This window comes from Brienomyrus brachyistius, chromosome 11 (genome assembly GCF_023856365.1).
Source record: "Brienomyrus brachyistius isolate T26 chromosome 11, BBRACH_0.4, whole genome shotgun sequence".
NCBI lineage: Eukaryota > Metazoa > Chordata > Actinopteri > Osteoglossiformes > Mormyridae > Brienomyrus > Brienomyrus brachyistius.
The window spans coordinates 11,270,251-11,342,339 of record NC_064543.1 but is presented as its reverse complement, the minus strand read 5'-3'; the positions used below and the strand labels follow the sequence as shown (position 1 = coordinate 11,342,339).

The 72,089-nt window shown below is 44.1% G+C and overlaps 1 protein-coding gene and 1 long non-coding RNA gene across 5 annotated transcripts; one reads left to right on the top strand and one right to left on the bottom strand.

Annotated features, from left to right (window-relative positions):
- The first annotated feature begins 39,900 nt into the window (after positions 1–39,900).
- On the top strand, positions 39,901–45,902 carry LOC125751492 (iroquois-class homeodomain protein IRX-6-like). Of its 2 annotated transcripts, none has more exons than XM_049030353.1 (5): positions 39,901–41,232; positions 42,097–42,351; positions 42,785–42,894; positions 43,167–43,462; positions 43,797–45,902. In XM_049030353.1, the coding sequence occupies exons 1-5, from the start codon at positions 41,167–41,169 to the stop codon at positions 44,444–44,446; spliced, it is 1,377 nt and encodes a 458-aa protein (XP_048886310.1). In that variant the 5' UTR covers positions 39,901–41,166; the 3' UTR covers positions 44,447–45,902. The 2 variants fall into 2 exon arrangements, with proteins under 2 accessions (XP_048886310.1, XP_048886311.1); XM_049030354.1 differs by having other exon boundaries at positions 39,903–41,232; positions 42,147–42,351.
- Positions 45,903–49,997: 4,095 nt separating this feature from the next.
- LOC125751496 (uncharacterized) lies at positions 49,998–71,638 on the bottom strand. 3 transcript variants are annotated; one of them, XR_007400645.1, is made up of 4 exons: positions 71,335–71,638; positions 69,318–69,374; positions 51,729–51,792; positions 49,998–50,921 (listed from the first exon to the last, which is right to left on the bottom strand). It is a non-coding gene; the product is annotated as an uncharacterized LOC125751496 (long non-coding RNA). The 3 variants fall into 3 exon arrangements; XR_007400643.1 differs by having other exon boundaries at positions 51,729–51,789; XR_007400644.1 differs by lacking the exon at positions 69,318–69,374 and having other exon boundaries at positions 49,998–51,792.
- Between the last annotated feature and the right edge of the window lie 451 nt (positions 71,639–72,089).

The following is a 72,089-nucleotide window of genomic DNA, read 5'->3' as shown; positions in this document are numbered from 1 at the left end:
AAATGCTGATCACAGCCCCTCTCTCCAGCTCCCCTGCTCTTCCAAAGCAGCCACCAGTATCACCAGCATCACCAGACCACAAACGTTCACCTAGAGTCCCCATAAAAATCCCCCCAAATTAGGGAGGGTATTAAGTCATTAACTAAGACAGCATCAAGTAGCCGCTCAACTACCACTGCAATTAAGACAATAAATACAGACTACATTACGGCCATCAAGTCCTCAGGCTTCCTGACATAAGAAAAATAAGACAGATCACCCATTTATCTTACAATTAGCACATTTTCAAACCTGTTTCAAATTGTTGCAAGGAAAACAAAGCCCCCCCCCCGCCTTATTTTTTGTCTCACTGTTTTTTTTCCTCCCCATCTGTGTTTTCATTGTTTCTTTTCCTTCCACCGGTGTAAAATTTGCCAAATTATAGCTTCAGCTGCTTTGAAAGGCACTGAAGTGGGTGTCAGCTGTCATTACCGTGCAGCGCCGCGCCGAACGTTACAAAAAAGCAACAAAAACATCACTCCGAACGAATATGGTGGGGGGGGGGGGGGGAATGAAAACTCGCATCGTTTCCGATAATTACCAAACGATAACAGGGCGGGCGCACAAACGCGGCCACTCAGAAGAAAGCAGGGTTTCTTTTATGGGGAGCTGGAAGTGTTCGTATTTAGAAAAAAAAATGCATCGCCTGTCAGGCAGAGAAGAGCAGTGAATTAAGCGCGAGATAACAGCCTGGGGCTCGAGGTAGCTGTTCCATTTCCCAGAATCCCCGTGCGGCATGTTTAGGAGGAAGTCGTGGACAGGCCGCATAAACCCCGGGGCTGTAATAGAGGCATGGCGTTATCCGCCCGGCATCAGCCTGATGTTTGACTATGGTACAACTGCGCTCCATGTGAGCCGGGAGCTCAAGCACTCCGTTATTAGCGGTTAGCCGTGGGCCCCTGCAGATAAAGCCAGCTCTGCGTGCCCACAGAGGGCCAACATGCACTGGGCCTGTCAGGGAGGCTGCTGGGGGGGGACGAATAAGCCGGCTGAAACCCCCGCAGGGCCCCGCTGCCGCTGTGTGCTAGCTAGTGTGACGCTTCTCCTGCAGACCTGAGGTTATTGTGGCAGCCCGGCGGGTTCGAGGATGGGGGAGGTTTACATCCAGCTCCATTCCCGCCCTAACGTGGCTCTGCTCATCTGGAGATGTCACCTCTTCCACAGCCTCCTGGAGGAGCGTCAGAATGTGTGTGTGTGTGTGTGTGTGTGTGTGTGTGGGTTTATATTACATTTTGGGGACCATTTCTCAAGGTTCCCCATAAAGGCATGTTTGCCCTACTGTGCGTGAGTGTGTGTGTGTGTGTGTGTGTGTGTGTGTGTGTGTGTGTGTACTTCAGCTATCGTGTGCTGTACATCTGAGCCGCAGTGCTTGTAAGACCTGGGGGGTTTATGAGGGTACCTAAGAAAGTATGGCACCATTGAATTAGTAATACAATACTTCTCAGTCCTGTTCTGGGCACCCCCTGCCCCCCCCCCCCCCCCCCCCAGAATCACCTTCATTCCAACCCCCACTGCTTTCAACCTGTCAAATTTGTTATTAACCTATTAAGGACCATATCAGTCTGATTAAAGGAGGGTTGAATTCAAAACATTCTGGTGGGGGGAGGAGGGGGACCAGGGACAGGATTGAAAACCACTGTAGTTATATGCACCATCAAGTGCAATCAATCAGTCCAGCACCGCAGCGTGGTTGGTCACTAAATTCTGATAGACCCTTAGTGACTGTTCTGGACCCTGAGTGTAGCTTTGCCTACATGCTGGCCCCTCAAACCCCGACTCCCCGAAGCTGCCTTACTCTGACCGTCTCCAGTGATGACAGCGTTTCTTATCCCCCCGGTGGGATAACGGCACAGCCTCCTCTTTTCCGTCACTAATACCTATCAGAGTAACTCACCAGCAGCCCCCTGCTATAGGGGAATGAGCAGATAAAAAAGCACAGGCCCAAATAAAATTAAAATAAAGTCGCGAATATATTGAGAAGACCTACGCTATTGGCACGGGACTAACACTAAAGGAGAAGCACAAAAACGGCACCTGTGTTTAGTTAAACACATGGCGGGCGAGTACCCATTGAGAATGAGTCATGCTGAAGAGCCAAGCTCGACATTAGGGGACAGAGACACACGCATGGCGCTTTCTGAGGCTAACTACCTCTCGACGTTTAATCATGAGAACCGAGGGCAGCTAATTACCCTCCAGACAGGTCCCTCTCTTGGCCCTCGGCGGGGCAGCAGCTATTTTTGCCCTGTTTGGATAAGGACAGGAGAGAGCTGGGTCCACGGTGTCCTCGTCCCAGTCTGAAAAGCTATTTAAACCCAGTAAGATGCAGCTTGTTTTTGAACCATGTAGGCAGCATCGTGCATTATGGTTTGTAGTCCTGCTCATTTCCATAAGCCACCCATTTATTTTGGTTTCTCCCAAGTTATATTTATCTACATCTGACAAGTAGAACTTGGAAAAGAGAACGCAAAAAGCCAGACACGCAGCTCGCCACACCGCGCTGCTTCGGAAGACGGCTTCCAGCGTGCCTTTTGTTTTCACATGTGCATTTCGCAATGAAGTAATTACCGAGTTGTTTTCATAAAGAGACTTCAGAGCTACTTAAATCCCAATTTGCAGGGAAGGATGATAAAATATTTCAATAACCTGACCAAGGTTTTATCCTTTCTGTGGGAGACGCGTAATGGACGGACGGCTTTGAAGGAACAACGACTCGGCGAAGCGGAATGTGACATCTTAATATAGCCTAATTATTTTATAATTATTTGGAGAGCGCAGGAACTGTGTGACACTCGCTGCTCCTCAGCGGGAGTCAATATTTGCTCAGGGTCGCCACAGTGCAGTGTTTCAGGCACACAGGCCAGCACCTGCGAGACCAGGCCCCGCGGCTGCACTGAGCTTCAGAGGAGGTGTCACAAAGGAGGCCCCCACCAGGGGAGTGGGGGCCACGCAATAACTGTGACAGTTGTAGTTATTTACAAGATGGATCTTTGCCTGGGGCGTAGGTGACGACGCCGTTGTTGGTCCCTGGTCCGCTCCGCTAGGGCCAGAAGGGTACAGCCCCCAGGGCCTGAGTCACTGCAGACACCACCAGAATGCTTTGATTCAACCACGTGCTGGATAATACTGCACCTGCTTCAGTAAAAGAGAGGTTCAGCTGCAACTGGCACTGGAGTTTATCTGTAAGCATGGTAACAATGCAGTTTTACATAATCTGTCACCCCGTCCCTGTACATATATACATGCTCACTGACTCACATGTACTCACACACATACCAATTGTTGGACATACAGCAGTAATCCTACTCCTAGCGCAGTATGGGGGGAATGACTGCTAAGGATCAATTCCCAGAATGCTTAGCAGGAGAGACACAAGCCCAGGAGGCTGAGCTGCAGTTGTCTGAACCTCCTGCTGTGTGCTTGCTGGTCCAGTCATAAATGGATGTTAACTCTGGGCCCCCGGTCAGTCACACTCCCCTGCACACCAGCCCGTGACAAGATCCCAACTATCAAAGAAAAGCACAGCTTTAATCAACAACCAAAACCACTGGCCGCTTTGGAAGCGTCAATGAAGCTAAAAGGGCACATAGCTGCCACTGTGGGGGACAATATAATAGATAAATATAGTCTCAATGTAACATGATACCATAGACTGAAGTGTTCAACAAAAACAGCTCTAATGAAGTTGTGTGACAAGGTGCAGTGGATGGGAATGTGAACTAGGGTCAGCTGTGATGAGGCTGTGTGACATGGTACAGTGGATTGGAATGTGAAGTAGGGTCAGCTGTGATGAAGCTGTCTGACATGGTACAGTGGATTGGAATGTAATGTAGAGTCAGCTGTGATGAAGCTGTCTGACATGGTACAGTGGATTGGAATGTGAAGTAGGGTCAGCTGTGATGAAGCTGTCTGACATGGTACAGTGGATTGGAATGTGAAGTAGGGTCAGCTGTGATGAAGCTGTCTGACATGATACAGTGGATTGGAATGTGAAGTAGGGTCAGCTGTGATGAAGCTGTGTGACATGGTACAGTGGATTGGAATGTAATGTAGAGTCAGCTGTGATGAAGCTGTCTGACATGATACAGTGGATTGGAATGTGAAGTAGGGTCAGCTGTGATGAAGCTGTCTGACATGGTACAGTGGATTGGAATGTGAAGTAGGGTCAGCTGTGATGAAGCTGTCTGACATGGTACAGTGGATTGGAATGTGAAGTAGGGTCAGCTGTGATGAAGCTGTGTGACATGGTACAGTGGATTGGAATGTGAAGTAGGGTCATCTGTGATGAAGCTGTCTGACATGATACAGTGGATTGGAATGTGAAGTAGGGTCAGCTGTGATGAAGCTGTGTGACATGGTACAGTGGATTGGAATGTGAAGTAGGGTCATCTGTGATGAAGCTGTCTGACATGGTACAGTGGATTGGAATGTGAAGTAGGGTCAGCTGTGATGAAGCTGTGTGACATGGTACAGTGGATTGGAATGTCATGTAGAGTCAGCTGTGATGAAGCTGTGTGACATGGTACAGTGGATTGTAATGTGAAGTAGGGTCAGCTGTGATGAAGCTGTGTGACATGGTAAAGTGGATTGGAATGTGAAGTAGGGTCAGCTGTGATGAAGCTGTGTGACATGGTACAGTGGATTGGAATGTCATGTAGAGTCAGCTGTGATGAAGCTGTCTGACATGGTACAGTGGATTGGAATGTGAAGTAGGGTCAGCTGTGTTGAAGCTGTGTAACATGGTACAGTGGATTGGAATGTAATGTAGAGTCAGCTGTGATGAAGCTGTGTGACATGGTACAGTGGATATGAATGTAAAGTAGGGCCAGCTGTGATGAAGGCCATGGTTCAGTGGTAGTATAAATCAGGATTGACAACGGCCTTCTCCACTTTACCTTGTCAGCTGTAGCTATATATACCTTCTTCAGCTACAGGCTGGTACCTTATTTAATAGGTGGCAGCCACTGGTGCTCCCCGTACCGTCCTTATTGCACTGTAAAGTCTCTCTTCAACTCAAAGCTTAGCCACCCCTCCACTCAGAAAGATGGGCTTTGAAGGCTGGTCCTCCGGGGGCATCCCTCCCGACTCTCCCCAGCTGCTGGAGGTTTATAAACCTCACACAGGTCAGATTGAGCCCCAGACGCGTCCTTTCTCGTTCTCATCTTCTCTGTTACCAGGGAGACGGCACACTCCAGGCCTCATTTATAGAGTATGACCTGCCCCCCACCCCCCCACCCACAGAGAGATGCCCAACACAGGTCCACCAGAGTCAGAAATGGGCCAACGGGCCACAGCAAGCAAGCAATGAATTTACTCAGTTGGCAGAAAGGATGATTTTTTTTGCCGTTTTTCTTTTCATTTTTGTAGTTTTTGTTGGATGCTGTCCTTGATAGCAGCTTATTCAGTTGCAGAAAGCAAACATTCAAAAATACATATATACTGAGCGTGAATAATGAATAGACCCATTATCTAAAGAGCCCCCCCTCCTCCCCCAGCCCAGTAATGGTACTACCCACCGGCTACAATAAAACCATGCGGCCGCCTTGCCCAGAACACTAAACTGCCATCAATCTTGCCCAGGCTTTCGACAAAAACAAACGCTTTCCAGGAAGCGGAGCCTAAAATCCGAACACAAATCAAAACAAGTGCTGTGCAGGGCGATAAAACAGTTGTAATGCTCTAACTTGGGGGCTTGAAGGGAAACAGCAGGGGAATGGACTGCCCCCTATTGACCATAGGCTGGCAGTGTGCGGATAACAGCCACCCACTCCCCACAGTGATGGAGTGTAAGAGGCCTTGGGACTGAATTTATGTTTGTCTTAGAACTGGTTTTCACCGCAGTGCCATCAGCCTTCTTATGATAATGTAATTAAAATGGATAAGTATTAAAATATCAGCCACAGACAAACGGCAAGAAGTGATGCCAGTCTGATATTCCGCAGTGACTCCTGCAATCACAAGGGGGCACTGTTTTCACAATCCCCCCCCCAAAAAAAAAAACCCATTCCAACGAGAGGCACTCATTAAAACGTCTTAGAGAACCGACTATATCCGTGTGAGATTTGCCTTCCCAGAATGCAGAGCGAGACGACAGATAGCAGTGCTTCCACACAAGGGCCTATTGTGCTTTTAGCAGAGCTGAGTTCACACACGTGAACTCCTCATCATAAACGTTACCCCCTTCTAACATTTCAAAGTTGGGAGCGGTGTTAAAGGTTGGACCTGTGGGGATACTTCCAGAAGCATCTGCTTTGTGTGTTTAAAAGTGTACACCCTGGGGAGCCCTCTGCCAGAACTCATAACTTCCTTGGCATACGAGGACTCAACAATGAGAGACAGCTAGTACTTCTTTTGGGGAGGGGGGGGTTATATATAGGCCAAAACAGAGTCTATTTTGATCGTTCAAATACCATTTCCGTGGTGAAACTGGGGGAAACCTCAACAAATACAGGCTTGATAAAATCTGGAGCGACGTGATAAAAATTTATGAGAGTAAGGAGAGGGATTTTTTTTTTTTTAATCGTTCAGGAATATATTGAGATCATGAGTTTCATGTTACTGCATGATCTGTGGCACAACAGACATTCCGACAGCTCAAAGATAACCGTGGCAGTTATGTCGACCTGAGTGTTTCCTTGCATGTCTGGAATTGTGTGATTTACATGACGCGTGTATCACTCTCTCCTCATTGAGCTATTTTTTTTCATTAGTTAAACAGTGAAAATTTGTATAAAGTGGCCAAAAAATAGCTTATAATCCTTGTAACCTGTTGTTGTTTTTGGCTGCTATCGTAGAATTTGGTTTTACTTTCTCACGTTTATACTATGGTGTTTCTAGATATTGTCATCATGCAGGAAAAGCTGTTTTCAAATAAAAGGCTGAGTTTAGAGAGGATGGGCTGGGGGGGGGGGGGAGGGGGACTATAATTCCATAAGTGTGCTGGGCCCTAATGGAGGACTCAGCGTCACACTGGAAAGACCCTAAACAGTGTGGTGTCGCAACAAAGCAGACGACTGAAGACCGGCAGCAATGCCGAGTGCCTTTCAAACCGGCAGCCCAGTTTCCTCCGTCTGAACACTCCGGCAGTGCTGTCAGTGGAAAAAAAAAGAAGTGAATTTAACCTTTCATCCAGCATGCGTGGAGGGTCACAAGAGGAGGGGGGGGGAGATGGCAGAGAGCGAAAGGTCACAGCACCCCCTGGCAGCCTGCAGCCACGTTGAGTCCCGGGGCTGGCACCCTTCAAACAGACGTGGGTCCAGGCTATCTGAATAGGCGACTCTGAAACAGCCCTGAGAAAGCAAAGTGCACAAACAGATGAACAAAAGCCCTGCTTTTGTCGTTCCAGCTATGGACGCCATGGACGAGGAGGCCGGCGACCGTGGAGTCTTGCAGAAATAAAGTTCAAACGGCATGATTCCATTAAATTTCACTTCCTAACTGTGTATCATCCATCAATTTTCCATAACCACAATCCAATACAGGGTCATGGGGTAGGGGGGCGCTGGGGCCTATCACAAGAAGTTCAAGTCTGAGGAATATTCTAGACAAAGCGTCAGGCAACAACTAACTTGTTTATCTGATACGCTTTAATTTCTTACTGCTGTCAACCCAGCCTTGTTTTACTAAGTAAAGTTTAACTCTTGGCTCAAGTTCACAAAATAAGAATTGGAATTATAAAAGAACCCGAAGTGTTTTTACACAAGGGTTTGCTAATGTCCGTCTCAGAGAAGTTCTTCTCTTAACAAAACATGTTAAAGGCTTCACAGCAGTTCTGGCAGTTCAACAGGAATACTGCAAGTGGTTTAGCAAAAAAAAGAAACATCTGACTACAAATCTCAGGGTGATCTCTTTAACTTTTTGGTTGTTGTACTTGGATCCAGGAAAGCCAGATTTGTTTACCCTCAAAAGTGAAGCCAGTTTCATTTGCTGTCCACAGAGAAATTTCGGTCGTCGATGCAGATTGAGTTCCCATCCAAACTAAACAAAACAACATTAATGACCTTGCATTCAACTCCAAAATAAAAAAAAAAAGATCCACACAGTGGATTAGGAATGTAACTTCAGATGTGCGGCTGTTTGACGTCCATGCAGGAAGCGGCACGATTCGGAGTTCTGCTCGGACACGATTGGCCAGCAGCCTGGGGGCTCACCACACCCCGTGTGCTGCCTCTTCTTCGATTCTTTGGTTTTGTTTGCTTGCATGGATGTTATGGAGGAGAGGGGGGGGCTGAATTTGGAATTAAGCTGTTTACATATCTCTGAAGGTCACTATTGATATAGTTCACCATTACCATCTACCCCCTCTCAACCCACAAACTCAGTCGCTCCCCGCTTAAGCTCCGCCCCCTGGCCCCCACCCAGCCCCCTCCTGGCTAAGCACCTTTGACCACTTGTGGAGAGTGGAGTCAAAGCCCAGCATTTTCACTGTACTTGTCCATATGAAACCACAGAGGCCAGGTACTCGGGCAGCAGAGCAGATCAATGTACAGTACGACTACGTTGGGACTGGGGTCTTTGCGAAAAAGTTTATAAATCACAGTACAATAAGATTAATAATGGGGGTCGTGGTCCATTATTGTATAATAATCCTAAGGGGGGGGGGGGTCTTTAGAGGAAACAACAATGACTAATAATGGCGGTTGCAGGTCTTTATGGGAAACAGAAATTAAGTTGGTGTTTACTGTACAATAAGGGCATATTTGCAGTAAACAGTTACAGGAGTTTGCTGAACATACAGAAGCTGTCTGGCTTCAGTGGTGGTCCCACTACCATATGCTATCGGTGGATTTGTTAAGCAACTCCCTGTGTCACAACCGCCCCTGGCAAACACAAACCAGTTTACATCAAATGGTACAAGTTACCTGCCAATAAAACTGACCCCCACCCTGCCACCCACCACACTGTATAATCAGTCATACAGATGCTGAGAGGAAGGTTCGCATTGATTCGCTCTTATAAGTGAACTCTGTGCTCGATTCTCTTGACCATAGAATTTAAAATGTTTTATTGTGTTACAGTACCAAACGTCTGCCATGCCTCAACGCACCCCTTCCCTGGAAGACCGGGTTGGCCATTGATTTTCAGGGCATCGTGAAACAAACCCGCAGCGATGGAGAACACTAACCGGCGCTCCCGGGAATGTTTACTCAGCCGCTTTCACAGCCGTATCAAAACAGAGACGCAAGAGAAGCCAACAGGAATAACGGGAGGAAGCGTTGCGCAGGTGTTGCTCCTCTGCCGCGGCATTAAAAACAACGGCAAGAAGCGTGTACTTTGTTATCGATTTTCACCGTTTCAAAGAGAGCCCGCGACTGGCAGGAGAAGCTGTAAAACTCTGCGTGGCTTCTTGATCTACGCCATGCCCATAAAGTCGGTTTTATTAAGAATTCCCGGTTTTGTAAATGGATAAATCACGTCTCTGTTTGGGGCGAGGGTTTCTGCATAGCAACAAAAATAAAGAAATAAAACAAACATCGCTTTCGTCTATTTTTACCGCCTAATGCCTAAATCTGAGACTTGAATATAAGCATCGCAGACAGAGACCTTAGAAATTCTTCCCGTGCGGATGGTGAAGTGAATCAGTGGAAATGATGAAATTGGATTAACACTTTGGAGAGTTAAATGTGTTTACATTTACCGCTCACATGTGGTGCGGCCAGAGGTGTTGAAACACACGCAACATACTATGTTTGCTCAGGAATAAACAGCTTTGCAGGCTCACAGCCACGGTTGTCATAACTGATCAATTTATTTATTAAGTTTCTCTAGAGCTTGTGGGACGTAAATGATGTCTGTTTCAAAGTGTTGCAAAGTTTACATTTTAATCACAAGATCAGGTTGCCCCAAACTTGGGATGTGGGTAACAGGCCGTGAATGTCTGTGTGTTGTTAGGGAGCTTTTCGTGCGGTTTCAAAAGTCTTTAAACTTCACAACCAACCAGCCTATCTATTCCTGACATATTCCATTATTTTAAATTTATTTAACCAACGATGGTAGGTGCGTTTTTTGTAAACATATGGTTGTGACATGGTGTTACCGCATGTTTCGAACAATGTCGGTGTGACAGGATGTTCAGGGGTGACATTACAGACAAAAGGTAAATGAAAAGATGGAAGGGAATGCACATTCGCCCGTGGTACAGTGCAGGATTCAAAGTATGGTGGAGGAAGATGGAGATAAATAGTGAGAGGTGAGACAGTTTGAGGAAGGGGAAAATGTAAACAGAGAGGGGGGTGTTCCAGGAAAATGCCCTGCAGATGATGCACTGTAGACCGGGGCATGACCTCTCAGTGGCACTGGCGTTACCTACGCGGTGTAAATTTTCAGACTGGCTCTGTACTGTATAGCCCCTAACCAAGGCCAATCACAAACGCTCATAGTTTATATTTTTGTACGATCTAAACTGACAAGTCAGTGTAAGAAATAGGAGTATTAAACAGGATCAAACATACATGATCATAATCCGCAAGCATGCTTAGGCTGCTGCTGCACAGCTCCAAACAAGAAATCTTAAAATAAATAAAGGCGTCACCATACACTGTATGAGAAACACACAGCACCACCCTCTGGTTAGGAGGACATGTTACTTCTTTACTAGCAGACAAATACAATGAGGTATGATCCTACAGCTACAAAAACACATATTATTTAAGCATTCCTGCTGTCAGGGAGCACCAACAGCCGTCTGCTTCGTACACCCCCATCACCAAGTGACCAGACTCAGGACACCTTCCACATCACAGGAACAGTAGACCTTGGGATAATGGACTCATTTTCTGTGGTGAGCCTCTGTTATTTTCCCATTTAGTGTAATAATAGGTTGGCAAGATTCAAACTAACAATAACATGGGAAAACAAAGTGATGCCACATAATCTGTGTGCCAGACTGTCACCAATATTGAGGAACATACCCAATACTGAAGCCAGAAATTACAGCGTGAGTGGGCTAGCAGATAATCAGGTGGGCCAATCCCATCACAGTTCACTACAGATTCAACTGCATACACATACAGTTGTGTGTGTGTGTGTGTGTGTGTGTGTGTGTGTGTGTGTGTGTGTATATATATATATATATATATATATATATATATATATATATATATAAAATGGCATTTCTAAGACCAACTGATCTAACCATGCATACGCACACCTGTCAGTCACAATCGTTTTACTATATCATGTGCTGTGAATGCTGAATGTTTGGACCTAAGCGCCATCTGGGTGGGCCCGAGACCACCCGTGCCCACCCATGCCGGTAAACACATGGTAAACAGAAGAAAGGGTCTAAAGGCAACCCGTTTTGGATGGCTCCTGCGAGCCACCCCATGTCCGTTATGTCTGGGGGTCTGCTGACACTTTTCTAAATTGCAGGCTTTTGAAGGCGTCCCTCACAAATGGCCATCATTACACGGCTGGTTCTTCATACAAAGCTGGCTAATTCTGAGCACAATGTAATCGGTTATATGCTTTATCTTCCCATTACAAGGCTGTTATGAGCAGGGCTCGCCTCAGCGAACAGGCATATGTTTCATGAGAATGAGAGAGGATTACCGCGGAGTGCAAACGACACTGCGTCACTGCGAGCGATAACCCATCGCAAAGTCACAGAAGTGCTCAACACTTTGCTCAACAATGTGAAAAGCAGCCTGACTGCCCAGCCCACCTGAAAGGGCTTCAGCCACTGTGATTTTCAACGGGAGCATCGCAGAGGTCGCGTGGGATGTATAGTCAACGCTAGGAGCCGAAAGGTTTCCTGAGCGGCCGGCCTCACTGGATCCTCACGGTGCCGCTGTCCATAATATCGAGCCATTGCGATATTGTGTAGCAAGTTCTGGTTTGGGGGGGGTCGGGGCACTCAAGCATGCATAAAACATAAGGGGTCAAATTTAATTGCATCACAGAGAGGCGATGAGACAAGACTAATTATCTTTATGGCTTGACAGCAATATTTTATTTGACTTTAGCACTGGGCGCTGCTAACTTGGCTGGCGGGCGCGAGAGAGGGAGATTTATTCCCCCTAGAGCTGAGTCAGCTCATATGGCGTCTATGACTCCCCCAACAGCTGAAATGACCGAGGTAATTCACCGCCATGATTTATTCATCCTGTTGTCATATTTCAAACACCAAAAAGCCTCGATGCTCCCATTTTTCATGCCTTAATATAATATCTATTGCTTTTTGTTTTTTTTTTTGTATTTCTGTGCGTCGCGTGTATTTATTTCCATCAGGACAAATGACTGGTTTAAGGGTTAATCTCTGTGACGGAATTCAGAGCCCTGTCTCTCAGGGAAGGGCTAGTCAGGGGAAAAGAGAAGTGAATCCCTCTGTAAAATGAAAATAAAATCGAATTAGAAACAACAGAGGAGAGGAGGCAGATACCCGGGGAGTAGGGGGGCGGGGGGGAGGGGGGGGGCAGTGAGCAGCGCTTTTGGGTCTCTGGCCTACCACTCTGGGTTTATCAAAGGAGCACTTGAAAGGGTTTCTGAGGTATTAAACAGGTAGGCAGAGTGCAGAGAGAATGGAGGAACAGAAAGAGAGGGAGGGAGAAGGGGGGGGGCAGTTCGGCACACTCTGCGCTGCCTCACTACACCTTGCACCCCCCACCCCCCCAGCCTGGCCAGCCCCTGGGGTGATCCCTCAGGGCCCAAGCCTACTTCAAGGGCTCAGGCTGGGAGGACGTCAAACGGGCCAGCATCATCTATGTGTAAAAGTTGAGTGTTTTACTAGCAGACCAAAGTAAAGGTATGGGAGATTGACCACGCACCATGCCACCCCTCCCCCATGTTAGGGTGTAGTAAATAACATTGCCTCAGCTAGTGTCCTGACCTACCTCTCAAACAACCCTAACATGTCCCCACAGAAAGATGATGAACAAATTTAAAATTTGAATTAAACCTATGAGAAATAGAACCTGGGTTACCTGTGTATTCAACTTAAGGAAGAAATGATGCTTAAAGGAAAGCCCCCCCCCCCCCCTTTCCACTAATGAAGCCAAATTTTGAACTACATAAAAATAACAATCACTGAGTTACTATGCTCTGTATTTCAGAGCAGCAAGGCTCAGATTTGAACAGAAACATCCATCCATCTATTTTTCATGCGCTCTCAAGCACTGTGTGGCTCCACAGGCTAAGCCTCTGTGCCTGTGATTGGAAGGTTGCCGGTTTGAGTCTGTCTTCAGCAGAGCAGTTGCATGTTTGTGGCCCCTTGACCTTGGCCCTTAACCCCCAGCTCCATGGGTGCCGCTGCAGGTGGCTGCCCTTTGCAGCCACGCTTGCTCTCGCTTATGTCATGGACAGCAAGTTGGGGTGAAGCGAAAAGAGAATTTACCCACAGGGATCAATATACGTGTCATTATTATTACCATCTTGGTCAGGGATACAGAAGGCATTTTGCAGCCTATCATAAGCAACAGGGCACAAGACGACGGAAGATCGCAGACAGGATGCTGGTCCATCAGAGGACACGCACACTTTTTAAAAAATCCTAGTGATAAGTGAGATCAATTCTTCGTCAATGAAGTGTCAATATAGCCTTTTCGCCAAGAGATCAATTACCCCAGACTGGATTATGAAAAGCCACTACAGAATGTCAGACTGCCCATGTGTCTCACTGGGCAGCTCAAAGGCATGACCTCCTAAAGTACAAATTACAAGGCGTGAAACATTTCCAGGATGGTATCGTGGAGTCAGAAGCAAGGCATGAAGATATGTTCTCCTCTTTCTGCTGTTTGAACTGAACTGCACCAGGGAGAGAAGATAAGGGAAACAGTGTGTCGGCTATCACACGGACTCTGCATTGCTGTGTCGCCCGGGAGTGAAGTGTCTACTTTAATAAGTAAATAACGTGCTGTATTGTAAGCTATACAGCACACTTACCCGTTCATCTCTACTTTTCTCCCTGTGATATTTTCCTACATGAACTATACATCAAGAAATCACTTGGATTTTTAAACTCCTTTTTCCTCTGAAGCCTCATCTATCTGTGATTCAAGCACGTTCCACGCACTGTCTTTTGAAAAAGTTTCTTGAGTGCGGGGCAGCCAAACCGCAGGCATCTCCAAAAAACTTTTTCCACAGCTACGCAGTGGAGTGAGCGCGGATTTAGCCCTTTCCCGTACCCTCTAGGAAATTTTAATGGAGAAAATCCTGTTTCAATTTTATCAATCCTACAGGGTCTTCAGACTTTTTTTTTTCTTCTTCTTCAAACAAGCCTTTCATTGCGGGCCGGTCCCGGTCTGGGTGCTGCTCAAAGACCGAGTAAAAAAACGGAGTATTGTGTTGGGACACGGACATGCTGAATAATGGATCTACGTCTTCTGCTATCTTCACCATCCCTGGGAAGAACTTGTGTTTATTCTCAGGTTTGTCGTATTAAACAAAAGTCCAGAAGAAACAGAAAAAACAAACCCCCCCCCGCCCTCCCCGTTTGATTATTATAAACACGGTTAAAAAGTTGGAAATTAAAAAAAAAAAACATTTAAGTTTCACTTCCAGTCTTTACGGACATTTCCTCGTACATCCCTTTGTCGCAACACAATCATTACAAATCGATTGCAAAATAGCTAACAATCATGATTAAATCATTAAACTCTTGTCTACGCTTCAAAGAATGGGGAGAAAATTAACTTCCCACAAACCTCATTTTTCCCCCCGAACATGAAATAATGATTTTCTGCCAGTCTAATTACAAAGCCAACATCTGATCAAGCCGGCATCCAGAGGGGATTATCACATGTGCGAGTATTAGACCTCATTACCAGCTTGAGTGCAAAATTATTACATCTTGTAATTGGATGGTGAGATTTATATACAGATCGGGCCGGTTTCTCTAAGATTGTAATTACAAGCTTCGTTGGTTAGCCACTTATCACTCAGCGCAGGCGAGATGGGTATATGCAACCCAAAGAGCATTTCATTAACCTTTAACCCTGCTGGGGAAAAACCACTGTAACATCCATGTCTGCATTAGGGAAAACAGCTAAATTCACAGATGAAACAATTTACTACTCCTCAGTAAATAAGGCTTTATTTTGCTTTACCCCCCAATGAACAATCTGGGCAAATTGTACAAATAAACCATTCATTTTATTGTTGACTAGGATCCATTTTCTAATTATCAGGAGTAACTGTTTGGAATAAACACTCATCTGTTTAGATGCAGATTGCAGGGAAAACAGCGTTCTGCAGCAGAGCCTGAGACACATCTCTGCACAAATGGAAAATGCAACCAAAAAAATGCATGGCTCGTCTATGCTGCCTCAGCCACTTAGCCACTTACCCAACAAGCGAGCTGTGCAGAAAGGAAAAAAAAAAACGCAGCAGAAATGATACTTTTAAAGGGTTTTTTAGCTCAATAAATTATTAACTGAGCTTTTGGAATTAATGTGCGGACGCAACTTAAACGGCCTGATTCTGTGACACAAATCTGCCAGCTGCGATTAGTGGGGGCAACAACCGTCCGATTCCTGGAGCCGTGAAGCTCCTTGTCACATAAGAGGCTTTTTTTTTTAAAAGAGGAATCAATCAGCTAAAGGATCATCATGGCTGTGTCACAACCAAAGTCTCTATATAAACACTCAGCGGCCACATTATTAGGTACTCTTATGTAGTACTAGGTATCTAGGTATCTGTTCATCTATATTAAGGGTTGACAAGTTCAGAGAAGCCTTTCTGCACACCATTGTTGTACGGAGCTGTTATTTTTGCACTTAGCTGTTAGCTTGTTACCTGTATTCTTTAATGAACCTGCCCATCCTCCTCTGACCTCCCTCATTAACAAGTTGTTTTTGACAACACAGCTCTCAACGATTGTATTTTTGTTGCTTGCAATCAACATACATTTCAAATCACTTAGATGCCCCTCCTGACCCTGTATGTGGGCTGTATGATCTCATTTTTTCAGCCACATGATTTACTGATTGGCGGTGCAGGTTGCTTGTATTAATTAGTAGGTGTACTTAATAAAGTGGCCATTGACCGTATATACAGGTTCACAGCAGGGGCGATTACAGGGATTTACCGTTAGGGAGGCCCCACCCCCATTAAGGGTGCTACTTTCATTCCGAAAAAATACATGATGCCTCTGCAGCCCAATGTCTACTATGATCAAATCTGCCAAGGTCGATATGACATATATATGTAAATATGGGACATGTAACTAAATGAATTTGAAAAAAGAATCTATGGGGGGGCAGTAACAAAACATGGTGGAAGACCCCCTTTTTACATCACCTATGCCCCAAGGCAAGCCTAACCCTGTTACTATCACTAACCCTAAATATAATCCTAGTTCTAACCTTAACTCTAACCCTTAACCCAAACCTAAAACTATCTCAAACCCTAATAACATCTCTAACCCTCCAACCCTAGCCCTAAATCTTGCTCTAAGCCTAACAGCGACACTGATCCTAATCCTAACCCTAAATTTTGCTATCATGATTAGCACTGAGCTTAGGGTTAGCTTAAGGCCGGGCTATTCAAATCACGGTCTTCAAGGGCCAAGCACTGCTGATTTTCTAGCCTTTCATTACCCGTGAGCCAGGTGAGAAGCCTCTGTGGCCAATCAGAATCAGTAATTATTAAACTGACTACGTGGGAGAACTGAAAACAAGGCCTGGGTGAGAAATGGAAGGTCAGCTTTGAAGAGCCTTGATTTAAGGGCTATGGCTATGGTTAGGGTTAGGGTACCACCTCATAGTGATGTTAAAGAAAAAGACCGTTTTTACACTTGATACTTTTAGTGACGGACGATATAACGATATGAAAAACTTGATACAACTCAAGGCTAGAGTAAGGGGGTGGCAGAGCCATCCAGGGAATACATTGTTATTGTCCTGACAGCATCTAGCCCCAGCCATACTTCTAACCCTAATAGCAACCCTAGTAATCTGGGGGGATATGAGACCCCACCCCCTCCCACAAACTGGCAAGCTGAGGGGGCGGGGGATGTTCTAAATGAAAAACTTTGCTGGGTTTGAAATGTGTATGAAAATACAGGACAAATTACTAAGTTGAATTTGGAAACACTATTTTTTGACAGGGGGGTAAATAGGGTCTAGAATTGCCTTTGGGTCACAACAAGCCTGAAGCTTGTCCCAGAGAGCACAGGGAATAAGGCAGATGGCATCCGGAATGTTCTGCCAGCACATCAGCAGACACACCATCACCTACAGATATGGGAACAAATATTTAGACACAGAAACAAGAAAGACATCAATGTCTTCATTTCATGCAGTCCACTCGCATTTCTCAGAAAACAAAACATGTTTTCAGTTTTACTTACTGCAGCTTGGCGAGGTACCTCCACACAACAGACCGCGTCGCAGACACCAAATCGTCCTGGATTTATCGCCAAAAAAAACCTTAATTTCTACTGCATAGGAGTCGCCTGACAATCAATACCGCCGTACGTCCCGAGACAAGGACTTAACTTGTTCAATTATGCCACAGACAGCTCTGTTCTTTTGTAACAAGTAATCTGGGTAGTGAAATCGATACTGACAGGATAGCTGAATGCTGGCTAATTTTGTATTACATCCAGCCAATGGCGGAGTCTGCAGTAATAGACCTGCAGCTCCACTTCATTATGGACGGGCTGGTGGGTGTGGAGAGGGAATCAATAGCAGCATCACCAGAGGCTCTGTGATGATTCGGTGTTTGCTCAGGATTTGTGTTGTGGTGGTGGGGGTCTCTGGACATATCCATACAAAGGCAGACACTCCCTGGCCCCACTGCGTATGATTAAATCACTTATTGACTTTTTAAAACAACTTCTTTTGCTTTTCTTAAATAATTGGTTCCAGAACTTTTGGTTTGTCATCAGTTTTCTGGGTTTTTGCTGGGCTGGAGTTAAGAATGATTATTTGCTTTTAAATGCAAGTAGAGAGGATGTTCCCTGTAAGATATATATATCCAAGTTACGTGTGTGCGAGTGTGTGTCCTCACATTGCTCTTGGATAAAACATTAAACACTTAGCTAAAGGCAATCTTGTAGGAAATTTTAAGAACAATTAGCAAAGCTCAAGTTGGGGGGGGGTAGTGCTAGGATGATTCCAAGAATCCTTGAGTGACAAGAAAATCAGGAATATAATTGGATTGGTCTGGGTTGGGGGCCCATTATTATATGGTTTCATCAAGTCCAAAATCTTTAGCTGCACCCCTAACAAATCTATTTGAAGGGTTGCAAGTCAAAACCGCTGTTATCTTGCACGTCCAGGACTGGAGGTTCAAATCCCAGCTCCACTAAAAGTGTGTGCAGGCCTGCATGTTCCCTTTATACTGAATCAGCTTTCTCTCGGTACCTTGGTTTCTTCCTGCCACCTGAAACCAGGCAACTGGAGGGTGTTCCTTGAAGCAGGATTTCTTAATTAGTTAGGTTAACTTAAGTTAGAAGTAATGATCGCCCAATAAGAGTTTAGGTAAGGAGCATTCCTATTGGACAATGACTTCTAGCTTAACTTAACTCAGCTAACTGAGAAATCTTGCTTCAAGGAACACCCCTCAGGTGAACAGGTGAAACTACCTTCAGTGCCATACAAATGTTGCATATTTGACCAAAACTGAGTTATAACTGAAATCGGGTCTCTTGGACTCTGTTTTATCTTGCGGCAACTATGTCTGAAGATAATTGAGCGTGAAAATTACAGTAACTACAAAATCCACACTAAAACCAAGGCAGGACTTTTGGTGTCGGTGTCGTTTCCCTATTTTTCCTGTGAAGGGTAGCATAGTACGAACATGAATTTAAAAATTCTTTTAAAGAAAAATACATTAAATCTCAGAGCAGTTGAAAACCTGAAATGATAATTCTAAAATTAAACAGCATATCATATAGACTGCAAAGACCCGCCTCACACCTCCAGGGCACCGGGTTTGATTTCCTCTCTGTGGTTTATGTTCTCCCAGTGGGTTTCCTTCCATAGTCCAAAACATGGGGGCTGAATGAACTGGCATCTCTGAACTTGCCTTAGTAGGTGGCCAGTGAGGTCCAAAGTGTACACTGGGCTTCCAAAGATCCAGGATCACCACCTCCACTGGCAAATACTGCACCACTATTACTCTGCGGTGATTAGTATCATTACTACCTTCCTTTAATCAATAGTATTACCTTTAAGCATTGCTATTATTATTAGCCTTATTATTCTAGATCTAGATCGATCTATCAATCAATATATCTATCTATCTATCTATCTATTTGTCTGTCTGTCTATCTATCGATCTATCTATCTGTCTATCTATCTGTCTGTCTGTCTGTCTATCATCTATCTATCTATCTATCTATCTGTCTGTCTGTCTATCTATCAATCTGTCTATCTATCTATATATCAGTCTATCTGTCTATCGGTCTATCTATACACACACACACACACACACGCAGTATTAGATTGGGACTAACAAACTAAAGCAGGACTATTTAGCCATCTCTTTTACAGGAGAAAAGCAAGACGGGATTTAAACAAACAATAGTAAATCAATGTAAAAGTGGAGCCCTGATGATTACTGTGACTCATCACACCAGCAGTTATCATGCAAAAGTAAACAAACTAAATTCTCATTAAGGCTTAAGTCATTTTTTTCCATGGCTTCCATTAGAATAATTCAGTCTTATTGCGCTCGTTAATAATCGTGACAATTTACATTTAGTGAATTGTGACAGCAATAACGTTTAGTTAGCACAGCACCAAGAGGATGGGCATGAGGACCAAATCAGGTTTAATCCACAGATTTGTGGCTGTGGGTTTGGAAGCTTTACCACCTCTTTGGATCAAAATTCCCACTCTGGACAGTGAAGACACTGCACACGTGCCTTGAACTTCTGGTCTTGGCTGTTTCATGAGCTTATTAGTTACATATTCATTGGAATGACCTACGAACTCAGAAGATGAAGGACTGCACCCTAAATCGAGACATTCTTTCATGTGACAATCTTTTATCCTGTGTTTAGGTTCTCTTATATTATACTGCAATATTTCAGCATCTCACTGCGGTAGTAGGACTGTCTGTGCTCTTTGCTGATAAATGCATATACTGTCTTCACTGACCAATCAGCAACTTTGGAGAGAAAAAAAAAAACAAAGGTCTACTCCATTACTCATTTGGCACTAAGGCTTCGGAACTGGGTGAAGTGCAGAAGCTGTGGGCATGAGGCACTGGGTAAGGAGCTTCAGCAGACCACATGCAGCAGTAGCTGGCTGACAGATAGACGGTCACTCTGTACGCATTCAGATTCAGGGAGACGGTGCTCACGATGGACCCCAGCTTGAGCAATGGACCACGTTGAAAGGCAGCATTTCACCTCTGGAAGTTTTGGAAATTCAGAATAGCGATCTAAGAATGTGTGATCCAATGCCCCATAATTCTCTGCTTGGTAAGACAACTGTGTCTGTAAGTGTCTGTAACCATCTGACTCACATGAGTTCACCTGATGCAGTCACCTGATTTACAGATCACCTGACCGCATGTCAAAACTAGGTCCTTGAACGTGTGGGATCAGCTGAATGACTACATGTCCAATAAGAGCTCCACCTATCCATCTCTGAATTCATTTGAATCCAATTCGTTCCACATCAGCCACAGGTAGATCAGTAGAGAGGCTAAACAGTTGCCTGGCAGGGCCGAGTGGCAGAGACTTGCAGGGCAGACACACTTCAAATTTCAGCTCCCCTGCTGCCATTAGAGCTCCCATTATGCAATCTCCTTCCCATTTCCACTCCATCAGCGTCATGTTCCTGAATTGGTGCAGCACACCCCTTGAAGGTAGGACAGTATACTGGCAAAAGGGGTCAAGCATAGCGCAATAAATGAGACACTATATTAGAACAGAAATCCACCCCCAGCCCCACTAAGCCCAGTCTCTGCAGCAGGAAAAAGAATAGATGCCTTGGCTGTATGGCAGACTCGTGGACGTTGTGATAAATCTGTGAGTGTGTTGCCAAGTAAAACTACTTGATTGTGGGAGGCCTACACTGACCATTAATTTTGTAGTGGCACTGGATCCAACCAGCAGGCCGGGTCAGTGGATTTATTCAGGCCTCGAGTTATCCATTTCATTACTTATTTGATGGGTTTACTCTCTCAATGGCTTCTTTAAGGCTAATGGATGCGCCAAATCACGTGGACAAACTTGGCCCTGACACACATATATGCAGGCACAGGTCCACAGAAATGCCATACTGGGATAAACACCACCAAGTACGCTGACATTTAGCAGGTATCCCATGTTTGAACTTGAAGTCCTCCTTTGCCCTGGTCACTCTATTCAGTCTCCTGGTGAGGAGAAGATCGTAATTCCACAGGATATCACCTGGATGTCTCCTGCCAGTCTGTGGGGTTCCCTTGGTAAATTTTGCTGCTTGCCCTCTGCTACGAATTTATGTTACTACACAGGTCTTGCTCTTAAATTCTCTTAAGCTGGATACATTTTGGTTTTTAAGTCAAAATCACTAAAAAAATAAGGCACTTTGACAATAATCCACGTCCTTGTACTTTTGTTAAAGGGTCAGGTCACCCCAAAACTGAAAAAAAGGTATGTGTTACAGGGGTTTTAGTGCTTTCTCTCCGTCTATGGTGTTCTGCTGGGAGTTGCCCAGTTTTTGGAATATCTGCTGTCAACATGTCCGACTTATAATGATAATGGCATTTTTTGTGTGGTGATTAAAGTGGCAGAAAAATACATTTAAAAAATGAAAGAACAATATGTCTTACCGGAAATTATGATCCAGTTGCTCAAGAAATCCACAGACTTAGTAGTAAGCAGTTTAAAGTAGGAACTCTTTCCTTCTACTGAACTCCACACACCAATCGTATCACTGTGCAGTGGACATCGCGGGGGTGCTTGCGCTGGTATCTTCTGCACAGTGATATGCTGCTTAGTGTCAGATGCAGTGGTGCGAAGCATGCCGCCACTGGACTCTGGAGCAGTGGAGATACGTTCTGTGGAGTGACAAATCAGCTTCTCTGCCTGGTAGTCTGACGGAGGTGTGGATATGAAACCATAAAGTAAAGCAAAAGTGACCATGTTGGACCTGCAGGTGAAGCAGTGCGAGAAGAAATAGTGCTGAAAACACAGCAGAGTTACTAAGCTTCAAACTCAAAGCTAACACCTACTTCAGCCTTTCACAGGCCCCAAAGCAGATGTGACCTCATATCAACAACAAACTCATACTTAGCAAATAAACATGCACTGAAGTGGGGTAGTGGAGATGTTACAAAAATACCCGTTAGTCTACCTCCATAATATGAAACTACCTGCTACTACTGGAAGATTTATAGAGCTGCAGAATAAGAGTTACTCACATTAAGTTCATATCTAACAATGTAACATGGATCAATTTAAGAACTAATAAGGAATATTGTTTAAAATAGTAACCAGTAGTGTTAATGTACATGTTATTGCCTCACCTTAACAGAAATGTTGCTTCTGATAGTTACTCTCCATGCATTATTCAGATAATACAGACCCATGGGGTCTAACGACGTGAGGAAATAAATGAACAAATATAACTGAAGAATACTAAGTTATGGCTTAATTTGGATTTGGATCCACAGATGAACTGAATTCAGGCCAATTCGATGCTTTGGTGACAGACGCAATGTGAAATTCTCATGAGATTTTAACAGAATGTACATATATTGAAGAACCATAGGAATTTTGAGATACCTGTTAAATGAACAGTAATAAAAATGCTTATCTTGTTAATGCTCTTTATGCGCGAGCTCTGAACATCCGATCCACCATTTTTAAACAACTGCGTTTGTTGCTTTGCTGGTATTTATAAAAAATAAAGAATCTAAATTTTTTAGAGGATGATGTTTCCGCTTCAGTTTTGGCCGAAATGCTACTGTTTCCCGGCGCGTCTTTAAAAATGCAGGAAGCTCAGCACTGACAGTATCATTAGAAGGAACCGACGCTGAAAGTGTGGGCGTATTTTAGCCTTTATCAACGGCGCCTTCCCCAGCGGATTCCTCCAGTTTAAACACGTCACAACTAAATAAATAATGACAGCGCCACACTCACTGCGGTGGCTGCAGCCAGCCGCCGGAGGTCCCAGCGCAGCAGGGGTCCTTAAACCGAATAATATGCTTCCGCCCGGGATTCTGCAAAGCCATCGAGCAGAAGATTATGGGCCTTTAAGTACCACCCAGGCCTGAAATGTGACTCTGGGGCCCGAGGGGGCGGCTGTCGGAATTCAAGATGAGCGCAGGGAAGAAAATGCCGAGAATGAATCTGGAGGTTCTCCATCACTTCCAGGTAGCAAATTCTGCTACCTTCTCCTCCCTCCTAAGTCCCCTCCTGCAGCCTGAGGTAGAAGCAAAGACCCAAGTCGATCTTGTATCCGTGCCAATCAGCTCTCACCCTTATCCTGCCTTGAACTGTTCCATTAAGATTTATTTGACAACATATAGCTTTTTGTCCCATGGTTGATTTACTGGAGCAACGTATCTAACTTATATCTGCCGCATTTCAGCGATGCCAGGACCATTTGATCGTATGTTTTGGCCAATTTTGGGCTGTAAATTATCTTGCAGATAAAGAAGCCTCTTTGCGTACCTGCTCAACTGCCAAAAACTGTGCTGGCATCTAAAGTATGTATTCTATCCATCCATCCATCTTTCAGCCACTTATTGACGACAGGGTCACCAGGGGGCCTGGAAGCATAAAACTGAGAAACAAGCTCCCCTTCTTCCACAATGCCACACTGGAACACATTCACAGAAGAATAAGTAATTGTAAGATGGATGGATGGATGGATGGATGGATGGATGGATGGATGGATGGATGGATGATCTGCATGAGCTTAGGTGGAGGGAATGGACACTAAATTATCCCAAATTGGAGTAATCTAGTGATGTGGCAGAACAAGTTACAACCCATATGACAGACACATATATACGTCAACACACACACACACACACACACACGAGAGAGCATGCTGGGATGGGGGAGACTTACGGTGTATGAAGTACATCTTCTGAGGATAAACTAGAAGAGATGTTCTCTCCCAGCTGAAGACTTCCAGCAGGGTGCTGATAGAAATTAATGTGTGTGTATGTCAGTCATTTATATATATTTTTTTCTTTCCCCACAAGGGGAAATTGAACTTTGTGAAAATCTAAGAACTGCAGTCAAAAAACTAAAAACGCCAAAAGTCTAGCATTTTATTTGGTTACTTATAGTTAAGCTTAGAACTGGGTAGGGGTTAAGGTCATGATTGATGGGATTACAGTTATGGCCATAGAAATGACTGGATGCTCCCCACAAAGATATGAATACAAACGTGTGTATGTGTGTGTGTTCAAAAAAAAATGCTGAGAGACAAACATAAACAGAGAAACAAGGAAAAGGGCGCTTTACAGAAACATTAGACTGGAATGACGTTTACGCCAGTGTCCATCCACAACAAGCAGCAAAGCTGTCCTTCATCCTTCACCATCCTCATGCTGCAGCACAGCTCTCCAGACCGTGCTGATGCTCTGGCAGTCAGACAAGACCAGAGAGCTGCTTGGTGTTTGAAGGGTAAAACCCGGGGTTTCCCTAGGGAGCCATGACCAGGGACCGTAGTAATGAATGTGTCTGTCTCCGTGAATTGAGGGTGTGGTCAGGATTCTTTGGGTTTAAAGCTTTTTACACACCCACCACCCTCCAGGGAGACGACGCGCCGGAACATCCTGTCAATTCTTCCACTGAGTTCCTCCATCAACCTTTGGGGAAAAGAGGACGATTTTTCCGCTGAAGCTGCCATGTATGATGCGAATGGAATAACGACACTTTGGAAAACCCCGGCGCACACGCCCGCATCTGTCTCGGTTTCAGTTCTGGCTCGCCGCGTTTGCAGGTGAGATGGCCACTCGCCTTTGCGTCACCCACAATGCAACAACTACCATCAATGAACAATTGAAACAGACATCGCGATACGAAGTCCCCCCCCCCCCACCATAACATGAGATCTAGATGCACTAAAAGAAATACTTCCATTCAATGGCGAAATGACAGATACTGTCAATAAATAATACAGTCAGTACTTCATAGCATCACAGGTAAGCGTATATAATGATTTCGCTTTAATGAATTACTTTTAGGTTTCATCTACAATCAATGATTATTGCTTTGGTGATAAACTGAAGTTGGTATATCAGCGATATTTCACATGTGCCATTTCATTATAAATCTCTGCAGTAAGATCATTGAGAATCCTTTGAGCTTAATTTAAATTTAATCAATGAAAGTTAAAATGTACATAAATTGTGAATACGGTTGGTGATGTATATAGTGAGGTATGTCATAATGTAAAGTATTTAAATTTTATAAAATTTTATATATATATAAAAGTTTTGATAAAAGGTTCTAGACCCTTCCGGCGACCCTAACCAGTGGTTGGAAGAAGGATGTATGGATATTGTGTCACACGTGATTTAGATTTTTACATTTTTTGCATGAAAGTACAGTCAGTTTGATTACAATACAGGAGTGTAGAAAGTCAAACATATTGACTGGATTTGGGGTCTAGCGCAACTAAAGAAACAGAAAAGTCAAACTTTATATTATTTTGCTGCTGTGGTTTTAACCTTCATTTGTGGTTGTGTTCTAATGTATGTATTAATTAATGTATGTAATGTATGTATGTATTAATCAGCTGCCTTTGGACTAACCCCATGTATTCTTAGCCACATCGGCCAACCTTTGGTCACCAGGCTATTGTAGATTTTAGCGGAGTGTTTTACCCTAAATGATACTGTAAAATACGGAGCTGTATAAATGTGTATATGACCATATACTGTAGGCCAACTCCAGTCACATCGCTGTACTGTCTCAGTTTGGCTCTGAATGTCCTTGTCCCCTCTACACCAAACATTACAGCATGATTGGGGGGGTGGGGGGGGTAGAATTTCATTACTACTAAACTAAATAAAGATCTTGAACTATCGCCCTAAGAGATGAACTGGGACTTACAGGACCCTGAAATGAGCAGCAAAGTGACCCCCCAGTGGCACAGCTCTCCGGAAGCTTCCAGTATGCGGGCAGCTTGCTTATACAGCCTATAAACTCCCCCCCACCCCCAAACAATTACTAGAACCACTGCTAATGAAAAAATGTCAATTGCATGCAGTCAAAATAAGACAAATATTTACCACCGTACAGTAATTGTAGAGATGGGTAGTGTAATTATTTTAGAATACCACAGTCATGCTTACAGATGGCAGCTGGGGAACTGGTCTGTGTAACTTTGAATAATTGAACTTTATTGAAGTAATTTCTCTTAATATTAAGCTGAATGTTAAATATTGCCATAGTCATTCAGATAAGCAAGTGATTATTTGGCAGTTTGCCGGTAATGTGCTTCCCTGTAATCATGGGTTTGTGCCTTCGAACAAGTTTCTTTTAAACAAACAGATAACTGGAGCAAACGAAACACAATGGGACCGACCATCTGATGGGAACAAAATAACGAAAGATATTAAACAACCATCAATTATTAACAACCAACATAATATATAGTGAAATATGAAATCTTTGCTCTGCCTCAAAAGAAAAAAAATACACTCAACAAATAAGCTCCGAACAGGAACTGATTAGTAGAAAATTATTTACTGAATCGTTTTGTTTTTTTTTCCCCTGAGGAACACATATCAGTTTTGGAAAAATGTGAAATATATGTATTTTATGAGAGTTTTTTCCTAGCTGAATATTGTACATGTGTCGAGTGTTTCCTTTGGTCCCAGTTCTCAAGAAGAGGAAACCAGGACATTACACACACAAATTAGGGAATCGTGGTAGAATGATGTGTGATGTCATTGGGGAACACCACTAAAATACCACAATCCCAGAATGCACCACAACTAAGTAGCATTTCAGTAAAATCTGCCCTATATAAATGCATTTAATATATGAAAAAGTAAAGAAAAGCCAAATTAAAATCAGACAATGACTATATCACAATAATAATTTAATTCTTAAATTTTCTAATTCTTAAAAAACAATAATAATTAAGCAACAGCATGTCATTCTTCAGAGAGTGGGCCGATTTCAGTCCTGTCGAGATATGAATATACCACATCAGGACTGAACCAAGTGGAAAATGGAACCATTGCAGTGAAGCAGCTCAGCAGAGAAGCAATGGATGCTCAGGTAAACACTCTGAGGAAGTGCCTGAGACAGTTAAGCTGTAAGATTACCTGCCGTATTCCCAAAGTGTACTGAAGAAATGCATTTTAATGTTACGCATGGTAGATGCGCACTCGTAAGTCATGTAAAGCTTGGGGAAAATAATATGTTTTAATACTTGTCTTTCTGCCTCAGGGAGATGACACAGATCTGAAATGTATTGGCTTTTTTAAAACATTTTGACACTTAAAACCTACAGCAGTTTCCTGGTTGTAAACATACCATAAGAAATCAATAGCAGTCAGCAACTAAGAGAAAACAGATAAATATGAAATACAGCCATACAAAACAGTATAGATTTCCAATTGGTGTCACATGACAGGGGCTGCTTTGAAATGCAAATATTAATTTATGCACATTTCACTTAGCAAAGAGCCCCTATTGATTGGTTAAAACAAATTCTATTGATCATTGAATATTTAATGGAAATAATGAATTTCTTGAGCGCTCGCTTGAGAAAAAGCTAAACTCACCTGCTTTTGTTTCTAAATGTATCGTAAATCTTCGTCCAATGAATTATGGAGAGTTTCCATTGTATTGTATTAAATGTTTATCACAATTGTAGCCAAAAACCATATCGTGTGTGTGTGCGTGTGTGTGTGTTTGGGTGGACCTTAGTATTCAAGTCACACCCAACACAGTAAAAAAACCAGGAGCAGCGTAAAGTTGTGTTCTTCAGAAAATACGGCGTCTGCATTCTCGATACACGGATTTTCTGGGACCTGATTAAAAATAGTCACAGTATGAAAGACGGGCAGAGAAAGGAGATTGTTGTGCTTTGAATATAAATGAAGCTTTGTAAACAGAAAATCTGCATTCACCACAAAGTGCGCAGTGTATCACCCCTGGGTAATGAACCTATCTCGATGACATCACCTCCTTGGCTTGTATGGGGAGATTAAATCTCTGTTACACAATGCGCTGCTGGCAGTAGGAATGTAGGCTCCAGGCACAACGTCTGACACCGGGATGTCACAGCAAATGGGACAGGAATCGGTGGGAGGTGGGGTGGGGGGGCGGGTTGGGGGATGGGGGGGGTGGCGCAGTTGACACAGCTGCACTCATATCGGGATGGGCTAGCCCCTCTTCGCTGCAAGCCGCCCTTGTGCAGATGAAGGCCGGTTTTCAAGGTCCTTCAAATTGATTCTCATGAGGGGACAAAAAAAATGTCTCCTAAATCGAGTGACATAATTTATGACGTTAAAAAGCTTGGAAACAGGAAAAGGTTGCTGTAGGAATAACATTAAAGGGCACGGCGTACCACGCGTGCCGCTGTTAAACAAAGTGCCAATCAATAGCTCTTTTATTAGCCGCAATCGATGCGCACTTGGCGGAGCGAGCCAATTAACGGTATCGACCGGGTGGGCAGAGGCTGGAAGCGTTCATTCCGCGAGTTTAATTTTTTTGTCCCCTCTTCCTCCGGGTGAGAGGCTGTCCCGGCCACTTCCTTATCTCCAGATTCCCACCAAGGGGTCTCACGCTGGACGACAGCCTGACACAAAACAGAGTTTCCCCAGCCTTGTGGCAGGAAGAGCTTCCCGGGAAGAAAAGATCGTTCTGGCACTCAGCAAGGCTGGGCCGCTCAACCCCCAACCCACCCCACCCGCCTGCCCCTCCTGTACAGTCCAGGAGCGGACACTCGGCTTCCGAATTTTATTTTCCAAAGGAAAGATTGCTGATGGTAATAATAGCTGACATCATACACCCATTTCCCGTTTCCTAGAGGCTAACTTTCACTATTCTCTTAACAGACTGGCTTTGGAAAATTACATAATGCAATGAATACAAGATGAGAAACATCATACTGCAGAGCTGAGAGTTCTTATGGCATGAAATATTTAAGGTTTGTCTCAAAAGGGCCGCAGTAACATTCCTGCTTTCTTTGTTGTGATTTACAGGTGTACTGTATAGTTGGCACAAATTAGCAGTAATAAAACGAGTAATTGTCTGTTTATCTGTTAGTAAGTAGTTCCACTGCTGTGTTTCCTTGGTCAAACACAAGGTAAAATATCTTACCTGCACTAACTACAAAGACTAACAAACAATATTAAAACTATGTGTTATTTTTTGTTAGGACAAGGTACATTAATCTTCATTAATCTGTAAAATCTCTAAGAAAGGCCTGTTCTAAAATTGGTGGCAGATTGGATCCTCCCAAACTGTGATGATTCATGGCTTTGTGTTTTTGCCTCACTGTTAATTATAAAGCTTCCTCTGTCATGGAAGGAATAACCTTTGACTGCTAGATAATTACCATCACAGCAAGCCTCCATGGTTTCCATACGCCGGACTTGCTGCTGTGGGGATCTTCCTCTTAACTGTATATGTAGGCCACCGTGACTCTCCAGGTGTTTTCTTCTCCAGTGGGACATCCAAGCCGACGGGTAAAAACACATCTGCTCTGCGTCAGATTGTGGAGGGGAAGAGCTTATCGTGTAAGGTTATCAGAGCTCTGTGATATCTGACCCAGGTTATAGAACGGACTGCGGTGTCCCGGTGAGAGTTTACAGAGCTGACGCAGAAACAGAGGAAGGGAAAGAGCAACACGGGATTCCTGGAGGTGACAGCGCTCCTTACAGGAAGATAAGGCGAGAGCGAGGACCCCCAGAACACTGTCTAAAACACATCCTGTTAAACTCAACACAAGTCATCGTTACAGAATAGCGGCGATGCCGTGTGACTCGAGCTCTGTTCCGAAGAACAGTCTATATCCAAAAGTGGAATGTTACCTCTGACATATATTTCCCCCTATAAAAATGTGACAGACATGAACTTGCCACTCCAGAGCACTAGCATACCTTTAGCATGCGGAACCGAAGTGGATCTGTCTAAATCAGGGATGTCAAACTCCAGTCCTGGGGGGGCTGGAGCCCAGTGTAGCTTAATTCTTTCACTGTTCCACCACAAATGATTCAGCTCAAGAGCTGCGTGATAATTAGCACAAGGAGTTTAATCAGGTGTGCAAAATGAGGGGAAACCCAATAATGTGCAGGGCTCCGGCCCCCCAGGACTGGAGTCTGACACCCCTGGTCTAAAATGCAGCTCTCTCAGACTTAGCATGTAACCTGGGACCAACACAGATAATAAGCAAAACCACTGCAATGGACAGAAGAAAGCAAACCAAAGACAAAAAGGCAGCAGAATACATCTTAACATCGAATCACAGAGCAGACCTCACAGTTCGGATCGAAAAAGTCCACTAGACATCAAATCAGCAAGACATGTTTACATACCCAGCGACACCCAATACGCATCGGGCATCGAGCTGTCTTTTTTTCCATCTTCGGTGGGCAAAGGATCTTCAACAGTTCGACTTGCTTTCGAAGATTTGTTTCGGTTGCTACCAAATGAATAACTTGTTCACTGGCCATGAAAGTTTAACCTGGCCTCCTCATTTAGAGGCATTCTTTGATGAATTAAAGACGATCAGAGTTTATTCTCAGATTTCAGAAGATGGGCTCACCTTTCCGCAGCACTGAAATTTTAATGGGTGGGATCCATTCTATTCTGAAAGTCTTCGCCGAGAGTGTCAGACTACTTACACAGAGGTGCTCTGTAACCCGAGATTTGATATGTGGTCCACCAAGAAGGCCCTTTACATCTTTCCACCAGCATCACTGCTTACTTATTTATCTGCAGTCTTCTGGGTTTATCCAGAATATTGTGAATGAGACGTACAGCATGCTATAGACAGTAATAATGTGACCACTGTTCGTAGATCCTTTGATCAGAATTCACTGGTAGCTCTTCGGAGTATAACCTTCATATTGTAGGAGTATGACTTTCAAAGATAACTAAGTTTTCTCCTTCCCACAGCTTGGAGCTTGAACACACTGTGCCACTTTATTCAAAAGTCAAGTTTCTGTTCAGTGTCATTGTCCAAGTGAAGGGGAATCCCCCAAAGAGTAGCTAATTATCCAGTAGGTATTGTCCAACTGAAACAGCTCATTTTCCCCCCTCTCAAAACCCCCCCACCACCACCACCATCTCCACTCACTGCCCAGATTGAGTAGATGCATCCAAAGCTCAAATTGACTCAACACTCACAGATTCCTGCAACCCAAATTGACTCAAGGGCATTGTCAGGCAGAGGTGGAAAGTTCAGGTTCAGAAAGTACAAATCTAGACCAAGATTTTGTTTCAACCAACCAGTTGAAGATAAAGACACATATTCACAGAGGACTCAACCGGTTGGTTGAAACAATATCTTGGTCTGGATTTCTACTTTCTGAACCTGACCTTTCCACCTCTGTTACCAGGTTCCTTGTAATAAAGGACCAAAACAACTCAAATATAACAAACCTTAAACCCCCGGGTAAGTGCTCAGATTATATGACAATTATGTTGTGGCAAAGATCTTCCTACCAACATACTTCTACATTTACAATCTTAAGGACTTAAGTAAGAAAGCCACAGTCCCAGGAAAGCAGCAATGGTCCCAATCAGAACAGTTCAAGGGACACCGGAGAGCTATGAAGAAGTTTCCTTGTTTTGTCTGAGAGCAGGCAACAGACCTGCAAACATATCCTTCCTTGCCTCCAAAAAAAATGTAAGAAATGCAATCCAAAACCAGAAGTCGTAGGCTGAACCCATACACTCATTCGGTTCATAAACATACACATATCGCTGTGAGTGCCGGCCCCGGAATAGGTTAAGTAGCACTCATTTGAAACTCCGCACTTTTCAAACGCCATAAATCTGAATTAGGTGTGAGAGCTTTCACAGCTGCTCGGCTCCTCTCTGGAATCAGCCCCTGGCAGTACACAGAAATAGCTCAGAATTAGCAATCATTTACACTGTTAAAAATGCAGAGTGGAGCAAACTGCACTACAGCGGATCGTCAGTGGTAACCAGATCATTACATTAAATTATTTTGCTTAGAAAGAGGTTTAATTCAAAGTGACTTGTACCAATTAGACATTTGCAGGTTGAGTTTCTTTTTTGTGCAATTGGAAATTTTATCTATCTATCTATCTATCTATCTATCTATCTATCTATCTATCTATCTATCTATCTATCTGTTTACATTCAAGTGAAGTGTGTCACTCGAGGGAGAAATAGCAGGACATCTTCACAGGAGTTCCTGCCAGAGAAAGTCGATGAATCACAAGATATTCATAACAGAATGAGTCACTTCAGAGCTCCGGTGAGATGTCCAAGGGTACCTACCCAATTCAAGAGACAAAACGCTTGTTTGGCCAGAAAACACAAGCGCATCTGTGTTTCGTGTTTCCAGGTTGCTGCCACATCTTGCCCTGGAATTCAAGGTGTCAGTTAACAAGCATGACTAGACTGATGAGTCAAGGCACAAACGAGACGTATGGAAATACATACTGATTAAATAGTCATGAGGAATGTTATGTGGCTCTCGCACATGGTCTTTCCTCAGGTACCTTAAAACTCCATCAGAGAATGTGCCATCCAGCTCCTTGCCCACAGGTGTCACAATGTACCACAAAGGCATCGAATAAAATGTCACATATTTACGTGTCTGGAAAAGCCGATTTAGCGCAATATTCTGCTGTTCGATGTTCGTATCCTGCAAGTCCGAATTTACCACTGCCAGTGCAAGGCTGAAACTGGTTTTGAAATCCGATGATGTCACTGGCAACGCAAAAAGAGTCAAAGGGTATGTTGCAGCAATGTTATGAACTAGTTTACTATATCTAATAAGTAGTGCAATCAAAGGTATATAATTTCACCTTCTATATACTTAACGAGACCTTTGATGTTGGCAGCAATACAACATCTGCCTTTCAGCTTAAAAGCTGAGCTTGGGATGTATTAGAGACTGGTCCAGATTCTATAAAAGCAGAAAATAACTTTGGCCAAGCCCCAATGTCGACAATCTATGTGATTTGAATGGAAAATAAAAATTAAATTAAATATCCATGTCAGTATGAAAAACTGACAGACAGCTATTGCATGAAAAAGCAACATCTTTCAAATAAAAAAAAAAAACAAACATCTTTTAGGAATGGCTGACATTTAAGTTGAATTTTATTACCGTGAAATGACATCAGGGCTCTGTTAGGAATTAAGGAGAATGAAAGTTGTCTTTTAGTGTTTGTGCCCGGGTTGGCATCCTGTACGTGGTACTAAGTGTAAACACAGGCCACTTCATACGTAACAAATTCATCTCTGCGCCAAAATCCATAAAACTGCATCAGGGACAAGTACCACGAGAAACAGCCAATGGCGTTTAACTAGGGAGATGAGCGGCCAATCCCTGCCTTCTTTTACCGTCAGCTGATCACTGATCATGCACTCAGTTTACCCTCAATGTCTGAACACGACGCGCAGGGATTTTGTGAGGCAAGAGAGGCTCTATTGGCCAAAATGGGCACAGACCAAGTCCCCTGTCTTGGGGTGACAGCAGGGACACGGCGGTTTTTATAAAAACCTTCACCGTGAAGCATTAATGACTGGAACGTGCCAGCCCTGCTGGGTGGGGGGAATCTAGGATGGAGGAGACAAACTGGAACGCTGGCCGAAAAGCATTGATGATATATTTAGCCTCATCTGGGTTACGTTTGCAAGCGGCCATCCAAAGCCCCAAGTGTGTGTGTGTAGCAAATGAGGAACAGGGCCCTCCTCAATTTCAACTGTCATCAATATAGATGCTCTGCAAAGGTTTGGCCCTTGTACAGGCCTGTTCCGAATTATCCTTCGCCTGTGGAATTACCTGGAGATGAAAGCAGCCGGATCAATTTTCCAAAACCTGTGGAACAACCGCAGCTAAGCGAAGATGACAACCAATTGGTCACTTTAATTCAGCCATTTGAAAACCTTGGGGACAAAATGCACCATGTGCAATAAGGGGAGATGAATTCATGTTTTTTTTTTTTCTTTTTTCTCCCTTCTCATATGTAACACAAGTCTTGTTTTAGCTTAGAAACAATTATCCTGTCCCATACACCGCGATGTCGTACCGAGTACTAAAACCATGCAGAACAGATGCTTAAATTTTATATTAAAGGTTATTTGTGTATGTGTGTGTTTTTTTTTCCCGCACAGGGAAGGTCTCTTTTTGAAGCCGTATCAGGTGGTAAAGTAAGTCTCACAGTACCAGGGCCACAGGTCTGCCGCTCCCCTGCTGTTGGAGAGTGGGGCATCCTAATCCATCTCCCACGGATGCTTTCCAACACACGTCAGCTGCTCTGTACGGTACCCGACCCTCCCCCCGGCCCCCGGCTGCTCACCTGAGCTCGCATTGAAAATAAATGGGGAAGGGAACGAGAAAGCCTACAGTTCGACTGATGCCTGACGCCGCTGCCAACTTAGCAGGGATTATTCTCCTTCTACTAGCTCCGGCCTCCAGGGACTAATCCTCCTGAAACTCCCTGCAAAGCCTCTCAAAACAGTTTATGCAAACAAACATCAAGCGGAGCTATTTGTATTGGCATGGCTTTTCACTTAGCCGCTGTCAACGAGGACCAGATGGCCCGCTCTGAAACCCGGCGAGGGGAGGGCACGGGGCATCACGGTGCCTCGGCGTAGCGGAGATTGCAGGCTCCCCTTTGTTAATTTCATTATGCTCTTGTTTTATGTCAGGCGGGTAGGGGAGTCGAGGGGTGAAAGTCTTGTCCTGCATTTGATTTAAGGCTTCCCAACGAACGGGGAGCAGCAAGGGGGGGGTTGAGACAGGCTCAGTTTTGGGACAGGACCCCCCCCCCCCCCCCCCCGCCCCAAAGTTTCCCAAGGTACGTGTTGCCTTTGTTTTTTCCACAAACCAAAATCCAACAGTTTCAAAGCGGAGATTAGTAACAGAATGGCTTCTCGAGACCTTGCTAATTACACCTCCGATCGCTGCTGCTGTCTTTTCTTGCACTTTTGGGGGGGGGGGGGGTATGATTTGGTGACATGAAACAAGGGCAAATTCAACACAGGAAGACGCACAGAACATAGAAGGCATCAGAAGATGCACGATGCCGTCGACATGTGGTACCATCACAAACAAGGAGCGGGCTTTGAATGAGAGTGATCCAAATAGGGACGACGTGGCAGAAACAGCCAGAAACTACCGCTTAGGTAAGCTGGACCGTTCAAAGGTACAGGAGCACTTCCCACTACAGAAGCCAATCCTGTGACACTTAGATCATGAAACCAGGTCTTTACACGTGGTAGCAAGACCTCTCAGGCTACTTCACTTCCCCTAGAGCTGGTGAAACTGGAGACGATGGTGGGGTTTGCTCTCCGCCCCTTGCCCCCCAGGCCCCCTTATGGGGGTAGGGGTTCAGCTTGAAGACGAGGAGAAACACTGAAGTATAGACAGAAAGTGAGAGAGAGAGGTTGAGGGAGAACGAGAGAGAGAGACCCCTCTCTGTCACTAGTCATTTTCCAGTGTTGCTGCCAGCACGCACTTTCAGTGACAGGCTACAAATCCCTGACACCACCACTGATGATAGCTTCGTAGCAGAGCCTTCCAAGACCTCAGCCAGCACAACGAACTTCTGTGTCCTCCCCAGAGGAGGCAGTATTCCTCACCCCGCTGTGTCAGTCAACTACCTCCGCATCCAAACACTCCGGGTGACTAATCTGCCAATCTGATGCCTCCATCCTAATCAGACACCTTCGTCCTCCAATCAGACACCTTCATTCTAATCAGATACCTTCATCTGCCAATCAGACACCTTATAGACCTAACTGTTCGACATGAGAACTTACCTCCGTACAGATATTATAGTTATTGGAGTTTGTGTGCACCAGACCATGGAAGCAATGTCTACTTCATAGGTCAGTCACAGTAATTTATAGATGTTCAGCCCAACCTCTGCTCTTCATTCTTTTATTGCAGCAATTGTTTGAGTAGTAAATCACTCTGTTTGAGGTGTCCAAAAGTCGACTGATTAGAATTTATTTCCACAACATCATGAGTAACTTCCCTCTGTCTATGTCACCCATCCAGACATCATAGACTTATCTATGGTCGCTCCCAAGTTTACAGTTATTACACAATGTTGAACTTTGACCCCTCGTGCCTCAGGCTTTTGATTGGAGATTCAGGTGCAGCCGCCAGTGATGCTACTCCTGGCCAAACAAAGGGGCTTCCAGCACAAGGACCTTGGCCTCAGGTGTAATGGGGGAGGGGAGGCGTGAGCGGAAAGGAGAGAGAACGTGAAACTCTGTGACAGAAGACATAATATCCACCTCAAACCTTCATATGACAGAATTGTGCTCCCTTCTCTAATTTAATATCCCCCCCCCCCAAATACCCCCGGGCAATTGGCATGGCTAAAGGGTTTGTGAGACAGAATGCACCTCCCACCACCCACAACCGCCTGGGTCTCCATGAAACTTCATTTCAAAATGAGAGCGATACACAGCGGCAAGTTCTTTTCACTTCAGATCCTTATTGGAAAGATATATTCAAATAACGTCAAGGATAACATTGTTACACCCCTACTCTCCCACTGATCCGGGCGGCACATACTTAACAGCCTTCCGTGTTGTGGTCAATTTATTCACAAGTGCACATAAGTTTGTTTTAGATTTAATTGGCCAATCATGTGACCGCATTCATAATAATTCTGGCATTAAGGGAGTTCTCATTAGAATATTTATTACTTTCTTTCAATTTTGGATAATTTAACGGTTCTGAGGCCTTCACTGCTCATACATCTCCCAGATTGAAACCTTTGTAATAACAGTGGATCACACGTACTGTAGATTCACTGGAATATATCAATCCACATTAATGAGATTGTTCTGCACTCCACTTCAGTTCCCCATCGCCTGCTTCCTCCCCTCATTCTGTCTGTCATTATTATTATTTCATAAAAGCCCTGATCTATTTTATGAAAAACCAGCAAACCTTTGTGAAATTCATTAAATCAGCATAAAAAATGTATTATATAAGTAAATTGCACTTGCCATTCCTGTTCGTGCAATTGGCCTTAAAGCAAAGCAGGGCCTGCTGTTGGTTTAAGTTTTCCAGTGGGCAAGCTGACAGCGAGGGTGACAGTGTCCAGGCTTCGGGAGTCTCGCCTGGGCCTGGTTTTACAGAGAACCTGCCTGGTCAGAAACTGGACCCCCCCCCCCCCTTCCCCAGAGGAGCACAGGTAACAGCAAATACATCACAGCTATGTGGTGCCACTGGGAGAGCAGTTCTCTTTGCACTGGAGTTTACATTTCTCATCACTGAACAGATGCTGTTAAGTAAGCAAAGCAACTTGCGTGCAGTTGCATTATATTATATTATTGCCAACTTACACATTTTTTTGTGAAAGCTATCAAGTATCATATTCTCCATCGAGGCACGACAACTGAATCCTTTCGGGAACTGAACCTTAAAATGTTCAGCTCTTAATTACCAAACGACATGCTGCAGTGGGTCCAGAGTACCACACACCACAAACAAGCGTGTCTGGGGGGCTTTTTTTTATTATAAATGCGTACGGTTTTCTAGACGACGATGGGCAGGACGGGGAAGAAGCGGCCAGGCTGGATGCGCCGTGAGCGCGTCACCTATCAAGGACATCAGAGGAGGGGGGTCAGCCGGATGTGTCATTACGATTAGTGTTCAAATTGGGGGGGCGTCAGATGGGTCCGCGCTGCTCCTTTCCGATGAATAATGCATGTGTCTGTCCAGGGGCAGCTGCGTCCGCATGCATGCACCAGCGGAGAATTTTATATATTTAGATATATTTTTGCACACTAATATTACAATGCAGAGCAAATGTTTTGTTTACTAAATTTTACTTTTGTTGCCAATTAACGACTCACCCGGAAGAGTAAATACGTTTCACAGTGAAGACGGCAAAGGAAATTGTAAAAAATTTTAAATTTTCGAATGGGCCAGATAAAACACTGTAGAATGAAAAGTGGGGGGAGGGGGGGGGGGTTCAAACATATGCAATAAATAAAACTAAAAGGACACCGCGGTTTATTTCTAAACACGTGTAAATAATCCCAAGTGGAACACGGGCATAGTTTATGATACCTGTCTCCGGTATTATATGCTTTTAATCCATTTATGTGTAACTAAACAGACTCCGTGGTAGTTTGAGGTGCACATTAGTTTAAATGCGTGCATGGGACTCCAGAAAATAAAATATATATACAAATCTTCAGATTAATCTGTCACAGTTATTCAAAGGCGACTACTGAAAGGCCATTTATATATTTACATTAAGTTTAATTAGAGATGCTTAAGTATGGCGGGGGGGGGGGCATATAATAATAATAATAATAGTAATAATAAAGTTCTTCCTTTTGCCAGTTTTTATCTTGTTTACAACAAGAAATTTCCAAATCCGGATAATTGCAGGAATTACACTTAAACAAAATATGTTTTCTGATATGTTTCTAAGCATTAGTTTTAAAAATCCTGTATCCTCTTAATTCGTATTTGGTTCAAATGTGTACCTCATATAGTGCATTTTATTCTGCAGTTTTATACAGGACAAATTAACTTAACTTACATTCACCATGCGTCACGGTATAAAAACGACCAGTTCAGTTAAAAACGTCGCCAGCCGCAATTTGTTGTGCTGAATTTAAAGTTACAGTTTAAGAAATTTCCGAAGAGAAGACAAACTGCGAAGGTTTAAATAACAACCTGACAGCGGGAAATTCATGCTTTATTTAGAAGATACAAGTAGTAAGTAAAAGCTTTGTCGTAAATAATATGTGAGCAGTACAAAAATAATACGGTCCCGGGAGCCTTTGCGTTGTTTAATCTTGTCTGATATTAGCGGATAGCAGAGTACATTAGGAGGCCATAGGAATGAAAATCGTCTCAGCTATATATAGGAAAATATTTTTACACATCGTTAATAATCATTAAAAAAATAATAATACCAATAATAAAGAAAACTTAAAAAAATAAAAAACTTCCTACCACAGTATTCTACACCATGTTAAAACCAATTTTATGGCCAACATTAAGATTAGGCCTACTTTTAAATTTGGTACTTGGATTAACAGACCATAGTGAATATTTCATAAATGACGTTTGGGTATGGGTCCCGCGTTCCTTGCAGCACCCCTGCTAGCTCTGTCCGAAACCCTCATCCTATCGAGGTCACAGCCTCTGTGTTGCACCAGGATCGGGAGTGGAAATGCCAACTTCCAAAAGCCAGACACTTGTCAAGGCGCGGTAAGTTACACGGGCATGCGAGATCGGTGTGGTATAGCCTTTGCTATTAACTTTTAATGAGTAACAAGGCGCTCACCATGTGGCTTATCGCTTCCATCTTACCACTTGTATCCGCAGACGGGATTTGCGTCTCCTTCCCGCAGCTCTCTGGCGCCACTCGAAGAGAAACGCCGCAATTGCAGGCGCCTCCCCGAGGACTCGTCTCGCTTTTCATCAAGGGCGAAGGCAATGAAATATACGCCCCATATTCTCCTTGGTGTTAGCTCGAATTCAGACGGGGAGGGGGCACGCTAGAGCTGGATAGTGTACCTGTTACAGCGTAATTCTGGATGACATGACAACCGGTGAATGGTTATTACAACTTATTTTGCATTCTCATAATTGACATATGGGTTTTAAAATCGACTGTCTAAAGCACTCCTTTGCTATGAGTTGATTAGTCAAGGTCATAAAAACTGTTATTTATGTGGAAATTGACACGTAATACATCAGACAAATACAGGCTGGTCATCTTCGCGAAAAATAAAGGCTAATTACTAAATAAGCGTCTTCCCTGTCCTTCAAGTGTACATTAATTTAAATGATTTTTCCCTTAAACTTTTATATTACTGGACATTAAAATGATACTCCAGTAGCTGTGTTTTTTTCCACTTAGAATTTCTCCTCGAAGGCAAATTTGCTGTGTAACTCGTTCGTTAAACACTAGCAGCACCATTTGTTAATTGATGCAATTACACGTTACTTGTAATGGCCAGGTTGGTCTCCAGGCAGACATCAATCAGACTTCTATTGACCTGCCAAACTCCTTTTCAGCCATTCCTGTTGGGACTATTTCTGACTCTAATAGGGAAAAATGGGAACATCATCAGCATTAATTTAGGGCCGGACCTCTGGCCGGGACGGTCGGCATCGGAAAGGCTTTGGAAAAGTGTCAGTCTCGAAAAGCGCCCCAAGGGAGCAGCGCAGCGTTTGCTCAACTTATTTTCTGCTTCCCGCTGAATGAAAACAAAGCTGTACCTTTAAGTGTACTTCAACCTGAGTCAGTTAAACGCAGAATCTGACGTCCCAAAGCGTCTGTCCCTTTTCTGACACGTCGCGCCTGCAACTGCACCGCTATTAGTAATTTCATTAACTGCTTGATGCATGCACGGATAAAAGTGTTTTAAAAGGCGTACAGATATGAATCGATGCATAAGGCTGTCTGCATTAAAAAAAATTGATTACAAAAATATAGTATCGATAGACAACATTCGTTTTATATACACGACAATTTAAACAAACGAGCATATTTACATGGCAATGCGCGTCCACAGAGAAACTTACACTGTGTTTACCGAACAGTTTCTAGTAGCCGTCGGTATGTTTCCTTAATTCGTACATTTCTGCCGGAAAGGAGCGTGTCTTATTAAGTTAACGGGATGCGCACCTTAAGGAAGCGCGATGTTAGATGCGATTGGTAAAGACATTATTCTATCCGTGCGGCCGTGCCGTTCCGGGATTACAGTGACGTCACATTGATACCCTTGCATGGATGAATGCTAAAGAACTATAGAGGCACAAATAATAGCACAAGCAGAGTCCATATCTTGCAAGTCTTAGGATATCCTTTAAGCCCTCTTCAGCCAAGGCACAATAATATTTTTGTGGCTGATGCAGTTTAATATTGTTTGCTACTGTTTTTCTTTGGAGGATTATCTACATACATCTGTGTATGTGAAAACTATTTGCTGCTTTATACAGCTTCAAGCCTTCTTCTTAAGTGCAGTCATCTATTATTGACAAAAGGCCGTGCGTGGAAATGTCTATGAGAATGTGTATTTGAAGTGCATTTGGTTAAAATCGATCAAAGGGAAGATAATTGCTGATGGTAACAAAAGAAGCAGCCATGTCTTTCTCGCAGTTTGGATATCCTTATAATACAAGTTCACAGGTAAGGAAAAATGCAATACTGTGTTTTTTTGCCATTACACCTGAAGCTGCACGGTGTTCGGTCCATTACTGAGGATAATTATATTTCTATTATATTCATATTATGTTTTACATAACTTAACGTTAAAAGTGTATTAAAAGGCAGGGTATCTTCAAATATATTTTATTATTACTAAAAACAAGTATGCCAATATTCCGGTGGTTTAAACTTAAACATTTTGCGAGCGTTTTATAAAAGTACAAATATTTATACTGCCATCAAGGGAACAACTAACTTCAAGCACAATTTGACGTTTAGCCTGTTAGCCGCTGCAGTTATTAACGTTGCCTTCGGCGTATTTTGATATATTTAAACAAATTTTGAAATTATGCAGTACAGCGTACAATTACAAGTTCGATTTACCGGACCGGCATATCCAACAATCAATACACTCAAAAGTGAAAGTGGAAGAATAGTGATATATTATTTGAGGGAAACTTTTTTTCAAAGTTTAAAGACTTACTTATGTCACCTCTGTCCGTACATGGTTGTGGCGATGACAAACAATTACTCTCGTTCTTTAAAACGTATTGCCGTGAAATAAAATGCTCGGTCTTGGTATTTATATTTTCTGCATAAGTTCACATCATTCCATCGTTTCTCAAGTTATATAACATCTTCCATTTAAGACCTGTAATTTCATGTAAAGCATACATAAAAGACCATGTTTTTTGCATGTAGTTATGTCTTTAATCTATAACTTGATATATTCTACTGCTCAACCCTGTGGCCTTTCTCTAAAACATTGTAGAGCCAGATCTTTTATGAAGAGTATAGCCTACAGCCCACACGACTGACATGTGTATCAAAATTCTCTTTACGCAGTTTTTCGTGTCGGCAAACCCCAGTACGACTTGCTGCGATTCGATTTCCAGGTCGGTCTCTGATGGGTCCGGCGGTTCCCAGACTGCAGCCGCGTTCTGCTGCCCTCCTTACGAGAACCGACTGCTGGCGAGCACACGGGGCGAGCTGAACGCGGCTCTCGGCATGTACGGCTCGCCTTACGCGGCGGCAGCCGGTCAGAACTACGCCAACTACTTTCCGTACAGCACGGAGCCCTCGGCGCTCTACTCCACGCTGGTAAGTGCGCACTTTCATCTGACTCATCGATCCCTTTCGACGTGCTTATCGATTCTCATTGTTTTAATAATGTTTCTGCCTCTATCTTGAGCTTTAACTACTGTTACTTGTTTAACAAGTACAGAAACGTTTTTAACGCGGTGAATAACATTTTTTGGATTAATGGTTTAATTAGGTTGACTGTTTTATGCAGCTGTTAAGTTGGGGAAAACATAATGATTAGAAAGAATTAGCTTCGTATTTTAATATGTGACTGTATTTCATGGTAAATTTTTAAAAGCTACAATTACGGCAATTGTCGCGCACTGAGACGTTACTGTAACAATGTATAATCTTGTCTGTAATGCATTTTAAGTTAAATGGTTTAACATTCAAAGAGTGACACACATACCTGCAGTCTACCTTTGAATTGTGACAGCTCTTACGATTTTAGACCCCACAGTACGACATCAAGGATGGCGCTGGGAATTTGCACTCGTCTATCACCCAATCGGCTGCCTATTATCCCTACGATCACTCTCTAGGGCAATACCAGTACGACAGGTACAAACGTATCATTCTTATCTTAATTACAACTGTCCTGTTAATTGTAATGGTATCCAGCTATAGAACTATGCCAGAAAATGAAAGAATGCGTCCTAAAGAAATGATATAGTTTCGCATTAAACATTTCTAAGAACTTCAATACTTCTTGTGTTTGTTTTTATAGTGCCCTGCTTTGGAGTGATATTGTGACGTAACTGCACGGGATATACAAATGATGCCATTGTTCTGTGATTAAAGCTGATGGATTCCATCCACGATTGTAACGGCAGGTACGGAACCGTAGACTTCAATGGATCGTCGAGGAGGAAGAATGCCACAAGGGAGACCACCAGCACCCTAAAAACATGGCTTTACGAGCACCGCAAAAACCCGTACCCCACCAAGGGGGAGAAAATCATGCTGGCCATCATCACCAAAATGACCCTCACCCAAGTGTCCACCTGGTTCGCCAACGCCAGAAGAAGGCTAAAGAAGGAGAACAAGATGACCTGGGCGCCCAAGAATAAAGCTGGGGAGGACAAGAAAGATGACCTTGACAAAAATGAGCAGGAGTGTGTCAGCAAAGGTGAGCATCTCTGCTTCCTGCATATATCCGTCAGGATTTTAAGTGCATTAGCATACAAAAGGCTACGCTTACAGAGGAGTAATAATAATATTAATAATAAATAATGCAATAAAATCTTGTGTTTTAGTGATGAACAGCCACCCAGTCAGTTTTCACAGTTAATAATCAGAACGCAAAACCCATTCAATACACAGGTGGTTTATGTCTCAGCCCATGCTGTAGCCTGCTTGGTAGCCAAAGGCTACATTAAAATGCAGAGGCTCCCAGCAGCTTCTCTTTGTGACGCTCTGGCAAACAGCCTTTTTCCTCAGTCTATGCCTTTATTTATGCCTAGACTCCAAGGTGTGTAAGGAGGACAAGGGCCTACGGTTGAGTGACTTAGAAGACATGGACGATGAGGACTGCGACAAGCTGGGTGATGACTGTGAGAAAGGCCCCCATGAACAGCAAGACCTTACCTCCGGTTTGCCCGGGGAGCCCGCAAAGAGGGACTATGGCAGCACCCTGACTTTTCCCAGCTGCTTCCACACGTTCGGCAGCAATACCAAGGGCGCGGTGGCAACAGCGCCCGACTTCCTGGGCCCCTGTGTAGGCAAAGTGCCGACCGCAGCCCTGCCGCTGTTTCAGGCAGCAGGGAAGTCCCTGATCTGGTCACCGGCGCGGACCGCAGACGTTAGCGAACCACTAGGTGATTCGCATGATGGTGAACTCATAACGGAGACTCTCGGGATGGACTGCCGGCTGCAGTCAGCCAGGCCCCCAGCGTCCAGTGCTGGCCAGTGTGGGGACACAGCCGGTCAGCGGGAAGTCGTGACTGTAGCCCCCGCAGCAAGCTCGTTCCACGAGGGACCGTCCTCCCACAGTAAAAGCTACGGCCACTCCAGCTTTAACCAGAAGAGCCTGCACAGCAGATCCTACTCTCTGCTCCCGGACACATGCCAGTACCTGTCAATGGAAGGAGCCCCAAGAGCACTGACTCGCTAGCCAGAATCCACACCGGGAGCCCTAACCACACGCATCTGCTCTGTCTGCTCTTCTTACATTTAACAGGCGCAAATATTTGCTCTGCTTACACTTTCCGATTGCCGACTCCTGCAACATCTCATGCAGAAAACCTGTATTGTGTTTCTATAGGACATGATTTGAGTTTTTCCCCCTATGCTAATATTTCGAAACTTCTTGCGTTGGACCCACTTAATCCAAAAAGATAGGATGTATATTATTGGCACGCGCATATAAACTTTGTTATTCAGTTACATGATTTTTCCTTAATTATATGTCACACACCATTTTTATTTGATTTACTGTGGTGAATCAAATGACCATTAAAAAAAAAAGTTTATTATGTGATTATTCTGAAATATTCTAACCATCGCTATATTCGCCCTTCTGTCAAATATTATGAAGTAGATACCTGCACGCGCAGGCAAATCCACACAATGAATTAGCTTCTATTTACTACTGATTTTACTGGCGATTCGTAACATATCAAGCAGGCAGAATTGTTTGATTAAATTTTCTGCATTTGAAGTTCAACGTTGACAAAACCTTGCCCGTATATTAAAATGAATCCAAAATATTTCGCTTTTGAAGGATTGCTTACATATTGAAATACATTAAAAGTTTAAGTTTAAAACTTTACTTAAAGACACAGATTCACAATATGCCCTAAAATCAAATAGCTGCTACAGGGTTCCAGGAAGGTCCATTAAATGCAATTTTAAAACGGGGTCAAGGTAAATACAGAAAAACACAATCATACTTATGCACATCCTGTATTTAATTTAATAGAATAACTGATTTGCTTCCAGGGCCTGCAGATTCAAATTCGCAATTGCTGCTGCATCTTTATATCTATATGTATATGTGACTTTTTCCTTTACTCTGTTGGCCAATGTGCAGTTTTCAAACGGTGGGACACTAATTCAAATTATGCACTGTGGACCGGCGATTTAGACGCGATCTTCCAAGCCGTCAGCTGTGAACAGTTTAAACATTTTGAACGCTGTCAGTGTTAGACGTTTTTTGCGACTGTAGAGGCAGCCCCGACTTTTGCACAACGTTGTTTTTACGGTCATGTGGACTATGTGAAAGATATATATTTAAAAAAAACGACTGGATTTCTGATGTATGCACTGGGCAATCGTAGTTGGGCAATTTGAACAATTAATTTATTTAATTTATGAACCATTTTGTAATGTGCTTTAAGTTGTTAAATTTTGCATCGTTTCGAAGTTGCTTACATGTGATAAGTGTAATTTGTTTCAATTTGATTGTTAGCTTATAATACAGGTACTTTTGTTTGTTGTTGGTTGCATATGGAATGGTATACTGTACTATATTGCCTGTCAGTGTATAAAATAATACATGTGTTTATTTTGGTTGTGGGAAAGCATTTTGGCCATGTCGGAAAAATTTTATAACAATGCATTTTACAAGACACCAGCTTCTGGGTCGTGATTTCAGGGTTCACGTCGTATTAAAAGACTGAAAGTTTTCCTTGATCGAAGTTCGTTGTCAGGCAGCTCAAAAACTAGAGCATGCGGAAGGTCATAATCCAGTCTGAGGCATGAATGCACTTTACATGGCAGGACAGAAAGGAAACATCACCTCGTCATTGTTTATATTTAATTGGAAGTGACATCAAACATTTTGTTACTGTTCGTGCTAACAACGTAGCAAGAATAAGGGATGAATGCATCTTTGTGCCCGTTGCAGGGGGACCCGTTGCAGTAATTTAATAATTGTTGTCACCAAGAGGTCGCTTATAGATCAACCCGATAAGAACAATTCTCATGGTTCACCAGGGTCACCATTTATTTTTAACCGTTTCGTGATTGATCTGTCAAATGACTCCTTAAAGCCCGCCAATTTGGGAATACTTTTCAAAATACTAATAGGCAGGCAAAATATGCTAAATAGCTATGTGAAAAAGCATGAAAACTTATTGTCTCAAAACTGGTTAAGAAAACTGTATTTAATGGTCCCTGAAAATTGCATGGGGGGTATGCTATCCTTGATAGTTCGCGAATTTTGTTTTACATCACTTTGATCTTCCGTTAATGTGAACTAGTTTTGGTACAATCTATATTTAAGAATTACATAACATAAAATTTTAATATTTAATTGTATGCATTTTTTGGTGTTGTCATTTCAGGTATTAATTTTAAGAACTCAGATGAATTATCCCGCCGATTTTCTTAAATGAAGCACATAAATAATTTTAACCGTTATATTGATTTACTATTATTTATACACACTGTCTATTCGACAGAACTTATAGTGTGTGAGTACGGGTCCAAATGTTTGCGCAATGAAGGAATTATACAAACATTAGGTCCCTCTGAAGAAACTTCATTCCTGCGTAATAAAGGGAATCTTGAGGTCCGCCGCGAATGACCCTCGGCTTACACGTGCACAAATTAAACTACGAGAAGATAAACATTATTTCAGGTCGGATTTTTGAGATTAGTGTTTGTAATAAAGGGCATTAGGTCTATTTGAAGGCGTTATCCGCTTGCTAACTTGTGCCACTGGCCTTTTGAGAGAGAAATCTGTCGCACCGAAGTGCTTCTGACTATTCAGGAAAGCATAAAATTGCACCGAGAATTCACGAACGGATATATATAAGCTAACTGCAGCAAATGTTTACAATTTCTTTTCCGAAGCTGTTTTCTGCAGTGTAAGTATCTATTTTCTTTTCCCAGTTCTTTTAACTTAGCTGTAATGATACCACGTGCCCGTTTTAAATTAAGGTAATTGGTGACTGCTGACGCAAAAAAAAAAAAAAAAGTTATTCAATATAATAATAGATAACTTTGCAGGTCTGAAAATTGAAAAAATGTCATTGCATCATTTCATTGTACTATTTGTGTACTATTTCATTGCCATATCAATTACATTTTCAATACCTTTTGTTAAATAGTAAGTTTTGGATCTCTGGCATGCTCTTACAAAGCAACCCAAAGTTAAAATCAGAAATAATCAACTATTGAACCTGTAGAACGTACTCTATATTCAGCTGATGTAATACTTATTTTCCTGGATACACATAACAATTGTTTTACTGTTGTACATTGTTTACTGTGTATTTGAACAAGGTGTATGTGTGTATGGTCTGGGCAGCAGTTGGCTATGCCTCATTTTTGGGCAAGAGATATTACTTTCTACCTTCCCAAGTGAAAGCAATACTGGGGTGAGTTCTGCTGTTTTCTCTTCTGGGAGGTCAGTTCACCATGATTCGAGATTATCCAGCCAGACCAGCATTGTTCCACAATCTGCCATGTCGGCGAGATCTGTATCGCAAATCGCCCTAAATATAATCTTCTGGAATCATATTCCGAATGCTGTTTTGATTAAAGCTCGAAGACGGACACGACGGTCAATGACATGGAAAAGAATTTAAGGCCACAGCATTAGCATGTAATGAAAACAGGTCTCCTTGACTCACAAATCCACTGCACAGGACTGGCATTGCCAGTGGTGTTGACTAACATTACTGATGTCCCAGAACATTTGTAATTAAGCAGTTACTGTCACCAATTTTACATGGATGCATATGGCACGAGTTAAATACAAAAGAGCCAATACATCGTTTACAGCTGTTGAGTTACAGCAAGTCTCCGCGTTCAGTATGTTTAATTTCGGTTACTGAAATTGTGCCTTGTGGTCAGGAACGAGCCTGCCGCCCAAGCCCTACCCGCGAACATGAAGATGTTTGGAGGTATATTAAATATTTAGACGGAGGTTAATTAAAGCTGGAGCGGCAGGCAGAAGCAGCCAAACATTATTGAAGGTAATGATGCATACAGAATGGGATTACCACGGTAACACGATACCTGAGGGGACAGCGAGCGGTGGAAAGGAACGGCGGTGTTTCTCAGGAATCCTCTCGAGCCCGTCTGTTTGATGGCCGGTAGACAGTATGAACTTTGAGGGCCGCTGCGTTTACGAAGAACCCTCCAGTTTGAGTTCTGACCGCAATAGAATCACACGACTGGGCCAAGATCGCCCCCAAGGAGAATAAGACAAGGGCCCGCTTACCTGCAGCGGTGCGGATACAATAATGTGCATTACGATTGTTACTCCCGGATTACGGATGGCTCACGGCAGCGTAGAATGTACTGGTGTTCGACATGCATTTCATGCCTAGAAAAAACATGCTGTGTGATTAAACTCCAGTCTGGCACTTTAAATGTGGACAGTATAAAACTTTTAAACTCGGACATGTATTTCCGTCACAACCAGTGACATGCACACAAAATCAGTATCATCATAATTATCAATCCCTTCTCTTTCTTTATTATTTTTAATATGTATTTGGAATGGGGGGGGGCACTGGATACTTAATCCCAAACACCCCTTTGATAAGGCTTCTGTGAAAAAGAAAAAAAAAAACATTAAGAAACATAAAACTACACATGCACCGTGAGTAAGCAAGTCAGAAAGCGGTAGGAATAAAACAGGCTGTAAATAGGCTGATAGAAAGGGCAGCTTTATCTAGACCTTAGCGATATAAAAAGCAGCCACTTGAACCAAACTGAGCCCTCATTAGGCCAAGTTACCGGCTGGTGTCAAGTGGGGTGCGGCCACCGCAGGCTTAGCAGAGCACATGCTGGCGGACCAGATTAGGCCCAGCGCAGATCCACAAGTGTGCAATCGGCCTCCTGCTGTCAGGCTTTCTCAGCCAGGCCAAGGCTGTTAGCAGTTTGCCCTTCCTGAGCACGGGGGCCCCTTTAAAGCCAAACAGCCTTACATTCAGCACTCTGCCCTACCTTGGAAGGGCACACTTCACACTTAATAGTGCTACATACACACCAAAGCCTGTCCGTAACTCAGACAAAGGAGAACCCAATGAAATATACACTTAAAATCAAAAACAATCTAAAGAACAATATATGTTGAATTTTGCAGTCATTAGATTTATTCTTTCCTTGCACAATTATTTTTGTCATCATCCTGCTGGGGGTAGCGCTGCCTCTTCCGTTCTCTTTGTGTGTGTGTGTGTGTGTGTGTGTGGAGGGGGGGGGGGGGTTGGACACTCCCCCTATGTCATGAAGGGTTACTCTAGGTACTCCAGGTCTCTTCCTGCAGCCCAGAGACATGCAGGAAGGCTAAGCGGTGTCACTGATTTGCCCATAGAATATGATTTTGTGTGTGAGAGACTGCATGTCTGTGCCCAGTGATGGACTGGCATCCCCTAGTGGATGGATACCAGGCTTGTGCCCCACACTGCCATAGGAGGCAGGTGACCCCGACTCGGAAGAGAGCCTAAAAAATGATTGACGGACAGACAGACAGACATAGATTCTTCAATAAAAAAAAAAAAAACAGCCTGATATTTCAGCACAGCTACGAGATTTGAAGATTAAAAGAAAGTTGGAAATGGGAGACATCAGTTTTTTTACTAGAAACTATGTCACATGGGACATTTTTGCTTGTTAAAAAGCATTTTCAGTGTTATGTGTTATATTGAGGTAAGGCAGAGTGAGCAATGTGACCGTGGCTGTTTAAGAAAGGCAGGAAAAATCAATCATCCAATTTACCCAGTCGGGGGAAGTTTTATTTCAAACCAAAAGTAACTATACACTGGCAGTTACACTACAACAGTATTATACCTTTTCAGTGTTTGTTTCTTCCTTGTAGCGTTTTGTTACCATACTATCACAGAAATATGTTTTGTCAACTTTACAATATTACTGTTGAAAATAGATGCACTACTTTTTCCATTGTGGTAACTTACTAAGATGGGTGGAAAACTAATTCAAAAACAATATGAAGCTTTAAATCAAATGATAGAAATGTTTCCCTGCAAGGTTAAGGAGCACAAAACAATTTGCTTAACACATTTTCTCCTCACCCACGCAAGCCATGGAAGGAGATGTCAATGACAGAATATAACCGTTACTGATAATGCTATCCTGTGACATCACAATGGGGCGGTAGCTCAAAGAATCCGAGTGTGACATTAACTGTACTGCCACTGGAAGCAGTACCTAATTAATAAGAGCCTTAGCAACAGCAAACTAAATGGCAGTGTGCTAGAAGTTTGACAAATGAGCCAAGATGGAGGTGCTTTTTGATGTGTCCTACACTGATCACAGCTCAAAAGATGGCAGGGGAGAGGGGCTCTCATACACTTCACTGCATGCCGTCAAAGAACGCAGTAAGATTTAGGCTGGATATTGTTCCCGGGGCATGTCTTGCTCCCGCTCGCTCATGTCCTCACAAGGCCCTGCTAATGAATTTTGGCGAAGATAATGAAGGGCCAAAGACAGAGGCCAGATCGCTGATGAAAACCGCCATTGTGTGTGGGGGTAGAGGCAGTGTGGTGAACTCCTGGACTTCCTGTGGCCTGTCCATGAACCGTGGCACCCTTCACCCCCCAAACAGGGCTCCTGGGTGTCCTGCCCTCACCGGTATTCCACCAGGATCCCTGGCATCCAATCTTTAGCTTAGACTGAAACAAGATAAAAATAAAAAAATAAATAATAATAATAATAAAAATTGGGAGGATATAGACATCTCTCATGGGGAAAGAAAACTTGACCGAGGTACTGCGTTGAGATGAAGTACTCAAAGATCTCTGCACGCTGAACTCATTCGTCTCCCTGACAGCAATCCCACTGTAGACGTGACGTTACAGATTTGAGTTGGCTGCTTAGCGTCGGTACCGCCGCACATTTCTCCAGGCTGACGGGTCGCTAGGCCTGGGGCTTCGGCCCGTTGTAGGTGCCGCGGAGGGAAACCCGGTGTGAGTGGCGTAATTTAAAAAAAATAAAATAAAAAAAGGGCCCTGACTTACCATAACACATTACATCATATTCCCAGTTGTGTTCGCAGCATCCACTAGATATAAATCAGAGGATCATAGCTGCACTCTGTTAAGGGGACCCTTGGAAATATCCTACAGCTGTCACCAGATGATTGCTCTTTCTGCCACCTCCCAGTATCCCATTTGGAGAGACAGGGAGAAAGATTCCTCCATTTAGGTGCATTCCAAATAAATTAAGTAAGTGGGAGTAAATTAAACAACTATATAAATTAAAATCTGACCCTGCCAGACTTCTTCTGGGCTGGGGTAGCTGATGTGCGCTTCGCTCTGAGATCCTGCTCACACGTGGACAGTATCTGTATAATCTCCTGTGTCATTTTAATACCCTCCGGTAATCCGTGTTTTTATTTAATCTCCACTTTACTTCTGCTTTTCCTCTGCCTTATCTGAGTCATCTGTCCGTTTCTTTGTGCGCCTTCTGTTAAACATTACCCGGCACTTTCTCCGAGGCCGCACGGCAGTCCCGTCCGGCTGCGGTCTCCACCTCAGGGCCCTGCTGGGTGAGGCAGACGGTTAGTAGCCTGAAGATGAGGCAGGGGAGATTTTGCTAGGGCGGCTCGTTAGATGAGAATACTATTTGAACATACACTTCCAATTTTTAAAGACTGCGGACCTTTATTCAGCTGTTGCTCCAGTTACTTGTTTAATAGTTCAATGTATGATAGTTGTAACATTTTTCGATCGATTACAAACATTACCGCCATTATCTGTATATAAAGTTTTATAGCATAATGCCAAAAATTTGGCCACTAGTGAATATAGTACAATAAATAAAAAGTTATATCTGAAAATGTGGCCTGTGTTGGTCATAGCAGTGTTGGTCCAGGTGGAGCTACATAACTTGGAATGTGGAGAAATGTCAATGAAGGTAACGGAAGACTATACATTGCTTAGGGTTAAAACATCAGCAAACCAAATACACATTTCATAATTTATTCATACATAATCTGCTTACAAAAATTATCATCAGTATACATTTTCACTGACCCACACGGGCAACTGGACATCTGATACTCAGACCCAAAGCAGATCTCTCTAGATGCAAGAACTCCATATAAATGGATGGTAAAAAAAAAAAAAACACCATAAGATTAGCCATTCCTTATAACCTTCAAGAAATGTTTCAAAGCAGTTTAACCTCAGGCCTTTGCAAACCAAATGCAGCTCCCACAAGCTGGGCAAACTGCTCGGTGTTTGATCACCCCACACTTCGATTTGTTCCTGTGACGTTACGATATTTACTTCGGCCCTCCCAAGTCTACACACCAGGTAGGAGTCACCCGTTTGTGCCACAGACCTTCAGATTTCATGAGCGAAGTCAGGCTGCCAGACACGCGATGGGGCGGCAGGGGACGGGAAGGTGAGTCCTTAGGAGACCTCCTAAGATTTATGGCGACAAAGGCGCCATGGCAACACTCAACCAAGCAGGTGGAACCCAGTGCGGGACGCAGCGTGTTTCTGCTGCACTGCTGAGTGTGGCAGCGATCTCATGGAGGAGCTCTTCAATGACGAGGCCTCAAGCCACTGTTATCCTGGCCAGTGGCCTAAGCGGCACCAGAGAAAGTCAACCAGAAATTTTACATGTGCTGCTGTGTGCCTGCCGCAACTCCCTCCATAAGCAATGCTGGCTGTTACTACTCACTTACACATTAAAATATCATGTCTCACCTCTTATTTACCTAACAGAAAAAAAACTAGCCTTCTTTAGCGTCAGTAAAACTAACACAAACTAAGGATTTCATACATTGACCTGCTCTGTATCTCACTGCCTCAGTGTGAACCATATCAAGTGCCCAGATTTATCAGGCCATGCAAATTCAAACCTTATATCACTCAGAGTTTCTCCTCTTTCAGCCAATGCTGAGGTGTGTTAACACCAGAATCGAGCGGAAGGGGATAAAGAAAGTGTCATAACGAATTTAATCGGCGAGGCGTCTCGCTTTGTTGCCGTGCCGGCAAACCGGTCCTGACATCGCTTTTAAATCATCTGCCTCAGCATAAGAGCGTCAGAGAGAGTGGGTGTCGTGACATGCTCACATTCGGAAGGGGAGAGGTAAATAAAAGAACGGGGAAAAAAAAACACGCAAGGGAGGGCAGAGACCACACATTATCTGAGTATAGCCTTAAACACTGTGTGTGTCATAAAGATTCCATTATTTCCGTGTGGGTTTCTCCAGGAGAACAAACGGTAAATCTCTAAGCCGTCTCCAACTGCAGCTTCATCGCCGTGGGTTTTATTACCCAGCTTGTTCCAGCTATTATTAATTTATCTTGTAACCCTTACATTTTAAATCAGCGCTTTCATGTGGAAACCCGAGAAACCTCAGCCTTTCCATTTTCCAAGGTGGGCTGAGACATATTTTCGCCCTGATGCGAGCCGCTGTTTTAATCAGCCCCTGCAACGTGCTCTTGAGGAATTTGCTCTTGGAAAACACCATTTCCCTGAGTCATAAATGCCCCTTTAAGTTACTGCACTCCTTGATGTGGTTCCACATTAAAAAATGCAAAACATTTGTTTAGAATTGGTCAGGATTGTTATCAAATGTTGGTTTCTGCAGCAAAGTGCTTGAAAATGCACAGTTTAGCTCCCTCTACAGGACACATAAATACTGCACTTTGCTGCTCAGTTGTGTTGTATTGGACATCGGGATAACACACAAACTGAATTGTTAACCTACTAGTGACATCTAAAGGAATGCCACGGCATTGAACGGTATCAAAGCCTAAAATGATGGTCTCATTCTGAACTGGTGGGTATTGAAATTTAAACTGGGGATGATCAAAGTGCCGCTTAGCCCAGCAGAAACCATCAAAATGGAGGCCGACCCCGTAGGCAGAGTGTTGGGCAGCCTACAGCTACAGGCACACAGACACGACCTGCTGTATCCACAACATGACCCTTAGCAGGGAAAAAAAAACATAAGACATCTGACAGACCTCTCTAGGGCATGACCAGGGGGACAAATGAAGAGAGTGGAAATAGAACAAAACGTCATCATTTTCTGGCGTAATGTCAGGGGGGGAGTTACATCTAATCTGTCCCACTGAGTTCACTGTTTCACAATTTGCTTTGTTCCATAATCCCGCAATGTGTTTCATGCTGTCTAGTTTGCAACGTAGATTTATGAAACCAATATGTTCTTTTCCATCCTTTAAAAGACTATAAGGCATCAAGGTTGAGGCCCATTATGGCAAACACACATTTTCCCCAGCATTAGGAGTTATGGGAATAGCCATCCTCAAAATGAAAGCCATAAATCATATTTCTAACTATTATACCATTAACAAGGGCGTGCTTCTGTCTCTCAGGTCACACTAATAGTGCTCAGGCAGCGGCTGTTTAAGAGCCAGCATGAAGCCGCTGGCCAGGGAAGGACTCGCTTCTGGCGGTGGCGGTCTGGCGAGCGGACTTTCCCGCCGGTGGTTCCCTCCCCGTGGGCTCCGCCTTTCCTCCCCAGCCCTGGCCTCTCCTCCACGCTGCGGTTTCTCCAGAGGGTCTCCGCGACGAGGCGCCCGCGTTTCTCCGCAGCTCTTTCTGCGGTGTTTGGATGGTGCCGCGGAACATACTAAATTTGTTACTAATTTTAAACTTGGCAGGGCTTGGCTGCGCAGGCGCAGCATGCAGACGCAGGCACGGGGCAGCCGGCTTTAGTTCAAACCCGGCCCGACCGCAACCACAATGCAAACAAAGCAGACGCAAAACGGTAGCTCCCGCCTGTATTCTGACTGCATGTGTTTGAAAAGGGTATCCTTAAAAAATATCCAGATGTAGTGGAATTAGTGGGAAGCCGATGGCGTTGGGGGGGGTTAGGTTTCGGGGAAAGTGCTGTTCTTTTTCAGCTCTTTCTGAAGTTTTTTGGTGGAAAAAAAGGTGCAGAAAAACGACATTCGGGAAGCACAGAGTCTCCGGTTACAGTCAGATGTCTCCGGCCCGCATTGTACAGACCGCAGGAGGCAGTGCAATCCTCAGGATGGTGTACCAGGCTTTCTATCTAAAGCCTAAATTAACAGGTCGCTTGGAAGATGGCAGGCGGCTCTAATAAAGAAAAAAAAAAAATCAAGGCATAAACACATTTTAGAGGGAAACACACCAGATCCTTCATAGAGCACTGGGTGTAAAGAGCGGAAAGGATCTCCTTTGAAAGTCTGCTCGCCCATGCAGCTATGTTTCCTGGAAGAATGTTGACCGCAGGCATGCGCCGGGTTCATTGGGATGCACTGGGTCAGGTCGGCTCGCCTGGATCCCAATGACAAGGTCAGGTGAATGTTTTTTTTTATTGTTTGTTTTTGTTGTTATTATTTTTTTTTAACCTTCCTGACAGCACCTTTCGGAGAGGCATTTGATCCACCCCCCCAGCCCCCAGCCCCCCCATTGTCTGAGAGGCTGTGTTGACGCGGGACCCCAGCTGCCTCTGTCACCCATGGAACTGCAGTGACCTCTAGAGACCGTTTCACCCACGTGCAGCGCGACAGACGCCCGGTGCAGGATGACAGCGTTGTAATTACAGCCCAGGTTGAAGGGTGCTGCGAGCGGGAGAGATTGTGGCCACCCCCCACCCAGACTGCAAGAAAAAAAAAATTACTCACTGCAGTGAACCAGAACTTAGCAAATCACCCCAGGCACAAGTGGGCATGTGGGGCCGCATTAACACATGGAGCCGGTTAGCAGTGGCTGCCCGTGGTTGTATGGACCTAAGTGCACTGACATATTTGTCTCTGTCTTATTGGTTAAGAAACAGGCCTCCCAAAAAAGGCCGTGGGTTCGAGCTGTATGGGAGGTGCTGTCATTGAGCTCCAAGAATGGCGCCAAACAGCAGAACATCAAACGGCACACTCACGGTCTTAAGCACCACAGCCCGGCAGTGCAACTGAGCACCACGATCGGCAGTGGGATCTGAGCACGCCGTCCTGAGTAGCTCCCGTGTGCGGAAACACCATGTGGACGTGCTACGTCTCACGGCCCTTCTGACGTGCAAATCAAATCTAAACACCTAAACTTTATTTCTCAAGGCCCCACCCTCCTGTTGGAAGGGGATCACTGCCAGGCTGTAACGGCAGACCTAGAAGCGTTACTCAGAACGGCAGCTACACTTTGATAAGCCAGAAGATAGGCGTGCCATAGCTTCCAAGTCGGCACCCAAAGCAGGAACCCCGACATCCCCATGGGTATGCATGTGCTTAGGAACAGGTTGCTGGCAGCTGCAGAGGAATTTTTACAGTCCTGGTATCTTTATAGTCACCCTGTGTGTGCCCGATCTACGGCTGGAATGCCATATAACAGAAGAGACCCTCAGTATATAAAGAGAAAACTTATTTTTTTTAATGCTCTGCTTCGAGCCTGTACAATAAAAATTAAAGTACCTGGCAGAGAAGATTTAGGAGCACTTTTACCTTGTAATATACTGCGGGAGCCGCTCGACCTGCCAGCTCGCGGTACCTTATGAAAAATCCATTCAGTTGCGCAGGTGGTGTGAAGTTATTTTTATTCAGTAGTTTTTATTATCATTGCTGTCATTATTCAGAAAGTGCCGTAGTATGGTAGATGATGGATGGGGCACTGGGGCAAGGGACTGTAAATATGTGCTACGACTGCGGCAGTAAAGTAACTCAATCGGCCCGTCACAGGAAGAGAAAGAACACACACTTTTAACCCCCGCACACTGGGCATCAGAAAGGCTATGTTTGGGGCGGCTGCTGGAGGAACGGTTAAGGACAAAAATGTACAGGTTTGAGCCCCAAGGAAGTCAGTCAGTGATGCTGGATTCTTCAGTGCGATATAAACCCTCAACCCGTGCTACAGTAAATCGCCCCCAGCTAAGTGGGAGAAGAAACGGAGAAAGTCAGCCACGTGAAGTGAAATTCTGTGTTAATTTCCAGACTGTTAGCAGCATTTGTGAAAGCACACAGGAGAGATCTAAAGAAGAAACTCGGCTCAAGGAAGGCAAGGGTGCCATGACACCGTTTTGTTGGGTAACCTCTGACGGGTATATTCTCAAGCTGGGTTGTGACCAAGACACAAGCCGGGCATGCTCCAGCATGTAGCCAATAGCACGGCAGAACAGAAGTTTCTCCAGCCAATCAAATTGGAACATGAAGAAGCAGTATGTCCACAGACAGGGTAGGAAGGAGAATCAAAAGACTGAGGCATGAATATTCGTTTCAGGTGGGGGGGCTGGGGGGGGCGGCGGTTTGCCGTCTGGCAAGGGCAGGAGCCAACGTGGCTCGCACTGACAGGCTGGGTGGGGGGGGGGGGGTTTGAAAGGTTCGCGTGTCAGCTGCCTGCTTGTCAGTGGGCTGCTTCAAGCCTCCACATTTGCTCTCCATATGCATGGGTCGACTGTGAATGGGGGGGGGGGGGGCACACCTACCGTCAGCATGGAAGCAATTCACACTGCAATTATTTTGGGTATGAAAATGAGCTCTGTTTGTTTACGCCAACGCCCATGGTTTCCTCCACGTCTGTACGGACCCACTACTGTATGTCAACAAATCTAGCAAATGCCCAGACGCTACATTTTACAGAAACCAGTGGTTTGCTTAATTAGGCTTCTGAGTTTAAGGTCGACAAGCGGGTCACACCAGTAACTACCTCTAAACATGCAGTCTAAACATGCAGCTACACTGGAATCTCCAAAACAGAAATCCGAACTGATGCCGGAAACATCGGACAGGCACTGGGCTTAAACCCAGCACCCCAGACTCAACAGCACGGAGACTGGAGACAGACTGGTGCGATTAACCAGCATGAATCACAAGCTGACGGAGTGTGGATGTATTTTTTTTTTTTAATCACTCAGTTGCACTGAACTCCCCTTAGAGGAGAGGAGACTTTCATAAAATTGATTTTCTGAGTACACCCTCAGTACACCCTTTTAGCAGCTATAAGCTTGAAATATGAACCCTTCATTGTTGAAAGTGCCCCCCCCCAATCTCCCACACTAAACTGGCAGCCCCTCAGTAGCTAATAATCAGCTGGATTTGTGTGTGTGTGTATCCACAATATGATAAAAACCTGTTATTTTGACCCTGTGGGGACTTTATTCCATTCCCCACAAGGATAAACTAAATTTGATAGGAATTTGACTGCAATCAAAAGTCTTGTATTTTGTTTGGTTAGTTATAGTTAAGGTTAGGGCTGGGTGGGGGTTAGGGTTGGGATTAGGGTTATGCCCATAGAAATGAATGGATGGTCCCCACAAAGATAGAAATACAAGCGTGTGTGTGTCTTTGAAATTCTCCTTGGCAGCCATTTTTATAATGAAACCTCGCTAATGACAGGTTTCGCTGACTGGCACGGCTATACGGTGTCGTTTGCTGCCACCAACAAAGACGTTTGAGCCCAAAATGAGGCGGCATCACTATGATGAGCACTGCTCTCCCACCGCCCCCAAAATAAACCATAACCTTCATTGTCACTGCCTGACGCCAATTCACAGCATGGTAATAACACGTTGCTAGCTGCTGTGTTAGCTTAGCATTATCACTTAAGGCATTAATCGTACAGGAAAGAGCAGCGATATACACTCAGTTTGCAGTGTATTAGCTACACCTGTTAGTTAACACAAACAAACTGCACCTCCAAACAGGGAATCGTATGATTGCAACTGAATACAGGGTCAAGAGGTTCGGTTTCTGTTTGGCTAAGCATTAGTGCGGCGAAGATGCGTGACCTTAGCGATTCTGAACGCAGTATGACTGTTGGCGCCTGATGTTCTGGTTCCGCCGCCTCCGAAATAGCCAGCCTCCTGGAATTTTCATGCACTACGGTGCAGAGTTTACACAGAATGGTATGATGGACAAAAAACATCTAGTAAATGATATTTCTGTGGGCAAAAACACCCTGATAATGAGAGGGATCAGACTTGTTAAAGCTAACAGGGAGGCCACAAGCGTAAAAATAACAGCTTAGTGCAACAGTGGTGTGCAGAAGGGCCTTCCTGAACACAGAACTAATCTGGCCTTGAACCCAGTCTGGACGCAGTGGCTCCCACCCGGCACGAGCTTGGTTTACGCAAGTACCCCCTGAGTGAACATCTAATGAAAATACCCGCGTATCACCAAGCAGTACTGTCACCAGGTTTATCTTCGTCACATTAAAAATAAAGAACAGTTAATAGTAGAAAACTTAGTTTTACCCCATGACCCTGATAGACGATAAAGGTTCCGAATACGGACTGATGCATGTATTCTCGTTTTTAGTTAAACAAGTAGTAGCAAGAGTATTAGGAGTTCATTGTGTTCTCAGAAATAGCTCCTATGTCCAAGAACAAGATGGCATGGCGCCACCCGCTGGCTGGTACCTCCTCAAACGTACCCATCGCTGTACCATCCATTCGTCAAAGTAGCCTTTGACAACAGATGTACTGCCTAGTTTTACGGTGGAGAAAGGAAAATACTATGTTTAAAAACATTGTCAAATTACTCTGAAATTAATAAGGGGGGGGGGGGGGATCAATGCAAAAAAATAAATAAATCAGAGCCCTGAAATGAGAACTTTGCTGTCTAATTTACACGTTAACAGTGTTTGAATTATTAACAAGATCTGAAATAATAATTGGCTGTATATTATGCGCTTTCTCTCTTTCAGAAACAGCTTGCAGGAGGTACTTGACATTCACAAATGATTTGTGATGTAAATGACAAAACTGTATTTTTTACATATTTTAGCTGCACAGGGGATGATTGACTGCACAATGGAAGCAGTCAACAAGTAGGGGTCAATCACCATTTGAATAACTGAGCTGCTGCGGTAGCCTAGCACTGCTGTGAAGTGTGACATATTTTTATCTCTATGCATTTCAATGAAGTCGGCCTGGTACATAAAAGGTTATCGCCTAGGAAACATATTTTCCTAAGCGCAAGTTAAACATGCAAGTGAGATCAACACCGATATTCAATTTAGCCAGTCAGCCCTAACCTATAAATATTTCAACAAAATCCAATGAGGGATTTTTTTTTCTATCTCAGATCCAATTCAGTTTAAGGACCATAAAAACTTTATATGTGGGCGTGTGTTAAATTGGAAGGGGTGGAGCCTGCATATCAAGTTGATCGTTATACATCTCTGCCCTCTAATGCAGACAATAATGTGGGGGAGGCAGGGTGAAGCCTTCCAGTAAATCTACTGCCACGGTGACCCTATGAAATCATAGAGCGTCATACATACATACTTTGGAGATGGGCATTAATTACACCAGTGTTTCCTAATCCAGTCCTGGGAAACCCATAGCCAGTCCACATTTTTGCTCCCTCCAAGCTCCCTGCCAGACAGTCCACATTTTCATGAGCTGGGAGGGAGCAAAAACGTGGACTATCTGGGGGTCCCCGAGGACAGGATTGGGAAACATTGAATCACACCGCACAATCCCCGGCCGGTGAGGAGTGGTGTATATGATGCGGTTCACACAGGCAATGGGAATAATCAGTATCAAAATCAAAGCCTGTTAAGTAGAAGGATGTCACACATATCTGAACACACCAAGGGTGCGGAGATGCAAAGGCGTGGGGAGAAAAGACACAAGCACAACCGCTACTGTACACTGGGCAGGCACAAAGCCAATCCTAAATTTCATAAAAACAAACAAAAAAAAATAAATAGAGAAAGAGGAAAGCTATAGGCCACTCCCAGCTCAAGTGCTAATTACTGTTTTTGTCACCAACGTCCGGGGATATATATACAGGAAAGAATGCTGATCCCTGTAATTCCAAGAATTGAAACACAACACGATCCCGGCATGAGGATGACAGGATATGTTTACGGTCCCCGCAGGTACTTTATTTTAGGTGCAATGAGGCCATGGAGATAAAGCCATGTTTTAAACAGTATACAAATCTGTAGGAGTCGTATATTATGGAAAACGGGAACGTCATCATACTGTAGACTGGTTAGGAAATCTTGGCTGCTTCTTAAGGTCACAGTACTGGAAAACAGTTGTTGCCTTTTCTTTTCCTGCAAGACCATAAAATCTTTATTTGTGTTCAACTTCTACAGTCTGCTGACACAAAGTCCCCAAGATAACTGGTATGGTTCAAGATCTGGCTATGCAACTGTCCCACAGGATCTCTTCTCAGACTATGGGGCAAGAATGGCAACACCAAAAGGCTAAGTGGTATGCCTCACAGACCTGTACAGGGACCTGACGCAACAGACAAACCCAACACTGACATCACTATATCAATCTGTAGTCTAATGCTTAGACATCCCATAGTAAATATCAACATGCAAATTGTACATAATCTTCAAGTAGCACAGTGATGGAAGCTTGTCTTTGATATTTCTGTTTGAGAATGCTCTTCAGAACCTGGCAGGAGTTTCAGAAAAAGCACTTCAAGCCCGAGGTGGAGCAGTATGAAGGCCCAAAAACAGCCATGAATGATGTGGACATGAGGACCAGAAATCCGGGAAATGCCGTCTCGCACCGCAACATTGAACGGTGGGCTGGCATTTAGCCGGGCTAGAATCATGGCACCTGGAGAAACGTGGATACGGTGCTTCTGTGATAGTGTTAACATTCAGATATAAGTGAGAGAGTGGTGGCCAGGGGAGTCTGGGGAAAGTGGGGGGGTGAAAACTGGCTATTTGTCAAGGTGCTGCCTGTGTCAAAGTGTCAGGCCCTGGGACGATCTGGACAGAGTGGGCCGTCAGCCGGGGAAACGGACGCCACGCTCCAGCCAGGAATGAGCTGTCAGGATGGAGTCGGGCCGCTGGTTAGCTGTCTCGTTAGCTCAAACTGCTCCCCCTGGCTTCTCTGCCCTAACTCCCCCAACCCCACCCCCCCACCACAAAAAAGAAAAACACAACCGCGTCATGGGAAATGGAAAATAAAGACTCAGTCACTGAGCGCTCTGGAGCAAACAGTGCGTCTTTCAAGGGAGAGTGCGCGCTAGGCAATTTTAGCAAAACTAATTGCCTTGTGAAATCTGATCACAGTAAAGCGATACAATACAAAGATGCACTATTTCATATGGTCTTACTCTATTAAACCCAGGAGTACATTAGACCTCTCAGTGGCAAAAATGCAGAACATACATTTTTACAGAACTTCAACAGTATCTATATATATTTATTTTATTTAGAACCATCTTATCATGCCTTGTATAAAATCAAAGCCCTTGCACAGAATATCATAAACATCTGTAAAACATCTGTAAAATTCCAAACAACTGCATAAGGCACTAGAAAAACAGTCTCACGTTTTAGATAAGCCAGACTGGAAATCAGCCATGGTGATTAAAATTATTACAATATAAATCAGATTTTAAGAAAGCATACGAGATCTTAAAACAACCTTAAATATGTTCATAATCACGAGTTATTTCATCTCTTTGTTTTTGTACTACATAATCTTTTCCAGCATGATATTCACTGGGTTACAGTTCAGGCAGGTTCTGTATGCCTTTATAGAGCCTTTATAATTTCTATAGGTTAAACGTGGCTAAATCAGCTTTGAGGCTGATTACAGTTTCTCCCTGGAGACGAATACATGATAGAAGTGTGGCAAGTTTGGGGTTGGATTCATAGAGACCCTTCAAATCGTTCCTTTCGAGTAATGACGGATTACTGGAGCCAGACCCTCCCAGAGTTGTTGTCGGCATGGAATTCTTTCTTATATTCTGTCCGTTTTCACTGTTGTACGTGAACTCCCCCCACTGTCCATCTGTTACCTTTGCCCTACCCCAAAACAGAAGCTCTTGAAATTCCCTAGACTAATTACTGTGTAGACACACACAGACGAGTTCAAACTCTGGTGTGTCTGTCTGCCGGCGTGCTGCTTCTCCGAGAGCCGTCCCTAGGGCTTTTATGGAAAAAGGAAATAAATTGGATCAACTGTCCAGAAATTCATACTCATGAGGTGAAAAAAAACCCTATGCAAACAAGGTCCTCTGACGTTTTGCTGCTTTTGTTCAGCCGCCTGACCAAAAAACTGACAGCTCTTACTTGCAAAACATTTCTCAGAAAACAAAAAAAACACTACCGATTCCACATCCTGTCAATATTGACACACCATCAGATTTTACTCTCTTGTTTTGTATTACTTTAGCAGCTTTCTTACACAGGACATTAACCTTTCAGTTATAAGTATACTCAAGCAATTTAAAGCTTTAAAGAGTTCTATGCTTAAGGCTAAAATCACAAGGGCTCCCTGGGATTTGAACCAACAACCTGCCCGTCCAGTCAAGTCACCATTTTATATCCAAATAATAGTATATTCAGTTTAAGTGTTTATTAATATTGTACATCATCCTAACTGACAGGAAAACTGACCTTGTGTGGTGCCCCTAGCAAGTGTATTACTAACATTACACAATTTTGTGGGAGGAATTCCCTCTGGTAGCAGAGTCACATTTCCAAAGTGCTTTTCACACTGTAGGAAGACAGCAAAGTGACCAAATAAAAAGCAGAGCAACCCACAGATTCACAAAAGAGACACATCAAAAACCACTCCCTGAACCACTGAAGAAAAGTCTCACTTTTGAGAATGCAGCGATGACATGTGTTTAAAATGAAAAGCTTCGAGCTTGGTAAGAAGTGTAGCTCAGTGTACAATTTTAAATTAAATCTGACTGACTGATCGTTGAAAATGCAACTGAAACAGACTCCACAGTAGGAAGGAGACTCTCCTTCAAAGCTTTCAGAATTCTGTGTATCAGGTTAGTAAAATCCCTTTATTTCACAACACGTCTAATGATAAAAACTTACACCTTAAGTCCTGTACTTTGTTTTTGTTCATGCCTACTTATTCACCTGTATGGATAGTTAAGCATGAATATAGGTGTTTTAGCGGAGCACTTGAGCAGAAGAGGTTCGTTCTAAGGGAAGAAAATGCCGGGTCCCACCTAGTAGTGGAATGAGCAAACTTCATGTGTATGAACATTATACTACCTGTAATTTTTTATTGTACTTGCTTCTAAGTGTAAGACCAGCATGTAACAAAAATCTTCTCAAAGTATTTAACGATGAACCAAGGAAATATAACCAAGTGATCTGCAGGGAAATGACCTGAAGTGGTGTGTGTGAATTGGAGATAGCCCTGCCTTAAACAGAGATGGATAGAGATGCTTTGAACCAAATTTGGTACTGAATTGCTACACAACCAGTTGAGTCCTTGGGGGGGGGGGGAAGGGCACTCTTCTCTGACATGTCAGTAGAAGGTACTCTCTGGGGAACGGAAATCAGGCTGCTCCATTGTCTCAGTTGAACTGCCATGAGAGTCAAGACTTGAGTTACAAACTGTGCATCTATCCATCCAACTTACTTACTGCTTATCCAGTCTGGGCAGTGGTGATTGGGAGATATCTTTGGAAATAAGGGGTATGACAGTTTAGCACTGCCTAGAAGCTATGCACCAAGGACAATTCACAATTATCAGTACATCTCAACAGTATTAGAACTGGGGAAGGAACCCAGGATGCTACGCAGATACATCTAAACTCCACACAAACAGACACATACACCCACTAAGCTCAAGTCACATTTGAAACTATGACCCATGGGATGAGAGGCAACAATGCCAATTCCTAGTCTAAAATCAAAGGCAGATTTGGAAAAAAAAAATAAAGATGTAATTCCTCTGCATTTTGGCATCTAAAGCATCAACCCAAACATCAATCATGGAGGAGTCAATGTCACATGGAGACCATAAATCTTTCAGAGCCTTGTCAATAAGCAAACGAGGGCAGTTTCTGTCCTACAGCTGGTTTAACAGAGCACTGCTGGGCCCATGTGGTCTCGCCAACACCAGAGCTTTGATCTCTGCTTGTGTAACAGATAGCTCTGGGCCCGGTGCTGGCTAAACACCAATCCAAATGACTCTACAGAAAGAAAGAAATTATAAAAACGGGAGGCTGTCAGACTTACGCCACAGGAAGTGCCTAAAATATTCAGAGTGCCCCAGTGGTAACCATGACACACATTCCTTCCTAATAAGGGCATCTCTGTGTCCTTTGCCGCTGTCACTCTCCTTCAGCCAAACGTGGCACACGGGGCCCTACAAGAAGACCATCGCACTGACAGTGAGACTGTATCCCTCTGGCACCCCCTGGCTTGCCCTGGCCCAGTAAGCCAGTGAACGCAAGCAGGAGCATGCAGAAGCTAGCATAAAGAGGACAGCCAACTTTCCCTCCCAGCCTAGTGACTGGGACTCCCCGGACAGCCACAAGAGGAGTGAGGCAGCCACTGATCTCCCACAACGAGCCATAAGCATAGGGAAATCTATCTAAAAACATTCAACCATGAAGGGTCTTTCAAGTTCTAAGGTAGTTTTAGACGTTCACAAACACAAACCACATTTCGGTTTTCAATAAGATACTCTTCCAAGCCAGCTGATTAATTTTGTGGGTTAGATGTGCATGTGAAGACTATATCCATACACTTTACAGCTAAGCACATTAGCCATTTTACCAATGCATAAGTTACAAATTTCTATACAAATTTTGTCTAACATTTTTCCAACAATACTTTCTCAAATTGTCTTGCACGTTACATGTACCTGGCTTTTTATACTATACATTTTAATTTGAATAAATGTCAGCAATAACAGTTACCGGGTGAAGTCTCCCTCGTGGATAAATGGCTACACTTTAATGCCTGTATTGGGATGAGTAATGACAAGCTTCTTTGTTAGTGTCACGACGGATAAAAAGGGCAGTATATCAACAAAGAAAAAAAAACAAATGTAAAATGTTTGGCACCAAGGGTGTAATTTCCTTAAAAATGATCCTCAGTAGTTAAAGAGGTGTGTTTAGGAGGAAAGAGGGACAGTCCCGCAGTGGCCAGGCCAGCCGGAGGGGAGGTGAAATTTATGGTTGCACTTTGTTCATATCGCTGGGGAGTAATCAGCCTTTAAACAAACCCATAATTTCTGAGCCCCGGTGTGATGGAGAGGAGCGCGAGGTCCATCCCCTGCAGATGGGTCCCAGCCGGCCTTCCCACTGCAGTAATAAGGCACTTACCTCGCGGGGAAAGATTTATACAGGCAGGACACTTGGTTAGTGCAGCCGACAGGGGATGTCAGAGCGAGGGGGGGGGGGTGGCCTGCTGGCCAGAAGGCACGAGAGACACCCCCCCCAACTCCCCACGCGTCCCTCCGTCAGCACATTGACACCGATGGCCCCGCTGTGGCTTCGCACCTGCCCCCCCATACAGGTGACCCATACACCCCATCCCGCCCCCGGGACCTGCCCCATTTGGATCTCTCGGTAACATTTGGTGCCACAGCTGCAGCCCTTGACGTTGTTGGCCCGCCTCTCCCAGAATGATGCTCATGAGATGTTCTGAACCCTCACTTAAAGGCCTTATCCTTAAAAAGTGAGGGTGTCCCAGGTCACCACCACATGGCATTGTGGGTAAAACTGCAGACCTTCCACAAACTACTATGTATGTACCAAGATTGTACCATATGCACTCATACAATTTTTCATTTTTTTCCTCATCTCCTATTCTGCTCAATTCAGATCACTTAGAAAAGTATTCAAAACAAAACTAGTTCTGCTCTAGAGTGTTTAACCAATCCACTTTGAAATCCCAACCAAACACACACTTACAGACATACAGACCCCCTTCCTTCTTTAAGAGAAACCGGACTCTCTCTGCACTAAGAGGGAAACTGGGCTAAATGGAAATCAAAGAGAAAGCAATTTGGACTAAAGGGGATCAAATGGTGCCTTCATTGTGGGTCGGACCCACCCCCGCCCATTCCAGTGAAAGAACAATCTGTGCACAGTGTGATGCTGCTCACAGGCTAAGGTGGTGGTTGTGGTGGGGGGGTGTCTTCACACTGTCACCAAATCTGTTCTACAGGTCCCAGAAAAGCCACAGGAGGACAAGCCCCATCAGAGCCTTTTCGGACCACAAGAGCGGCAACACATTTCGGATGAGAAACCATAGAGAGTGTGTGTGTGTATTACACCTGCAATTTGGGTAGACAGGACTTCATTTGGAGATTAAAAAGTAACATTACCTCTCGAGTGAATAATTATTTGGGAGATATTGTAGAAAGTCATAACAGTCACATAGGCAACTAAACCCAAACCCACTTTAAAAGCAATAACGTTCCTTTTTTGCTGAAAACAGACTAAACTAACTGTACTGCGATGCCTGAGGTCACTTCACTTTCCAGTTCACCTTTCTTGAGAAGACAAGGTTAATCATATTAACAATTATCAAAAAAACCCCTCCTGGGTGCTTTTTTTTTTCAGAGACTGCCTGTATACTCCATAAGTGGGAGGGGTGCTTAGCTTTTACGGAATGCTGGCCCTGCCACGATTATAAATACGTCCCTTTATGGATCGTCGTCATGGGTGGCCCGCTCACCAGGACCGACGGGCACGCTGACAATTGGTTACTCTTTCGAATGTAAAACAAGCCCCAGACGGTATCTCAAATGACAGCTTTGTTACCGAATAAATGGCACCAGTAACAAAGTTTACAAAAGAGCATTTGTCAACATGTTTACACGATTGAGCCTTACAAGTACGGCAGCGATGGTGAAGAGAAAGAAGAAAAAAGACTAAAAGCCCGAACTCAAAACAGACGCAAAGGATGGAAAATAAAGGAAGCCCAGAATGTTCTTTGTGTTAGTTTCACTGGCTACTTTTACCCACAACCTACCCCAAATGTGCATGGAGGGGTGACAGGCGACTCGGCCCACCCCCACGGTTTTGATGAATATTCAGTAGCCATGGTAACTCGAGATGCAGCACACAGGAGCGCCAGTCAGACTCGTCCTTCTCGATAAGCCCCCTGTCACCTGTCTTGCCATGCACACATTATGTACTTAGGGCCCGGAATCAACCCCCCCCCCCCCCCCCCCCAAACACCAGAGGCCACAATGGACCCGGCATACAGCGAGACCCACACTGACCGTGGCAGCTGTGTTTCAGAATAATTACCTGCAACCACAAACTACCATCACTCTGTCTGCAAATTTGTCGTCCTCTATGTCTTAAACAGGCAACTCGTGTCAGGTTTCGCAGATGTGGCCCCGCAAGGTAAATATTTGTACTTATACCAAATGATGAGAAACTCCGACGATGCCTTGCGTTTGAAGTGTAAATCCATGGTCGAGTAAAGAGAGCAGATGTCATACAAGCGGACCAAAATCCTTTACAATAAACATAGAATTACTGACTTCCACACTCTTCTGTAGGTAGACAAGCCATTGACCAAGGAAGCATGGACTGCTATAGCATGTAGCATTGATTTGCTGAGTGAAAGCACATTGGACTGATCAATTATTGTTAACAACAAACAGGATTACCGCTGAAGTGTTCTTAAGGCTTCTTGTGGCATGTCACTGCATCGAAATGAAAGAAATACCCTTGGCAAATATCACAGACTGTTTCTCTTTACTTTTTCGAACAAGTATTTCTGAGATCTTTGCTCGGAGGTGGTGTTGAGGTTGAAGAACATTCATCAGAGGCCCTGTCTTTTCATCTTTTAATTGATCCCGAAACCACGTCTGATGCTGACTGGTGAATGAACCACTGAATGAAAGGTTTTAAACCACCACGGGAGGGGTGGGGGGGGGGGACTCTCAAACGGTAACCCCCACACTTACTCTTGGTTACATCATTCACAATCTCCAAAAACCACATGGCACCTGACAGGGTCGGGTTTTTAAAAATCTTTCTGAAAGGTTTTTTTTTTTTTTTTTTTAAACAGCCCCCCCCGTTTATCCCATGTGAAACTTGGCGAGTTCATACACATCCCACCCCCCCCCCCCACCCCCGGCATACGGGCAAAGCGATTGGAGAGGGCCTGTTCCAGCTACGCCATTAATCTTTCTTCTGTATCTCCTGACACGTGAACTGGATCCACCCACGGGCCCTCAAACGGCCTCTTTCTGCAACTGATAAGATCTGAGCCTGAAGCCTGGTGGCTCAACGCGGTGGAGTTACCACAGATCAGCACTCCCCGGCGCTACGAGGTGAAACCTGATCCCTCCCCAGCCGGCTTCCATGGCTACGGTTCAGATGTCGGTACAGAAGGGTGCGGGGCGCATCCCCCTCCCCAATACTCACCTACGGGCGAAGGAGGACAAGACGACGCTAACTGGAGAAGTTCACCTGGAAATGGAACTGTTGAAAAGCTGTGTCAACAACGTTTGTTCTTTTTTAGAACATTTCCTTCGCCCCTTCAGGGACACGTCATCTCAAACCGGGTTCGAGTTTCAAACAAACAGATCAGAAACTAAAGTAATACCATTGATGTGACAACCCGTTTAAAGGAAAATTAACAAACTACTGTAAATATATCAGAGACCGTCTGCAGTCAGTAATAATGGGGTCAGTGCGCATTGCAGATATCCCCTAGAAATCAACATAGTTTTGGCCTGTTCCACATACTAAAAGGCTAGTTATATTGTGTTAAAAGAGTTTTAATGCCAATAAAATGTAAAAATACCTCATTCTGAATTGAACATCCCAAAAAAATCTTTGGTGACCCCCGCTTAAGCTACAGCATGGCTAGACATAGGGAGTCAGTGCCAAAAAAAAAAAAAATAATCAGAATGTGTGGAACTGTCAAGTGAGGGAGCCCGAACGGGATAAGGGGCGTGTGTGAGGTGATTAGCCATTCCAAGAAGCGTGTCCAACTTTCCATCTGAAATACTCCTGGAGACAGCGGCGACGCAGTGAGGTGGGGCGGGCAGGGGTGTTAGTGGGAAATGTCTTCAACAACTTGGGCCTTCTTTCTCATATGCAGGTTACGAACGAAATCCGTTCCCCAAGTCTATCTTTATCTAAAGTTTGTAGGGAACTTGAAAAAATAACAATACAGTACATAATAATAATAATAATAATATATAGAGTAACATACTTCGAGCTGATGTAACACTGAAGTGCGAGTTCTTCATCACAAATCATTGTATTTAACCCATATTTTTAATACAGCAAGTACTCAAGGTATGAACCAGTTCCAATTCCAAGAGTGGGTTTGCAAGACCAAAAGTTCACAAGTCTAAATGTTAGCCTGGGCGTTCAGCTGATGACGCTGTTTTCAGGCAACGGATCTCACTTACTGCTAGTGAGCAAGTCTATGTTACTGTATGAAGAATATGTATGAACACTCAAGCACTGCCGCAAAATCTGAGATTCTGGCAAGTTTTTAATTTTGCAGTTTTTTAAAGGAATTTTTTAATTATTGGACATGGCCTTTCCCATCTTTGAAAGTTCACATCTTGAAGGTTTGTACATAAAGGATTTTCTATATAATAGGCTTTATGGCAGTGAGTTGGTAAGGATGAGTTGCCCATAACTCAGACATTCTTAAACTGTATACACAATCGTCAGGCCTGACAACAGGGCAAGACGTTCATACAGACTGTGCGGTAAAAAAAAAAAAAAAAAAAAAGGAAAATGCCTGATAGTACTTTATAGGAGGGTTCCTCTGTTATATGGGAGCAGGGAGAGGCGGTAACCTGCACACCCGGCCTGCTCCCTGAAGCTGCCTCCGCCGATACCCGGCATCTTGTCCCGATCACTGAACCGGACTGGAATCGAGCAAGTGCCGCAAAGACAAGATCACTTTGCCATTAGTGAGCGAGACACCAACTCCAAACCCATCGAGGCGGCCAGACGCGACGTTTTTAATGCGACAGATGCACACTCTGTCACGAGCCGCAGCCCTTTCATGTGCCCACTGCCAAAACCACACAGATTTGTAGAAATCTCCACGCATCTGTGCCGCCATCCAGCAAAATCATTATCTTAATCTAGGAGTCAGGGTGCATTTCTTGTGATTTCTCTTTTAAAATGGGCAGAGAGAAAGGCAGACATCAAAGGCGGGCGCCGGGCGGCTGCTAATTTTTCTGGCCGTCCAATGCGGCGTGGAGCTTGGATTTGAGGCTCTCCACCACTTCAAAGCACGGCGCCTTAAAAAGGTCTGGGTTTATTTTGACACGGATCTGCAGAGGTGAATGGGAATCAAGCAGGCACTGCAGACCCTTAAGAAGTCAAACTCCTTCCCCCCTCCCTGCTTTGACAAAGAGAGAAAGAAAAACAGAGAAAATTCAATAATGCCTTTGAGAGGCAGGATTACCTGAGGAGACGTCTGTGCTGTTATACCGCCAGTGAATTCTCAAGTGCCCCCCTCCCATCTCCTCTCCCCTCTCTGGCTAGGCTAAAGACAGCGCTCAAAAACGCACATCAAAACTCGCCTTTGAAGCGACGGGAGGCAATTAACCTCTAGAGTCTGAAATTAGGAGCCGCTGCGGATGTGACACCGCCTGTTCTGCGCGCTCGCTTGTTTGTTTGCTTGTTTTAAGAGGGGCTACTTCTTCTTAATGCGAGCCAACCTATTTCTGTCAGTGTGTGAGCAACGCGCGCTAAACCTCAAGAGGAAGCCCGGCTGTACGGGAGGACTAGTCTGTGCTGCCGCGCGCTGCCGAAGCGCACGCGCGCGCCGCCCTGGAAACAAAGGAGCGCGGCGCCTCGCGCATCTTAATTAAGGAGCGCGAGCGGCGACAACAATGGAGGCAGGGTTTGCCCGTTTGCTGCCGTGCGGCTCGTGCCCGCTTTGCATAAAAATAATTAGGCTAGCAGAAGCGGAGTGGCCAGATGTTCCCTTCATCGGCGAGGACGCGGTGGCGGATATTAACAATGGCGAAGCGCAGTGTAACGGAAAAGCTCTCAAACAGTAAAATGCCGTTAAAGAAATACCGAGTGCCGTCCACATCTTTAAATCGGCCCCCCAGAAACGTCTGCTCACCGAGAGCGAGTTTTTTTTTTTTTTAAATTGCACTTTCATATCAGCGCTGTCTTGCTCGAGCTGGGGAGGTGGGATCACGGAGGATT

Excerpts from the sequence above, each read along its gene's own strand:
- LOC125751492 (XM_049030353.1), top strand. The coding sequence starts at position 41,167 with ATGGTAACAAAAGAAGCAGCCATGTCTTTCTCGCAGTTTGGATATCCT. Across the intron at positions 42,352-42,784 it reads CGGCGCTCTACTCCACGCTG|ACCCCACAGTACGACATCAA; the intron begins GTAAGTGCGCAC and ends TTACGATTTTAG. Across the intron at positions 42,895-43,166 it reads GGGCAATACCAGTACGACAG|GTACGGAACCGTAGACTTCA; the intron begins GTACAAACGTAT and ends TTGTAACGGCAG.